At 46.2% G+C, this 72,089-nt stretch overlaps 1 protein-coding gene across 1 annotated transcript; it reads right to left on the bottom strand.

Moving 5' to 3' along the window:
• Window positions 1–25,325: 25,325 nt before the first annotated feature.
• On the bottom strand, window positions 25,326–69,460 carry LOC123354954 (fibroblast growth factor receptor 3-like). The gene is made up of 16 exons (XM_044997370.1): window positions 69,425–69,460; window positions 62,724–62,875; window positions 50,232–50,401; window positions 44,323–44,446; window positions 43,697–43,884; window positions 43,011–43,155; window positions 40,078–40,229; window positions 38,916–39,064; window positions 38,707–38,828; window positions 37,056–37,166; window positions 32,350–32,537; window positions 29,292–29,414; window positions 28,526–28,596; window positions 27,723–27,860; window positions 25,831–25,936; window positions 25,326–25,534 (listed from the first exon to the last, which is right to left on the bottom strand). Exons 3-16 carry the CDS (start codon window positions 50,370–50,372, stop codon window positions 25,433–25,435), a joined length of 1,860 nt encoding a protein of 619 aa, XP_044853305.1. The 5' UTR covers window positions 50,373–50,401; window positions 62,724–62,875; window positions 69,425–69,460; the 3' UTR covers window positions 25,326–25,432.
• Between the last annotated feature and the right edge of the window lie 2,629 nt (window positions 69,461–72,089).

Raw genomic sequence — 72,089 nt, 5'->3', positions numbered from 1 at the left:
AGCAGCATCTCTCCGAGCCTTGGAGAATTCATCCTCTCCCCACTCTACCCCACACCTCCCAGCATGGCACTTGCCACAATGTTTTGTGCTCTCCGTGCTTAGGAATCACACTCTCATTACTTTGACCCTGACTCAGACAGGGCTACAGATGAAAGTGTCCCAGACCTGGAGAGGGACTTCAAATGAACCCCAAAGCTGTCTGAGCTTTCTGAGTTTAACTCCCTATTTCCATCTATTGGTAAAGTGGCTTCTGGGCTTTTTCCAGCCAAGTCCAGAACATTTGGAGATGGGCAGATTTTGGCTTTAGTTTTTTTTTTTTTTCCTTTTTTCATTAGGATGATGCTAAAACTTCTGTAAATGACACAACCAGATAACGAGGAGGTGCTGAGTACAGCGGGTTTAACCAGTTTAGAAGAAAATGGATGAATTTGTTTTCCTTCTTTGAGGAGTTATGATTGTGTGAGATTTCACTTTATGGACCTGAAAGTGTCCTGTAGCCTACCTTGTGGTGTTGGGTTTTCCCTCTTCTTCGAGGCTGCTTGGTCCCATCGTTTGATGTTAGTTTAGTTTGACAGGATGTAGCACAGCAGAGTGAGGGTGGGGACTGGGGGAAGAGGTGGAGCGGTGGAGGGATGAGGCAGAGTGGGGGCGGGGCCTGGGGGAAGAGGCAGAGCGGTGGAGGGATGAGGCAGAGTGAGGGCGGGGCCTGGGGGAAGAGGTGGAGGGATGAGGCAGAGTGAGGGCGGGGCCTGGGGGAAGAGGCGGAGCAGTGGCAGGATGAGGCGGAGTGAGGGCGGGGCCTGGGGAAAGAGGCGGAGCAGTGGAGGGATGAGGTGGAGTGAGGGCGGAGCCTCAGGGGAAGAGGTGGAGCGGTGGCGGATGAGGCAGAGTGGGGGCGGGGCCTGGGGGAAGAGGCAGAGCGGTGACAGGATGAGGCGGAGTGAGGGCGGGGCCTTGGGGAAGAGGCAGAGCGGTGGAGGGATGAGGCAGAGTGGGGGCGGGGCCTGGGGGAAGAGGCAGAGCGGTGGAGGGATGAGGCAGAGTGGGGGCGGGGCCTGGGGGAAGAGGCGGAGCAGTGGCAGGATGAGGCGGAGTGAGGGCGGGGCCTTGGGGAAGAGGTGGAGCAGTGGAGGGATGAGAAAGAGTGAGGGCGGGGCCTGGGGGAAGAGGCGGAGCAGTGGCAGGAAGAGGCGGAGTGAGGGCGGGGCCTGGGGGAAGAGGCAGAGCAGTGGAGGGATGAGATGGAGTGAGGGCGGGGCCTGGGGGAAGAGGCGGAGCGGTGGAGGGATGAGGTGGAGTGAGTGTGGGGCCTGGGGGAAGAGGCAGAGGGGTGGAGGGATGAGGCAGAGTGTGGGCGGGGCCTGTGGGAAGAGGCGGAGCAGTGGCAGGATGAGGCGGAGTGAGGGCGGGGCCTGTGGGAAGAGGCGGAGCAGTGGCAGGATGAGGCAGAGTGTGGGCGGGGCCTGTGGGAAGAGGCGGAGCGGTGGAGGGATGAGGCGGAGTGAGGGCGGAGCCTCAGGGGAAGAGGCGGAGCAGTGGCAGGATGAGGCAGAGTGGGGGCGGGGCCTGGGGGAAGAGGCGGAGCGGTGGAGGGATGAGGCGGAGTGAGGGAGGGGCCTGGGGGAAGAGGCGGAGCCATGGAGGGATGAGGTGGAGTGGGGGCGGGGCCTGGGGGAAGAGGCGGAGCGGTGGAGGGATGAGGCGGAGTGAGTGTGGGGCCTGGGGGAAGAGGCGGAGGGGTGGAGGGATGAGGCAGAGTGTGGGCGGGGCCTGTGGGAAGAGGCGGAGCAGTGGCAGGATGAGGCAGAGTGAGGGCGGGGCCTGGGGGAAGAGGCAGAGCGGTGGAGGGATGAGGCGGAGTGAGTGTGGGGCCTGGGGGAAGAGGTGGAGGGATGAGGCAGAGTGTGGGCGGGGCCTGTGGGAAGAGGCAGAGCGGTGGAGGAATGAGGCGGAGTGAGGGCGGGGCCTGGGGGAAGAGGCGGAGCGGTGGAGGGATGAGGCGGAGTGAGTGTGGGGCCTGGGGGAAGAGGCGGAGCAGTGGAGGGATGAGGCAGAGTGGGGGCGGGGCCTGGGGGAAGAGGCAGAGCGGTGGCGGGATGAGGCAGAGTGAGGGCGGGGCCTGGGGGAAGAGGCAGAGCGGTGGAGGGATGAGGCGGAGTGAGGGCGGGGCCTGGGGAAAGAGGCGGAGCGGTGGAGGGATGAGACGGAGTGAGGGCGGGGCCTGGGGGAAGAGGCGGAGGGGTGGAGGGATGAGGCGGAGTGAGGGCGGAGCCTCAGGGGAAGAGGCGGAGCAGTGGCAGAATGAGGCAGAGTGGGGGCGGGGCCTGGGGGAAGAGGCGGAGAGGTGGAGGGATGAGGCGGAGTGAGGGAGGGGCCTGGGGAAAGAGGCGGAGCGGTGGAGGGATGAGACGGAGTGAGGGCGGGGCCTGGGGGAAGAGGCGGAGGGGTGCAGGGATGAGGCGGAGTGAGGGCGGAGCCTCAGGGGAAGAGGCGGAGCAGTGGCAGGATGAGGCAGAGTGGGGGCGGGGCCTGGGGGAAGAGGCAGAGCAGTGGAGGGATGAGGTGGAGTGAGGGCGGGGCCTGGGGGAAGAGGTGGAGGGATGAGGCAGAGTGAGGGCGGGGCCTGAGGGAAGAGGCAGAGCAGTGGAGGGATGAGGTGGAGTGGGGGCGGGGCCTGGGGGAAGAGGCAGAGCGGTGGAGGGATGAGGCAGAGTGTGGGCGGGGCCTGCGGGAAGAGGTGGAGCGGTGGAGGGATGAGGTGGAGTGAGGGCGGAGCCTCAGGGGAAGAGGCGGAGCAGTGGAGGGATGAGGCAGAGTGTGGGCGGGGCCTGCGGGAAGAGGTGGAGCGGTGGAGGGATGAGGTGGAGTGAGGGCGGAGCCTCAGGGGAAGAGGCGGAGCAGTGGCGGGATGAGGCAGAGTGTGGGCGGGGCCTGCGGGAAGAGGCGGAGCGGTGGAGGGATGAGGCGGAGTGAGGGCGGGGCCTGCGGGAAGAGGCGGAGCAGTGGAGGAATGAGGCGGAGTGAGGGCAGAGCCTCAGCGGAAGAGGCGGAGCGGTGGAGGGATAAGGTGGAGTCAGGGTGGAGCCTCAGGGGAAGAGGCTGCCACATCCCGGGGCAATCCAGGCCAGGCAGATCAGACATGCCAGCTTTTGCGAACTGATCCCAAGAGACACTATTTCTGAGTGAAATTAAGCCTCCTTCAGGAGCTCCTGGTAGAACTCTCAAATGGCAGGTTTTTTTTCCACCTGAGGCACATTCTTAAAATGGGTTTCCAGCCAAACAGGAGAGACGTGACCTACACAAAGGAATGTGCTTCCTCCATGAGGCAGTTCCTGCAGAGCACTTGCAAAGCCAATGAGAAACCTCTTACACAGCAGGGAAACAGAGCTAACAAGGGTGTGTGTGTGGAACTTCAGCTGAGAGAGAGAGGCACAGGGAGGGGCCAACCTTCAAACAAGCAATTTAATCACCTGCTGGGGGGGGAGAGATCCTGACATCTGCGCATTCTAAAAGTGAGGCTTAAATGTTACTTTGCAATCCTGTCAGCTGCCCCAGATGTGGCAGGGCTCCAGCTACCAGGCCCAGGTGGCTGCTCCCCTGCTGTCCTGGGACATGGGAGAGGGGACCCCAGTGCAGCCCCCCCTTGCCCCCTTCCTGGGAAGGGGGAAGAACCCTAAGGAGCAGAGATGAGGCTGGGGGCTGAACTGAGGCAGGTGGGGACTGGTGGGGTGGGGGGGCTGCATTGATGGTGGGTTCTGAGCAGATGGGGTGAGTGCTGGGAGGGTACACTGAGTGTGGTGGAGGGACTGGAGTGATGGGGTGGTGATGATGGCGACTGGGGGATTGAATTGGGGGGTGAATTGAGGGGTTGGGTGGGAACAGAACTGATGGGGGGGTTGGGGCGACAGGATTAATTGCTGGGCAGGAGACATGCACTTGTGGGGCTGAGAGCTCCTGTAGCAGGGACCAAAATCATCTTATCCAGTATGTGAGGGAGTGGGCAACACTAATGCTCACATCGCACACCCTGAGCTCTGATGGTCAGGGGAGGGGAGTTCAAACAAGACTGACCTACAAACTCAGTATAAACTTTTATTAAAATCTCATGATTTCTGGGCCAATCTCATGATTTTTGGAGGTCTGACATGATTTTTGGTCTCCTCAAATTGGCAACACTGCATTGATGGGCAGAGAGAGGTAGCAAATTATGACAGGACACTGTTGCCTGATTTTAGGAGGTTAATATTATGAGTTAGATAATACGGGTTATAGGTTTGCCAATTGATCAGATCAGAGGATAAGAAGTTTCTTGTCCCAGAATCAGGCTAGACAGAGTTTGCGAGGACCCTTGGGATGTATGACAAGGACACTCACACAGAGACAAATGTAGCCTTAAAGACTTTTCCAGAGATCAATGGAATAGTAACCAAACAGCAATCTAGTGGTAAAATGATCAGAGTTACCAAGGCAACAACGTTGGTCTAGAGATATAAGTGATATGATGCACTATCAAGCTTTTGATTAATATACTCACAGTCTTGCATTATAACCAGGGCTACCGACAGAATTGCCGGGCCCCTCAGCAAAGTGGGGGATGGCTTTGGGCCCCCGGAAGGGGTGGGGCTGCAGGGGCTAGCTGGTAGCCTCCCTTTTCCCCCCTCCACCCATCAGCAGCTCTGGGTGCCCCATACAGCTGCTAGCCTGGCCAGCGATTTAAAAGCGTCCAGGAGCCCCGGGCTGCCAGGGGCACCGCTATTGTTCTTTAAAAGCAACAGGGAGCCCCCAGCTGCTGCTACCCTGGCAGCCCTGGGAGCCCCGGGCCCTTTTAAGTCACCCGGGCCCCTGGGCACTTGCCTCCCTTTATCCCGCCCCCAGCAGCCTTGGATATAACCTGGAGGTCAGAGGTCAGAGACCAAGCACCAGCCTCGCCTCTGAGTCCAGGTCCCTCAGCTCTCGAGTGGGAAGGACAGAGCTTAGGAGATGTGAGAGCTGGAGAAGACTGACCAAGATAACTTCAGAGATTTACTGAACTGACTGACTTAAAACTTACAATTCAGAACTAACGGATTAACCAACCAAAGGGCGATAAACAAAGAACTAAGAAGTCTCTTAGGCATGGTGGGACCCCCTTGCCACAGAGCGTGAACACCTGAGCCCTCCTTCTATGTCCAAACTTCATTTCCTCTCCCACAGAAATGCTGGGGTGTCCTCACTCCATAGGCTGCTGTGTCTGTACGTACTGATAACATATACCCACATATTAATGGCATTAGCTCATTCTCTGATTTCTGCCCTACCTGGTCATTTTGGTTCCTCTCCAAGTTGAGGCGAACCTGGTCAGTTGAAAGAGGGTATGCACTGAGGTAGCCCCCCTGACCACCCTGCTTCGACACATTCTTTATCTAGCTCTGTTAAAGTTTGCAACCATATATGGATCTTATGCTTTTACTCATCACCACCTCTCGAGGTGAAAGGCCCTAAACACATGTACACTAACTTTGCCTTAGAACAACATACAGGATGTGGCCTGGAGGTCTCTTGCATTGCAGCCAAAACACTCTAATATACATCTCTAAACATATTATAACCTATTATAATAAAACAAATAGTCAAACCCATAAGAAAAGATATATAGGTAAGTAAGCAGGCTAGCCCTATAGGCTTCAATATCCCCAATCTATCACAACTCTCTACCCCTGGTCTAGGAGATAGGGGAAGGTAGAGAACAGGGAAAGGTCATTGTGCTGGGAATGTCCCCAGCCATCAGAATTTACCAGCCCTGGACCAAAGGATGGAGAGAGGCCGAGCTGGGAAAACGATGCTAGATGAACCCCATCCACCACAGTCTGTTACCCCTGGAGCAGAAAGTGGGGAAAGGTGAGAGGTACCAAACTGTGGTGGGAATGTCTCCATACATCACAGCTTACTGCCCTGGGGCTGTAGGGTGGGGAAAGGCAGAAGCAGCCAATGGTGACAGGGCATGAAACTGCAGGGTAACAACTGTGGTTTATAACCTATTGTTTACATTAGCCTCTGCACTAGATGTCTGGCAAGTAGCTAACATAATACCGATTTAAAAAAAAAGGCCTCAAGGCAATGCTGGCAATTACAGGCTGGTAAGCCTAACATCACAATCAGGCAAACTGGCTGAAACTGTGTGCCTGACAATTGTATTCTTTTCTATAGCTCAGGGGTAGTCAATTATTTTTTATCAAGGTCCAAATATCTTGGTCAAGACGTAGGCAAAGTCCAGTCTCCAGAGAAAATAATAAAATACAGTGCAGTAACAATAATTATAAGTAAATAAGGTTTTGGGGTCCATTTAAAAACATCTGGTAGTCTGGATTTGGCCCGTGGTCCGCCTATTGACTACCCCTGCTATATATGAATATGTTGAGGAATAGTCAATGGCTTTTGTAAAGGGAAATCATGTAGAATTCAATCTAGTAAAATTATTTTAAGATGTCAACAAATATATGGTCAAGGGTGATCCAATAGGTATACCTGGACTTTCAGAAGGTCTTTAACATGGTCGCTCACCAAAAGGTTCTTAAGCAAACTAAGCAGTCCTGGGATAAGAGGGAAGGTCCTCTTCAAGATCAGTATTTAAATACAGTAAACAAAAGGTAGAAATAAGTGGCCAGTTTTCAAATTGGAAAGAGGTAAATAGCGGGGTCCCTCAAGGATCTGTACTGGGACCAGTGCTGTTCAATATATTCATAAATGATGTAGAGAACGAGGTAAACAGTGAGTGGCAAAGTTTGTAGACAATATAAAATACTCAAGATTGTTAAGTCCAAAGCTGACTGAAGAGTGACTGGGCAACAAAATGGCTGATTAAATCGAACCATAGAATTGTAGGACTGGAAGGGACCCTGGGAGATCTTCTAGTCCGGTCCCCTGCACTCATGCAGGACTAATTATTACCCAGACCATTCCTGACAGGTGTTTGCCTAACCTGCTCTTAAAAATCTCCAATGATGGAGATTGCATAACCTCCCTAGGCAATTTATTCCAGTGCTTAGCCACCTTGACAGGAAGTTTTTTCCTAATGTCCAACCTAATCCACCCTTGCCACAATTTAAGCCCATTGCTTCTTGTTCTATTCTCAGAGGTTAGGAGAATAATTTTCCTCCCTCCTTCTTGTAACAACTTTTTATGTACTTTAAAATTGTTATGTCCCCTTCTCAGTCTCCATATTAAACAAACCCAAGTTTTTCAATTTTTCCTCATGGGTCATGTTTTTTAGACCTTTAATCATTTTTGCTGCTCTTCTCTGGAGGACTTTCTCCAATTTGTCTACATCTTTCCTGAAACGTGGCCCCCAGAACTAGACACAATACTCCAGCTGAGGCTAATCAGCGCGAAACAGAGCAGAAGAATTACTTCTCGTGTCTTGCTTACAACACTCCTGGCTAATACAGCCCAGATTGTTTGCTCTTTTTTTTGCCACAGTGTTACACTATTGACTCATATGTAGCTTGTGATAAATGTAATGTTGGTAAGTGTGAAGTAATGCACACTGGGAAAAGTAATTCCAGCCATACATACAAAATGGAGTCTAAATTAGTTGTTATCACTCAAGAAAGATCTTGGAGCCATTGCAGATAGTTCTCCGAAAATAGCCACTCAATGTGCAGCAGCAGTCAAAAAACAAACAAACAGTGTGTTAGGAACCATCAGGAAAGGGGTAAATAATCAGGCACTAAATATCATAATGCCTCTAGATAAATCCATGGTAAGCCCACACCTTGAATACTGCATGCAGGTCTGGTTGTCCCCTCTCAAAAAAGATATATTAGAATTAAAATAAATGTGGAGAGGGCAAAACGATTAGGGGGTATAAACCAGCTTGCATCTGAGGAGAGATTAAATACACTGAGACTGTTCATCTTAGAAAAGAGATGAATCATAGAATCACAGAATATCAGGGTTGGAAGGGACCTCAGGAGGGCATCTAGTCCAACCCCCTGCTCAAATGACCTCAAGGGAATATGACAGAGAATTATAAAATCATGAATGGTGTGGAGAAAGTCAATAAGGAAGTATTATTTACCCCTTCACATAACATAAAACTCTGGATCACCCAATAAAATTAGTAGGCAGAAGGTTTAAAACAAACACAAGGATGTACTTCTTCACCCAATGCACGCTCAACCTGTGGAACTTGGTGCCAGAGGATGTTAAGAAGGCCCAATGTATAAATGGGTTCAAAAAAGTTCATTAATGGCTATTAGCCAAGACAGTCAGGGATGCAAGCCCATGCTGTAGGTGTCCCTAAACTTTGACTGCCAGAAGCTGGGACTGGACAACAGGGGATAGGTGGATCACTCAATAAATTGTCCCATATCCTTCATTCCCCCTGAAGCATCTGGCACCAGCCATTGTCGGAAGACAAGATTCTGGGCTCAGTGGACCAGTGGTCTGACTCAATATGGCCATTCGTATGTTTACAACAGATTCATGAAGGGAATGAACATCTCACTAAAAAACCCCACCTCCATGAGGGACGTAGCTCTCAGCACTGGTGCACTGTCTATACTGGCACTTTACAGCACTGAATCTTGCTGTGCTCGGGGGGGGGGCGGGTTCACACACCTGAGTGAGAGAGTTGCGGCACTGTAAATTGCCAGTGTATTATTTAAGCCCTTAAATATTTAAGATCTGATCCTGCAACTGGATAGGTGTGGGAGGAAGCTTGTGCCCACAAGGAGCCCTGCAGATGTCAATGGGACTCCATATAAACACAAGGGTCTACCCAGGCATTGTAGATCTGATTGCAGATCAAGGCCTTACAATCACTCCCTTGATTTCCATGACAAAATCCCTGACTTTTAAGGTAGTTTGATTTTAAATACATCACTGTATTTTTCCATTCTAAGCTGCATGGTATTTTTTCCATGAACATCTAGATTTTTTCATGTTTTCCTACCTTTCTAGCCTTTTAAACTTTAGTAACTACTTAACTTTTCTAGCCAAGTAAATTCACTTGGAATAGCATGCCATAACTTTTTTAATAACTTCAGTCACATCTGATGTGAAAGAAACCATAGGACAGTGACTAACACCGTTGCTGCAGATCTGGTACAGTACTCAGACAGAAGAGTGACATGCTTAATGAATCAACACACCCCTGGGCTTTTCATTACAAGGTTTATGTCTCTTACCCTGTTTTGCTTTTAAGTTCTAATGCAGCACAAGGTGGTATTGTGACATACTGAAAACCTACAGTTTAATGAAAATAACAAGGAGTCCTTGTGGCACCTTAGAGACTAACAAATGTATTTGGCCAAAAAATGTTAGTCTCTAAGGTGACACAAGAACTCCTCATTGTTTTTGCTGATACAGGAACTCCTCACTTAATGTTGTAGTTATGTTCCTGAAAAATGCGACTATAAGCGAAACAATGTTAAGTGAACCCAAGTTCCCCATAAGAATTAATGTAAATGTGTGTGGGGGGGGAAAGATTCCAGGGACATTTTTTTTCACCAGATAAAAGATTATATACACCTCTACCCCAATAGAACGCGACGCGATATCACACGAATTTGAATGTAACACGGTAAAGCAGCGGGGAGCCCCGGGCTCTTTAAAGCGCCACCTGAGCCCCGCTGCCAGAGCTCCGGCAGTGATTTAAAGGGCCCGGGGCTCCCCACAGCAGCACATATCACACCATTTCCCTCCTCAGGTTGGAGGTCTGGCCAGAGGGCTGACTCTCCACGAGTTTTTCTGTCAGTGCCTACAGGAATTTTTGTGTCAGTAAAAGTCGGCTTATTGCCAGTCCTCTTGCAGAAGCTACCCAAGAATGCTCACTACCCGACCAACTTTTGTAGATAGTTGGGTTACATACACTTTCAAACATTCCTTCTTGCTTCATTTTGGTGAGGGGAGGGGAGAAATCAAGGGAACTTATTTCTGCTGGTGTTAGGTTGACAGCCTGCATCTTGCAGTCATCTCCCAAGAACAGGTGGCAGCACTGAGTCTTCCATAGCTAAGCAATGTAGGTTAACCCTGACCTGAGGGGAGCATCTTGGACAGGCTATTTTACACTTCATGCAACAAACTCAAGTCTTTGCTACACCACAGTAGGTATACAGGGTAGACAAGCCATTGGTGTAAAGCCAACATGAGAAGAGGATCGTGAACCACATCTGTTTTGTCTCAGGCTCTCTGCAATGGCTGCTCACCACTGAGTGCCATTTGTCATCATGCAGCACTGATGTAGCCATGTTGCTCCTAGGTTATAAGAGAGACAAGGTGGGTGAGGTCATATCTTTTATTTTCTGTTGGTGAGAGAGAAACTTTGGAGCTTACACAGAGCTCTTCTTCTGGTCTGAGAAACTAAGGGCTTGTCTACATGGGCACTTTACAGTGCTGCAACTTTCTCGCTCAGGGGGGTGAAAAAACGGTGTAAAGTGCCAGTGTAGACGGTGCACCAGTGCTGGGAGCCATTCCCCTCATGGAGGTGGGTTTTTTAGAGTGCTGGGAGAGCGCTCTGCCGCGACTACACAAGCCATGTTAAAGCGCTGCTGTGGCAGCACTTTAGCCAGGGCTGGCTCCAGGCACCAGCTAAGGAAGCAGGCACTTGGGGAGGCCAATAGAAAGGGGCGGCACCTCGTCCCTGATTGGGGTGGTACGTCTGAGTCTTCGGCGGCGGGTTCCTCGGTCCCACTGCTCCTCTTTGAGCTGCCGCTGAAGGGCTGCCGAAGAGGAAGAGAGGGAGTGAAGGACCCGCCGCCGAATTGCCGCTGAAGACTAAAGTGGACCGATTCAGCTGCTGCCGAAGTGCCGCCAATCAGATTTTTCTTTTTTGTTTTTGGGGGGTTTTTTCACCACTTGGAGCAGCAAAAAAGCTGGAGCTGACCTTGACTTTAATGTTGCCAGTGAAGACGTGCCCTAAGTCAGAGTATCACTGCTAAAGAAAAGATTTGAACAGATTCTTTAGCGTGTACGTAGTTAACACATTTCAAGGGACCATTCCAGGGGAAGTGGCCTGTTTAACACCCCTCCAGTCAGAGGGAGGAGAGGAAAGTGGAGGGAGCAATGGTTGTGATCATGGTTCTTTGTGATATAGACAGCTGCCATCTGGGAGATGGATTCAGAACCCCCTCTCCCATTTCAAACTGCCCACCAGGCAGCCAGCAGATGGTAATAGCTTCTAGTCACTAGTAACCTGGGTAGGATTCAACGTGGGAGCAATCACTTGGGCAAGGACATAGCATGCCAGGGAGCTCATGCCATCTCCATGCTGGCAGCTGTTCAAGGCAAAATTTGAGAGAAACAAGGATGTTGCAGAAATCTGCAAAGATTCAGGAATGGACTTCTAGATGATGGCAGGGATTCTTTTCAATCCTAACATCTAAGGCTAAAGACGTAGCCTAGAATAGCACACGTTAGCACAACGGGTCCTGACAGAAATATCGGAAACGTTTCAGGACACCCAGTTAGAGCCTCAAGGCTAATTACAACCCAAGGCTACACACCCGTCAAGCGTGTATAGTCTTGGTACCCTTTCAGCAAAGGTAGAAACATCTGTAGGTTTGAGCGCTCTTGCTCCAGCTCCGATAAGCAGAGAAAAGGAAGCCCTGACAGTCTTCGTGTTCAGCTGAAGACATTTACTAATTCACTCACCACAGACAGTCTGCTCAGCAAATGACTGGGGTTCAAAGCAAAAAGCTTTGATTGCATGTGACTGCAGCTATGCCTGGGAATACACAGTCCGACTGGACAGGGAGCAGGAATATAACAATGAAGGGTCAATTCTAACCCTGTACCCTTAGTGTCCCCGCTGGCTCCAGCACTGCAACTGTCAGCAGAGGCTTTGTTTACACTACTGCTTGTGTCGGTCGGGGGTGTGAACCCCTCTCCGACCAACATAAGTTTCACTGACAAAAGTGTCGGTGTGGCCAGCTCTACAGTGTCTCCCACTGACACAGCTATTGCCGCTTGCTGGGGGTGGTTTAATGATGGCGGCAGAGCGAGTGCTCTCCCATCAGCATAGAGCGGCTACACAGGAGACTGCTGTAAGGTCTGTAATGTGGACATAGCTGAAGGCACAGGTGTGTAGCTGGCGGGGGAGCAGGGGGACTGGCCGGTCCCCCACTAACCACATTTGCCAAAAGTGGCACCTTAGGCGCCAATTCCCTGGGTGCTCTGGGGCTGGAGCACCCACGGGAAGAATTGGTGGGTGCTGAGCACCCACCGGCAGCCCAGCTTCCCGGTCCCCGCCCAGCTCACCTCCACCTCCTCCCCTGAGCGTGCTGCCACGTTCTGCTTCTCCCCCTGGCTCCCAGCGCTTGCGCTGCGAAACAGCTGATTCGTGGCAAGCCTGGGAGGGATGGGGGAGGAGGGGGAATGCACCATGCTGGGGAAGAGGTGAGGCCAGGGCAGGGATTTGGGGAGGGGTCCAATAGAGGTAGGGAGGGGGCGGAGTCAGGGCAGGTCCTTGACTTGCTCTGGGTCTTCGGTGGCATGTTGGTGGCGGACCCTTCAGAGCCGGCGAAGAGCCGGAGTGAGTGAAGGGCCCACCACTGAAGTGCCACCAAAGACCCAGTAGGGAACCGCCTGGTAAGTACAAGCTCCCTTCCCCCCCCCCATCCAAATCCTGCCCCGGACTGCCCCTCCTCAGAACCCGCAACCCATCAACCCCCCCCGGCTCCTTGTCCCCTAACCACCCCCTCCCGAGACCCCCTAGGACTGCACCCCATACCCAACCCCTCCATTCTCCGTCCCCTGACTGCCCTCCCAGAACCTCCACCCCCTCTAACTGCTCTCTGCCCCTTATCCAACGCCTCCCCCAAGCCCCGGCCCGGCCACCTTACCATGCTGCTCAGGCTAGCGTGTATGGCTGCCGTGCGGCCCGCTGGAGCTCACAGCCCCACCCCCTTACCATGCTGCTCAGGCTAGCGTGTATGGCTGCCGCGCGGCCCGTTGGAGCTCACAGCCCCACCCCCTTACCATGCTGCTCAGGCTAGCGTGTATGGCTGCCGCGCGGCCTGCTGGAGCTCACAGCCCCACCCCCTTACCATGCTGCTCAAAGCAGCAGGGGCTGCAGAGCTGCCCAGGAGCAGTCCAGAGCGCTGGCGCTGGGGAACGGCCCGTTGGGGCTCTGTGAGAGGGGGGAAGGTGGGGGAGCCTCCCCCGCCAGGAGCTCAGGCGGGCCAGATGTGGGCCCCCCCTCTCCCAATTGCCCACCCCTTTAACAACTGGCTCTACAGCGGCCTCTAAATTTAACAACTGGTTTGTGCGAACCGGCTCCAGCTCACCACTCTATACAAGTGCCTCCAAATAATTTTTGATCGGCGTCATTTTCTTCTGGACAAGCTTCTGACACCCCCCCTCCATGCACTTGAGTGTTAAGGTTTCCTTGGCATTTGGAGTGGGGGCTGAAGGAGGGGGACCGATGACTCCTCGGGTTTGTTGCGGGGGGGGGTCAGCCAGAGTTGTAGGAGAGAGATCTTTATTGGGGACGCTGAGGCTGCACAGCTTGTGGGAGGTGCCTGACCCCTGTTTGCATCCCTGATCTCCTGGTGACACAGTGAACTATGTCCTCCAGAAACATGGCCCTCTTTGGCCCAGGTCGGGGGAGATGCCGCTGTCTCAGGTCTGGACTAGAACACTTCAGAAGCGTTCTTCCATTGCAGGATTTGTGTTATAGGTGCAGTCAGAGACCGTAACAAAGATCTGGATCCCCAGTATAGTCACGTGGAAAGAGACTGAGGCTGCAATCTACGTGCACAAGACAGGCCCAGGTTGGGAGGGGAAACAGAGGCACAGAGAGGGGAAGTGACTTGCCCAAGGCCACTTAATGGGTCAGTGGCAGAGCTCAGATCAGGGCCTAGCTCTCCTGATTCCCAGTCCAGTGCCCCATCCACTAGACCCATGCCATCTCCCACATATGTATTGGGTTTGATCCCTTCTTGTTCCACTCATTCAGGTCACCTTTATGGAAGGGGGCCTATACGGTCTGAAAAAACCCTTCTGGTAGTAGGAAGGTAGCTCTTGGAGGCTCTAGCCAAATGAGGGTCCAGTGTGCTAGTAAGAGACAGTCCTCTCTCTCCAAACAGACAGAGGATGGAGTATTATCCCCATTTTACAGACAGGAAACTGAGGCCCACAGAGATTAAGTGACTCATCCAAGGTCCCCCCAGGGAGTTTGCGGCAGAGGCAGGAACTGAACTTACATCTCCCAAGAGTCAGTCTGTTGCCTTATCTAGAAGCCCATCTCCCTAAGCTGTCCCCTAAAGAATGAGAAAGGCCCCAGAGCTCATGTCTGCACCCCACGCTTTCCAAGATGGCAGCTGAGTTTTCTCTAGCAGCAGCAAGATTGGCTGCTTTAAATGCTATATTTACAATACCCTCCGCCCCAGAGATTGTGCCCTGGACCTGTAGCCCCACAAGTACCAACTCCCTTGAGCCAAGGGAACAACTTCATTGGCTGTAAGTGGAACCAGCCACCAGGGGGCATCACACTCCCACAGCCTACCCAATGGTTACACCCATAGATGAGTGAATCTGATTCCCCCCCTTCACTAAAAATACATCCGCGAGCAGCCCCCTCTCCCATGCCAGCACAGAAGATGGCCTGGTCCCCACTGAATCCCTCTCACTTATCATGCAGTCCCCCTGCAGATCTGGGTTGGTGGGGTGCTCCCCACACCCATCCCCACAGGTTCTTTTATGTATGATGTAGGCTCCAGCAATAAAATCCAGACACCTAATCCGAGCTCTCAGGCATCTCTCTTGCCTTTCTGCACTAAGCCTTCAGCCACTTGGAATTGTCACTGCCTCCCTGAATGGGGTTGTAGTTGATATTCTGCGCATGCCACTGGTAATACCTTTGTCTGATCCTTTGAAGACATTTTGCTGCAGTAAATGGAACTTGCGAGGTTTTTTTGAAGTTTTTTTTTTTTGACTGAATGGCGCACTGGAGAGGTGATGGATTGATGGCTCTGGTACCTAGAGTCACCTTTGTTCCTCTAGAACAGGAGAGCAGCAGGGCCACCCAGCCGCCCCCCCCTTAACCCCCCCATGATTCTCCAATGATGGGCTTCTGTAGATAAATCTCTGATAATTTTCATATTACTATACATTGGGCCTCTTCATATAACCCCTTGTAGTGGGTCTGTTTTCATGAAACTTTGTATCAAAGCCTCATATAGAAATCTTGTACTGATGAGCCGCGGCGAACAGCGGAGGCTAACAGAGGGCATTTGCCTGGGATCTGTCCGAGAGAAGGTACGCTAAGTGCTGCATTGGGGGGCTGTGTGGGTGAGTATCTGAGTGTCTGCTGTGGGGATAGTTTGTCAGTTTGACCATGTGCTTGACTGTTTGTTTGAAAATTTGGAGTGCTTTGTTCCAGGTGGGCCTTGAGAGGGCCTGAGTGTTATAAAAAGGCAGTGAGCAGCGAACCAGCTGAGCAGTGAACAGCAGAGGCTAACAAAGGGAGTTTGCCTGGGGAGAGCACACTGAGGCTTTCATCTCGCAGGCTTCGGTGAGTTGCTGCAACAGCTGAGGAAGCTCTTAGAAGGAAGAAATTATGGAAGGTGAGCGTTCAGCTGTTGTGACCTGCACAGGTTGTGCCATGTTTGTCTTTCTTCCACAGGACAGAAGCGACTTTGAGTGCAAACTGGTCTCCATATTGGAAGAGAAGGTTCGAGGTCTGGAGAAACAAGCATCGACCCCGCGTTGCATAAGAGAATGAAGATTTCCTGGACAGACATCAGGATATGCTTCTACGGGCGCAACGCTCTGAAGAATCAGAGCAGCTGCGCAGAGGGGAGAGAGGGACGGTGAAGAAAATTGGCAGCATGTGACCTCCAGAAGAAGAAAGAGGAGATACAGGTGAGCAACCGTTTTCATGTTCTCTCCACAGGTACTAATGCGGAGAGTGGACTAGATGATATATCTCAGGGAAGGGAGAAGGAGGATACTCCACTGATTGGAAGGCACGAGATGCACTGTCCTAGGGATGGGGGTTCCATGACCACCGCTCCCAAGAGAAGGAGGCGGGTGGTGGTGGTCGGGGACTCCCTTCTCAGGGGGACGGAGTCATCTATCTGCTGCCCCAACTGAGAAAACCGAGATGTCTGCTGCTTGCCAGGAGCTAGGATTCACAATGTGATGGAGAGACTGCCAAGATTCATCAAGCCCTTGGATTGCTACCCCTTCCTGCTTCTCCACATGGGCACCAAAGATACCGCCAAGAATGACCTTGAGCGGATCACTGCAGACTACGTGGTGTTCTCGTCCATCCTCCCTGTGGAAGGAAAAGGCCTGGGTAGAGATAGTTGAATTGTGGAAGTCAACGAATGGCTACGCAGGTGGTGTTGGAGAGAAGGCTTTGGATTCTTCGACCACGGGATGGTGTTCCAAGAAGAAGGAGTGCTAGGCAGAGACGGGCTCCACCTAACGAAGAGAGGGAAGAGCATCTTTGCAAGCAGGCTGGCTAACCTAGTGAGGAGGGCTTTCAACTAGGTTCACCAGGTGGGACACCAGGAGGAAGCACGAGCAGGAGTGTGCAAGAGAGGAGGAGTCCTGTCTCAGACTGAGAAAGCGGGACAATCAGCGAGTTATCTTAAGTGCCTATACACAAATGCAAGAAGACTGGGAAACAAGCAGGGAGAACTGGAAGTCCTGGCACAATCAAGGAACTATGATGTGATTGGAATAACAGAGACTTGGTGGGATAACTCACATGGCTGGAGTACTGTCATGGATGGATATAAACTGTTCAGGAAGGACAGGCAGGGCAGAAAAGGTGGGGGAGTGGCATTGTATGTAAGAGAGCAGTATGACTGCTCAGAGCTCCGGTATGAAACTGCAGAAAAACCTAAGAGTCTCTGGATTAAGTTTAGAAGTGTGAGCAACAAGGGTGATGTCGTGGTGGGAGTCTGCTATAGACCACCAGACCAGGGGGATGAGGTGGATGAGGCTTCCTTCCGACAACTAGCAGAAGTTACTGGTTCTCATGGGAGACCTTTAATCACCCTGATATCTGCTTGGAGAGCAATACAGCAGTGCACAGACAATCCAGGAAGTTTTTGGAAAGTGTAGGGGACAATTTCCTGGTGCAAGTGCTAGAGAAACCAACTAGGGGCAGAGCTCTTCTTGACCTGCTGCTCACAAACAGGGAAGAATTAGTAAAGGAAGCAAAAGTGGATGGGAACCTGGGAGGCAGTGACCATGAGATGGTCGAGTTCAGGATCCTGACACAAGGAAGAAAGGAGAGCAGCAGAATACGGACCCTGGACTTCAGAAAAGCAGAATTTGACTCCCTGAGGGAACTGATGGGCAGGATCCCCTGGGAGAATAACATGTGGGGGAAAGGAGTCCAGGAGAGCTGGCTGTATTTTAAAGAATCCTTATTGAGGCTGCAGGAAAAAAAACATCCCGATGTGTAGAAAGAATAGTAAATATGGCAGGCAACCAGCTTGGCTTAACAGTGAAATCCTTGCTGATATTAAATGCAAAAAAGAAGCTTACAAGAAGTGGAAGACTGGACAAATGACCAGGGAGAACTATAAAAATATTGCTCAGGCATGCAGGAGTGAAATCAGGAAGGCCAAATCACACTTGGAGTTGCAGCTAGCAAGAGATGTTAAGAGTAACAAGAAGGGTTTTTTCAGGTATGTTAGCAACAAGAAGAAAGTCAAGGAAAGTGTGGGCCCCTTACTGAATGAGGGAGGCAACCTAGTGACAGAGGATGTGGAAAAAGCTAATGTACTCAATGCTTTTTTTGCCTCTGTCTTCACGAATAAGGTCAGCTCCCAGACTGCTGCACTAGCCAGCAGAGCATGGGGAGGAGGTGACTGGCCCTCTGTGGAGAAAGAAGTGGTTCAGGAGTATTTAGAAAAACTGGACGAGCACAAGTCAATGGGGCCGGATGCACTGCATCCGAGGGTGCTAAAGGAGTTGGCGATGTGATTGCAGAGTCATTGGCCATTATCTTTGAAAACTCATGGCAATTGGGGGAGGTCCCGGATGACTGGAAAAAGGCTAATGTAGTGCCCATCTTTTAAAAAGGGAAGGAAGAGGATCTGGGGAACTACAGGCCAGTCAGCCTCACCTCAGTCCCTGGAAAAATCATGGAGCAGGTCCTCAAGGAGTCAATTGTGAAGCACAGAGAGGAAAGTGATCAGGAACAGTCAGCATGGATTCACCAAGGGCAAGTCATGCCTGACTAACCTAATTGCCTTCTATGAGGAGATAACTGGCTCTGTGGATGAGGGGAAAGCAGTGGATGTGCTATTTCTGGACTTTAGCAAAGCTTTTGATAAGGTCTCCCACAGTATTCTTGCCGACAAGTTAAAATAGTATGGGCTGGATGAATGGACTATAAGGTGGATAGAAAGCTGGCTAGATCGTCAGGCTCAACAGGTAGTGATTAGTGGCTCCATGTCTTGTTGGCAGCCGGTATCAAGTGGAGTGCCCCAAGGGTCAGTCCTGGGGCCGGTTTTCTTCAATATCTTCATTAATGATCTGGAGCAGTGGTCCCCAACCTTTTAGTCTGGCGGGCGCCAGACGAAGGACCATGGAGGTAGCCGAGCATCCGCCGAAATGCCACTGAAGGGGGCTGGACTCGATGACCTTTCAAGGTCCCTTCCAGTTCTAGGAGATTGGTATATCTCCAATTATTACCTTATTATTACCTTGCTTGTCAGCAGCAAGTGGTGTCATCCAGAGCGGCGTCGCCGAAATGCTGCTGAAGTTCGGCGGCATTTCGGTGGATGCTTGACCGCCAGCCAGGACGCAGGCGCATTTAGATGCCCCCGCGGGTGCTGGCGCCCACCGGCACCGGGTTTGGAACCCCTGATCTGGAGGATGGCATGGACTGCACTCTCAGCAAGTTTGCAGATGACACTAAACTGGGAGGAGTGGGAGATACGCTGGAGGGTAGGGATAGGATACAGAGGGACCTAGACAAATTAGAGGATTGGGCCAAAACAAATCTGATGAGGTTCGACAAGGACAAGTGCAGAATCCTGCACTTAGGATGGAAGAATCCCATTCACTGTTACAGACTAGGGACTGAATGGCTAGGAAGCAGTTCTGCAGAAAAGGACCTAGGGGTTACAGTGGACGAGAAGCTGGATATGAGTCAAGAGTGTGCCCTTGTTGCCAAGAAGGCTAATGACATTTTGGGCTGTATAAATAGTGACACTGCCAGCAGATCGAGGGACGTGATTATTCCCCTCTATTCGACATTGGTGAGGCCTCATCTGGAGAACTGTGTTCAGTTTTGGGCCCCACACTACAAGAAGGATGTGGAGAAATTGGAAAGAGTCCAGCCGAGGGCAACAAAATTGATTAGGGGACTGGAGCACATGACTTAAGAGAAGAGGCTGAGGGAACTGGGATTGTTTAGTCTGCAGAAGAGAAGAATGAGGAGGGATTTGATAGCCGCTTTCAACTACCTGAAAGGGGGTTCCAAAGAGGATGGACCTAGACTGTTCTAAGTGGTACCAGATGATAGAACAAGGAGTAATGGTCTCAAGTTGCAGAGGGGGAGGTTTAGGTTGGATATTAGGAAAAACTTTTTCACTAGGAGGGTGGTGAATCACTGGAATGGGTTACCTAGGAAGGTGGTGGAATCTCCTTCCTTAGAGGGTTTTAAGGCTGGCTTGACAAAGCCCTTGCTGGGATGATTTAGTTGGGAATTGGTCCTGCTTTGAGCAGGTGGTTGAACTAGATACCTCCTGAGGTCCCTTCCAACCCTGATATTCTATGAAATCTTTGTATCAAAGCCTCATGTAGAAACTTTACATTGCCCTTGGTATAATGTTACAGCCCCTAAGGATAGAATAAGATAGAAGAAAAATGTCTCTGCTAAGAATAGACTAAGATTTCACTACACCCCTTAATCAATTGCCATGATGAATGAATGAGGTGTGAGTGAGGAAGGTGTGAAAGGCGAGCACCTACAGACAGCTGCAACAGTTGGAGAGGGGATGGAAGCCAGACCCACGGACAATAAAACTTGTCAAGTGGGCTCAGGTACTTGTAAAGCAATATCATTCTTGTGTTTTTATTTTAAGTACAAAATAAATATGTATAACGAATTTAAAAGTATGTAATAAGTAATTTGATATCAGGTGGTGCCTTTTTTTGTGTGTTTGCTCCACCTGATGTTAGAACCTGACTACGCCACTGCGAAGGCACTACTCCCTGTAATCAAAATCTGCCCCCAAAGCATGAAAAATAAGCTACTCTGCTATCCAGTTTGCTTTCAATACATGTCACAGAATGCCAAAAGTGTGTGTTCCCTAAAATGCAAAGGAAAATCTAAAAACCCCAAAATCACATTTCCTTTTACCCCCTTGTATTTGCAGCTAATGTCTGTAACGTTCATCACCACTTCTGGAGAGACTTACAGATGGGATGAACTTGACACCAGAAGAGTACCCAGAAGTCACCTACTACAGGACAGGCCCAACAAAGAAAGTACCAGAGCGCCACTAGCCGTCACCTTCAGCCCCCAACTAAAACCTCTCCAGCACATCATCAAGGATCAACAACCTATCCTGAAGGATGATCCATCACTCTCACAGATCTTGGGAGACAGGCCAGTCCTTACTTACAGACAGCCCCCCAACCTGAAGGAAATACTCACCAGCAACCACACACCACACAACAAAAACACTAACCCAGGAACCAATCCCTGCAACAAAGCCCGTTGCCAACTCTGTCCACATATCTATTCAGGAGATACTATCATAGGACCTAATCACATCAGCCACACTATCAGAGGCTCGTTCACCTGCACATCTACCAATGTGATATATGCCATCATGTGCCAGCAATGCCCCTCTGCCATGTACATTGGCCAAACCGGACAATCTCTACGTAAAAGAATAAATGGACACAAATCAGACGTCAAGAATTATAACATTCAAAAACCAGTCGCGGAACACTTCAATCTCCCTGGTCACTCCATTACAGACCTAAAAGTCGCAATATTACAACAAAAAAACTTCAAAAACAGACTCCAACGAGAGACTGCTGAATTGGAATTAATTTGCAAATTGGACATCATTAAATTAGGTTTGAATAATAACTGGGAGTGGATGGGGCATTACACAAAATAAAACTATTTCCCCATGCTTATCCCTCCCCCCACCCCAGTTCCTTATATCTCCTTGTCAAGTGCTGGGAATGGGCCATTTTCATTACCACTACAAACAGTTCTTTTTCTCTCTTGCTGACAACAGCTCACCTTGACTGATCGCTGTCCTTATAGTGTGTATGGTAACACCCATTGTTTCATGTTCTCTGTGTATATATATATCTTCCTTCTGTATTTTCCACTACATGCGTCTGATGAAGTGAGCTGTAGCCCACAAAAGCTTATGCTACAATAAATTTGTTAGTCTCTAAGGTGCCACAAGTACTCCTGTTCTTTTTGCAGATACAGACTAACACAGCTGCTACTCTGAAAAGTGTCACCTTGTGTTCACTGGCTGCCCCCCCCACCCCCCCACAGCATTTCCATTGACCGGCAAAAGAGCTAAAACTACAGCTGCCTTGTCTCCACAAGGAATGTAACATATGTTAAAATACATCTGTTCCCTAGTGTAGACATAGCCTGTAAATGAAGTTAAATATGGACTGTAGCCCAGTAGGTCTGGCTAGTTGTGCAGCTGAAACCTAGGTCTTCTAGAGCTCTGATATTACAGTTAAAGTCCAGCCCACGCTGCTCATACATAGGCCAGCTGCTTTAAATCTCACCAGGGGCAACTTAATGCAAAAACCTAACCCACACCTCAACACAAAGCAAAACATTGGGCCCGCTCTGGCTCTCAGCCCTTCACTGGCAGCAGGACTGGCTGCAGCAAGGCCCGATCCTGCATGGTACTGAGGCCTTGATCTTTAAAGGCATCCTAACTCCCACTGAAATCAGTGGCAATTAGGCATCTAATACCTTTGAAGACCTAGGTCTGATTTCCCTCACCTCTCACTCAATGGGAGCTGAGGCCACTCGGGACCTTCCATGAATACTTGAGTTTTTTCATGAAACTTAACACTAAATGCACCAACCCTTAAAGCCCACTGCCATTACAATCAATGCAATTTTTGCCTGGGTAAGGAAAACAGGATTGGATCCATGACAACAATGACTCCACTGACCAGACTGCTATTTGTACGCACAGTGAAGTGTATCTTACACCACTATAGCATCACTGACCCAGTGGAGTAAATATTACTTATCTAGGGGAAATCCTGGCCCTACTGAGTAAGGCTTTATCTCCACCGAAAAGATGATCGGCCTTCACACACGCCCTCCCGCATTGTGGATGAAGTTACATTGCTGTAAAGATACCAGTACAAGAAGAGGAATAAACTTCTTAGTAGTATATGGCACCTATATGCCATTACAGCTACATGTAGACTAGGGCTTGTAGTGGAATAACTGATATTGGTAAAAATTGCTCCCCTAACCACAACAGTTATAGCTGCACAAAAACTGGGTGGTGACTAGGCCTATAAAATAAATATCACAATGCTGCACCATACAATGTCTCTTTACCATGACAATCACTAAAGACACGCTCGAAAACAGAGGATTTATTGTTGAACAGGCCCATTAAAACTGGAAAAACAAATTCAACAACGCATTTATTTGTATTTTTGGGTAAAAACGTTTTTTTCATGTTAACAAAAGCAGAATAAGTTTATTTAGTGTTCATTTCACACCTTTGACAGTTGCAGCTGTCAGGAAAGGAAATATAGTATTAAAATAAACTGAATAAAGTTGCTCACCAACAAACAAAATTCACATTATGCAAATCTGTGGATTGTAACATCAACAGTATAAAATGTAACAACATCAGAATTGTAATTTTTTTAAAAAAAGCTTAAAAAGATAACAGTCCAGGCTATAAAACTATACAAGCATTGTATAAGAAATGTTAAAGTCAACAAGTCTACAGATACATCTTGTAAAAACCTCACTACATTATATATTTATAATATCTAATAACATTTGAAATCATGCACAAATTTGTACATTTTTAATGGGAAGCCTAATGCTTTAGGTACTTGGAATGTACAATTAGCAGACATTTGTAAGAAAATACCAAAATTTCTTTTAATTAACCCTCCCCCCCCCACAAATCTATAGAAATCTACTTTCTCAAGAACTTCCACTGACATAACCTCAAACTATAAATTATTACTTTTATGAGAAGAGCCTTGTGGTGCTAAAAAATAATACTAATGTGAGATGCTGTCAGCCTGTTATTTTGAATCACTGATATGTCGTATGTACAGGGGAAAAAATAAACCAAACCACCATGTTATTATGATATTTGCCTCTTTGTGTTAGTAAAAGAGTTAAAATCTTCTCATAAAAATACCTCCCCATGCCTTCTTGGTCCATACTAAAGTTCCCCTCTTTAGTTAGTGTGCTTTTAAACAGTGATTTGTTACAGATGCACATAAATAGCATACAAAGGTAAGTCCAGCAAATTAGGCATTATTGGCATTTTTAGCATGCGTTAGACTTAAAAGTGATATACAATCATTGTACTTCCCCTATAAAGAATGTGGCTCTTCTTGCTATTTTGCCAGTGTGTTATTTCTTAAATCCGACAAGGAAATGATACTGGCAAGGAGAAAAATAAATAAATAATGTGCATCATTCAAAGTCAACATTTAGCTTTGCTGCATACTTGTTTTTAAGATCAACCACAAAGATACCTTCATTCAAAAATAGAAAAATAAACACCCACACCCTCTTAATGCCCAGTGGTTAAACTGATGGAAGAATTCTTGGCCTTAGATTTTCAAATATGTAAAAATCGTCCCTCTGTTATTTGTTTGGATTTAACCACTGATGATGTATTGCAAACTAAACTTACCTTTGCTCACTGCAATCCAGGATAAACTAATTTTTTTAAAAATAAATATATATATTTATAACATTAAATGTAATTTGTTAAAGGAATGTACATCTATACAGTCTCTCAATATTTCCTGTAAACACAAAAAAAAACTTGATTAATCTATTTTTCTCCATATTTAATAAGTTAAAGAACTTAAATGCAGTAAATTTTAAAGTTTACAGTAATGCTATGCTATTTCAACCGATGAACAGATATGTTAATGTCTATAAATAACTTTACAAATATACAAAACCGTGAAGATATTAAAAAACAAAATCTTTCGCCCAGATCAGTATATCCTAGATTGCAATGCTCTTATTTTGAGAGATTTCCCTCTCAGTACTGCTTTACATTGCATTAATATTATACATTCTTTTTTTAGATTAGATAGATAGATATGTACACAATTCTCTGGAATAAACCTTTTTGATGTAAGTTAAAGGCTCTTGCCTACAGGTACCCGTAATTTCTCTCTCCAAGTCACTGCGGATGGATGGAGACAACTTGCTAGCTTGAAAGGGGAGAAGTACTGAAACAGCTGCTTCTCTTGGGCTTTAAAGCAAAAACCGAAAACTCAAATCTCCATCTCAAGAGCATGAGTTTTACATTCTTAGAGCCTGGTCCTGCAGCATCCAGCACACTGGCAAAATACTGCATTCACATGAAGCCCCCCTGAAGACAATAGGGCTCTGGATGGACAGTCTGCTCATGTGCAAGAAGTTGCAAGATCAGAGACTAAGGCCTGGTCTACACTAGGAGAGGGGATTGATCTATGTTACGCAACTTCAGCTACATGAATAATGTACTGAAGTCGACGTACTTAGATCTACTCACTGCAGTGTCTTCACTTCACTGCAGTGAGTCGACTGCTGCCGCTCCCCTGTTGACTCTGCCTGAGCCTCTCATGGTGCTGGAGTACAGGAGTCAATGGGAGAGTGCTTGGGGGCTGATTTATCACGTCTAGACTAGACGTGATAAATCGACCCCCGCTGGATCAATCGCTGCCTGCCGATCCGGTGGGTAGTATAGACATACCATAATTCTGCTTCTGATTTAATTATTTAGCAATTCCCTGGAGACATGTGGTACCTTTACACCCACCACTTTGATGCTTTCCTCTCTATGACCCCCAAAATGAACACATTACAATGACTTTCATGCATTTGCCCTTCCGTTTGGAATGTTCTGACTCTTCTGCATACGCCAGTCACCCGCAGCCCAAGTGCAAGAGAGGGTTATGATCTATTACAGTCAAACCGCTGTTTGCCACCAAACCATTAACACCTTTGAGATTATGACTATGTCAAAAAAAGGGATTTTTGTGGGGGGGGGGGGATTTTTTTTTAATAAGTAGCTGGGTAATGATCAAGCGACTATAAAAAAAAACAACTACAAAAATACAGCTATTTATATCAATATATTAATCCCTGCAGGCAATGTGTCTCTTCAGCTTCACCAAAAAGGTTCATGAACAGATTGCATAAGCAAAGAATTTCTACATTCTTTACACTTCTCCTTCCCAGAAAAATAAAGGGTTTTTTTCCTCTTCTTTATATTGCAGGCACAGAATGGCCTCCCGAAGAGTGGGTAATGTGCGTGTCCTGGCGGGCGGGGGAATACTGCTCAAATGGCACGGAGAGGTCAAGGTACTCCTGCAAGGAGAAAAGTCACATGGTTACATGGTCGGGGGTGAGGGAGAAGAGATAGCTAATGATGCTGCAACACTTTCCAGTTACCACAAGCATTAGGGTTAGATCTGGGGATGCCAGAGCTGGGTTTTGAACACCCCCAAAGCATGAGGGTTTCGGGATCTGGGATTTTGGCTTAGCCAGTTATAAAGATAGGGGCCAGGTCTGAATTCCAAGCCACCTCCAGAGCTCAACTGCAGGGCTCTGGTTCAGGCCCATCTCTGCTAAGGACCGATCTTTAGCCAGAGAGAAACACTTACCTCAGTTGTTGTTACAGTAAGGACCCTATCCAGGTCTTCCACTAGCTGCTTAAAGGTTGGCCGTTCTGATGGGACTACATGCCAGCACTCCTTCATGATCATGTACCTGAGGAGAACAAAGAGCAAGAGGCCTTCCCTGTGATGGGGTGGGGGAGAGAGAAGAGCACGTGTGCAGATCTACATGTCCCAACACAGCCAGGCTTTGGCCCATGCACCTGCTGGGGCATAACCAGCCCCCACTCCTTTGCATTGCTCTGAACAAAGTGAGACATGCAGCTCCCTCTGTGCCTGAACCCACTGCCCAGCCCAGATACAGCCACCAGTCCGTGCATTGGTACAGGGCGTAACATAACCCAGCTGGTATGCCTGCGGCAGAAGTAAAGAAAGGGGATCCCCTAGGTAAACCTCTCCAGCACGGTGCCTTAGGAACCCACAGTGCCGGAGCCCAAGAGGGGCAGGTATGGAAACCGGGTGTGACGAGTGAGGGAAAGCCCAGGCTACAGAGTACTGAGAAAGGCAGCTGGGTCTATCAGGAGTTTTATTACTGTAGCTGTCTATCACACAGTCCTTGGCAATGGCATTGGGCGCATAGGCCTAAGGTTGCCAATGGCTTGGTGCTCTATGTAGCCCCAGCATTCATGGTCTTGGCAGCAGGACCAGAGGCCCCAAAGGGAAATCAAGGCGGAGGAAATTCACACTTTGACTTCTTTGACATGCACGCACACCCCTTTACAATAACGTGGGTGACCTGCAAATCACAAAGCTAGCCATAAATTGTCACATTTGAGTAGGAAGCCATTGGATTATCCAAACAGAAGCCCCTAATGTCCTAGTCGGAAATCTGGTTTGTATGGTAAACAATGCTAACGCCTGGCTCTCGCCCTGTCACTTTGCTAGGAGCAAGAGGACAATCATCAGGCCCTATTGGTCTTGAGTGCCCTCTCCCTTAAGCAGGAACCAATGATGTTTACAGGAGAGGGCGTCCTCCCACAGAGACAAGAGCAAATCCCAATTTCATACAGATTGGTCTGCTTTGAAATCCAACATACAGCAGGGAAAGCTTTGCCTACAGCAGGTTTGTCCACAATGTGGAGTAGGCAAAGCCAACTGGACCAGGGAAGAGTTAAGAGACAACAGCCGGGAACGGCGAGACAACAGGCGTAAAATGGAGTACTGCTAGCACGACACTCACTGAATAGTGATTTGTCCTGCCTCAGCCCCAGCGTACTGACTGGAGTTAGACACAGGCAATTAAATGTTACTTAATTCACATTTGTTTAGGGCGTTACTGAAGTTGAAACAACAAGGAAGGAAACTAAACGTAATGATGCCATTTTCAGAGGCTCAGAACCAGCCTCCTAGCAATGGTCTCAGGGCCAGAGAAAGTGTTTCTTGTCTGCACAGTGACCAACGTGCCGGGAGCGGAGTACTGCTGCAATCAGACAAATACATCAGGCAGGAAATGCTGCATTCTAAGGGTAAGTCACCAGAGTCCATTGGGGGCTCAAAGAAGGACTATCCTCTTCCCCTGCTCCACCCCAACAAATACTACTTGGGGACCTAAGCAATTGCACACTAGGCAAATCCACAGACCTGAGCTGGGCATGGGTTGACATGAATCGACCAAGCATAGCAAGCGTAGCTGCATATTTTGACTGTCAGTGACATAATCAGTCTAAATGAATCAGGCTCGGTAAGTCTATCTGGAGCCAGCCAGACAATCGCACAGCAGGACCAGCTAAACAGTAGTAAGTGGGGGTCAGACAAAGGAATGGGCAGCAATATTTATACACACACACCCTGGAGAAACTGAATTAAGAAGGAAAATAAACTCGTGCGTCAGCCAAGGTTTCTAGAAATGAAGCCATAAAGCTACTCCCTCCCTCACTTACAGGTCATGAGTGCAGTTTGCTGGCTTGTCCAGCCGATTGCCTTCTTTTAAGAATTTGAAGAGTTCCTCGCTTGGAATTCCCGGATATGGAGACCCCCCCAAAGTAAAGATCTCCCATAGCAGCACTCCAAAAGACCAGCTGGGAACCAAAGAAAGATGTTTAAAATTCAATGAGGTTTTTTTAGTTTTTTTGTTTTTTTGCTTTATTTCAGTGCAGCCATGCACAGCTAACACAGTCGTCAATAGCATGACTAATTGCCTAGGCCATTTTCACTAGTTACTTGGAGATCTCTGCTGATCCAACTCAATAGCAAAGAACTCCCAGGAACCACGTCTGAAACTGAAATGAGCATTTAATCAGATAGGTGACAGCCCATTTATTACCCCTGGCTCTTCGTTAGGTCTTCCACCAGCTCCACGGAATGGAACAAATCCAATGAATCCTGCCCAGCTTCACTGAATCACAGGCTAGGAACCACAGGCCACTGTGCAAGCTGATATCAAAGCTTGCTTGTTACAATCCTTATTTCACTGGCCAGACTGGAAGAAACACCCCCTACAAAAATCAGCACACGTCTAATGTTAAATTCCTTGGCACTGCTGCTGTGCTACCTTTTTCAAAATATATTTTGCCTCCTTCATTTTCTTTTTTAAAATAGAGATTGTGTGTCTCTTTCTATCTCTCTAATTTAGGTAAACTGATGTGTCCATTGCTGCATTACCTACGTGCTGAAACTATGATTTTGGATCACTGAAGCTACAGCATGTGAAATTTACAGAAGAGAGAATACAAATAATGCTTACACATCGCTCTGGTGAGTGTAGACCCCATCAAACAATGCTTCTAGAGCCATCCATTTCACAGGCAGCCGACCCTGTAATTAGAAAGACAAAGGGAATGTTCCATCAGCATCTTCACTCAGCCACAAGGGCACTATCTGAATCTTCTATTCTAATCCAGTTTGAAACATTTTCATTAGCAACCACATCTGCTTCCCTGACCACTGTGCAGGCAGTAGTGGCCACATGTAAACAGAATATAACATTTGATCCCCGGTCTTCACTGACGATCTACGTTATAAACACCCTCCCTCTCTTGCATGCTGCATTTCACTGCCAAGACAGGTTTAATGAATCAAGACATTTAAATCTCTGCATGAAAAACAGCATCCATCGTGTACGAACGCAGCTGTGGGGCTGGACCGTTTCAAAACAGAGTGGGACCAACACACACAGGCCTCGCTGGCTTGAAGAGATCATTTCACTCTGTGCAAAATGCTGCTTAGTCTGAACTGTAGGGGGAAATCCACAGAGTGAATTCACCCAATGGCTTCACTGTGAACCCGCTGAAATCAAATGGGGTGTTTTTGTCATTTCAGCAGGACTATCGATGATCTCAACAGGGCTCCTTGTGGGTACAGGGGCCTGCCTGCCTGCTACCAATTGCTGAATCAGGGCCAAATGTTTTTCTCAATGCAGTAATTTGTTTAAAAAGAAGGTGTGGACCAAGGGCATGTGCTGCTGACTCCACCACTGGGACCTCCCATGCACTTGGCAGCTGTGTACTCACACTGGTTGTTTTCTTGTAACAGCTGATGTTGCCAATATCTCTGGCTAGGCCGAAATCGGCTATTTTCATCACATTGTCTTCAGTGACTAACACGTTCCTGGCTGCCAAGTCTCGGTGAATGCACTGTGAAAGGTGAGCATGGAGATAAATATGGGCTTGTTAAACTGCTTATGATTCATGGTTTATGAAGTGCCAATTCATTTACCTGAAAGCCAATAAAGCTGCACCATTTAATTCTTCGCCCTTTAGATCATCGCTGCCACATGCAGTCTCAGACAAACTGTTTCTTAGCAACATCTACCAAACACACACACACACTCGCCTCCAGAGGCAAGACAGCAGTGCTTCTTCCTCTGCTCTCTCAGGATGGGACACTCGGACTGGAGATCGGCTAGATCCCAGGGCTGCACACCAAGCTGCCACCGCCAGGGAGGAGAGTCTGGGCTAATGGTTTACTTACAGGAGAGCAATGGGAATCAAGACACTAGGATTTGATTCCCTGCTCTACGACTGACTCACTGTGTATAAACTAATGTCCCAGTTTCCCCATCTGTAAGATGGGCCTGATTTTCAATTGCTTACGTCAGTATAAATCAGGAGCAACTCCAGTGAAGCAAGTGCGAGACTAGTGTCAGGTCCAATGTTTGCAAAGTGCTTTCGGAGCCCACAGATGGCTCTATGCAAGTGTCAGGTCTTGTTATGAATGAGCCAAATCCTTCGCTGGGCTAACTCCAAGGGAGTCTACGTTCACCTGGTAACTAACCAGAGATACTGCTCTTCTAACAAACGAATGTTTGTCACAGGCTGTGTCTCTGCCTCAGCCTTGATGCTCTGCACTTTCAGCAGTACTGAAAAGGGGCCACAGAGGTTCCTGATTCTATTGTCTGAGATGAGATTCTCTCTCAAAGTGACTTTCAATTTTGCTGTCATGCTGACACCACCAAGATGCAGCGTACAGCGCAGCATGGCTCTAAATCTGACCGTGGCCACCTTTGGCTAGTGGCTGCGATTGACTGAGGGTCGGACATCTGAAAGTCAATTACTTCTGCATTTAGATGTTTCTTGTTGTGTGACATTTGTATTTGCTCACTGAAAACATGCAACTGAGGTCTGCCTTTCATACGGACTCTGCAGTGTCCATGTATTGCCAAACTGTTCACACACTTACTGTTGGATTGCTGATTACAGCAAAGGGGCACCCAGCTAAATCGCTCATAAATGGATGTGATCATACACAAATGGACTTCTAGGTCCCTTAACAATGCTTCTTTGCAAGCAGCAATGCATTTCTTACTGAAAAAAATAATTCCTGTACTTGTAGGCTCTTAAGGGCAGAACCCAGTCATATATTTGCCTACAATGCACTGTGCACACCTATCACATGACACATATGTTTATGTACGTGATAAATAACAACAGACTCCAAAAAAAACAGGAGTACTTGTGGCACCTTAAAGACTAACAAATTTATTTTAGCATGAGCTTTCGTGAGCTGCAGCTCACTTCTTCGGATGCATAGAATGGAACACACAGACAGGAGATATTTATACATACAGAGAACATGAAAAGGTGGAAGTATGCATACCAACAGGCAGAGTCTAATCAATTGAGATGAGCTATCGTCAGCAGGAGGAAAAAAACTTTTTGAAGTGATAATTAAGATGGCCCATAGAAGGTGTGAGGAGAACTTAACATAGGGAAATAGATTCAATTGGTGTAATGACCCAACCATTCCCAGTCTTTGTTTAGGCCACAGTTAATAGTATCTAGTTTGCATATTAATTCAAGTTCAGCAGTTTCTCTTTGGAGTCTGTTTTTGAAGTTTTTTTGTTGCAAAATTGCTTAGTGTTTATGTTGTATGGTGTGCGGTTGCTGGTGAGTATTTGCTTCAGGTTGGGAGGCTGTCTATAAGCGAGGACTGGCCTGTGTCCCAAGATCTGTGAGAGTGAGGGATCATCTTTAAGGATAGGTTGTAAATCTTTGATGATGCGCTGGAGAGGTTTTAGTTGGGGGCTGTAGGTGATGGCTAGTGGTGTTCTGTCATTTTCTTTTTTAGGCCTGTCCTGTAGTAGGTGGCTTCTGGGTACTCTTCTGGCTCTGTCAATCTGTTTTTTCACTTCAGCAGGTGGGTATTGTAGGTTTAAGAATGCTTGATAGAGATCTTGTAGGTGTTTATCTCTGTCTGAGGGATTGGAGCAAATACGGTTGTATCTTAGAGCTTGGCTGTAGACAATGGATCGTGTGGTGTTGCACACCATACAACATACACACTAACCCAGGAACCTATCCTTGCAACAAAGCCCGATGCCAGCTCTGTCCACATATCCATTCAAGTGACACCATCATAGGACCTAATCACATCAGACACGCCATCAGGGGCTCGTACACCTGCACATCTACCAACGTGATATATGCCATCATGTGCCAGCAATGCCCCTCTGCCATGTACATTGGCCAAACCGGACAGTCTCTACGCAAAAGAATAAATGGACACAAATCTGACATCAGGAATCATAACATTCAAAAACCAGTGGGAGAACACTTCAACCTCTCTAACCACTCAGTGACAGACTTGAAGGTGGCAATTTTGCAACAAAAAAACTTCAAAAACAGACTCCAAAGAGAAACTGCTGAACTTGAATTAATATGCAAACTAGATACTATTAACTGTGGCCTAAACAAAGACTGGGAATGGTTGGGTCATTACACCAATTGAATCTATTTCCCTATGTTAAGTTCTCCTCACACCTTCTATGGGCCATCCTAATTATCACTTCAATAGTTTTTTTTCCTCCTGCTGACGATAGCTCATCTCAATTGATTAGACTCTGCCTGTTGGTATGCATACTTCCACCTTTTCATGTTCTCTGTATGTATAAATATCCCCTGTCTGTGTGTTCCATTCTATGCATCCGAAGAAGTGAGCTGCAGCTCACGAAAGCTCATGCTAAAATAAATTTGTTAGTCTTTAAGGTGCCACAAGTACTTCTGTTCTTTTTGCGGATACAGACTAACACAGCTGCTACTCTGAAAACAGACTCCAAGTCACTCAACTCACTTTCTGAGACGCCAAATATTCCATGCCACGGGACACCTGGTAGGCGCACGAGACTAAATCTTTAAATGTTAACTGCTCTTCTGGCAGCTTGCAGGTTTCGAGTGAAAAAATGTAGTGCGGCCGACGATCCCGGAGATATTCCTGCAAGTTCCCTTTCGACGCATATTCTATCAGAACGTAAAGTGGGCCTGCCAACAAAAAACAGTCACAGTCTGGCTGTTACATCATAATTACAAAGCACCTTGCAAAGCAGAGTGAGAGTCACTAGCCTCATTTTACTGAAAGGGAAAGAGGTGGTGAGGTGACATTATGGCGATCAACAGATGGCTCAGGCAGTGGTGCTATAAGGAGGGCTTTGGGATGTATGGCCACTGGGAAGCATTCATTGGCAGAAGACTGTTCTCTTGGGCTGGACTTCACCTAAGTAGGGAGGGAAATAGATTTCTAGGATGGCGGCTGGTGCACAACTGATTAAGAGAGCTTTAAACTAGGAATCTGGGGGAGATGTCCAGGTAATCTCCATGCCAGAATTTAACATTGAGAGGGAAGAAAACAAAGCAAGAAAGGATACAGCCGTGGGTAGGAGAATGGACATAAGGAGGAAGGGTAGTGTAGATACCAGTCTAATAGGTGATACTGGTGGTAGAATGTCTGTGCCTAATCGGGTAAAGAATGTCAGTGAAGCCAAACGGCAAAAAATAAGATGTTTGTACACTCATGCGAGGAGCCTAGGTAAAAAAATGAAGGAACTAGCGCTACTGGTGCAGAAAGTGAAACCGGATATTATAGGGATAACAGAAACAATGTGGAATAGTAGTCATGACTGGAGTACAGGAATTGAAGGGTATGTGCTGTTTAGGAAAGACAGAAATAAAGGCAAAGATGGTGGAGTAGCATTGTATATCAATGATGAGGTTAACTGTAAAGAAATAAGAAGGGATGGAATGGATAAGACAGAGTCTGTCTGGGTAAAAATAACATTGGGGAAGAAAGCTACAAGAGCCTCCCCTGAGATAGTGCTTGGGGTGTGCTACAGACTGCCAGGATCTGATTTGGATATGGATAGAGACCTCTTTAATGTTTTAATGAAGTAAACACTAATGGGAATTGTGTGATCACGGGAGACTTTTACTTCCCAGATATGGACTGGAGGACAAGTGCTAGTTATCATAATAGGGCTCAGATTTTTCTGGATGCAATAGCTGATGGATTCCTTCACTAAGTAGTTGAAGAACCAACAAGAGGGGATGCCATTTTAGAGTTGGTTTTGGTGAGTAGTGAGTACCTCATAGAAGAAATGGTTATAGGGGACAACCTTGGTTCACGTGATCATGAGCTAATTCAGTTCAAACTAGATGGAAGGATAAACAAAAATAGATCTGGGACTAGGGTTTTTTATTTCAAAAGGGCTAACTTTAAAGAATTAAGGAAATTAGTTAGGGAAGTGGATTGGACTGAAGTACTTGTGGATCTAAAGGCAGAGGAGGCCTGGAACTACTTCAAGTCAAAGTTGCAGAAACTATCAGAAGCCTGCATCCCAAGAAAGGGGAAAAAATTCAATGGCAGGAGTTGTAGACCAAGCTGGATGAGCAAGCATCTCAGAGAGGTGATTAAGAAAAACCAGAAAGCCTACAAGGAATGGAAGATGGGAGTGATCAGCAAGGAAAGCTACTTTATTGAGGTCAGAACATGTAGGGATAAAGTGAGAAAGGCCAAAAGCCATGTAGAGTTGGACCTTGCAAAGGGAATTAAAACCAATAGTAAAAGGTTCTATAGCCATCTAAATAAGAAGAAAACAAAGAAAGAAGAAGTGGGACCGCTAAACACTGAGGATGGAGTGGAGGTTAAGGATGATCTAGGCATGGCCCAATATCTAAACAAATACTTTGCCTCAGTCTTTAATGAGGGTAATGAGGAGCTTACGGATAATGGTAGGATGACAAATGGGAATGAGGATATGGAGGCAGATATTATCACATCCGAGGTAGAAGCCAAACTCGAACAGCTTAATGGGACAAAATCGGAGGGCCCAGATAATCTTCATCCAAGAATATTAAAGGAACTGGCACATGAAATTGGAAGCCCATTAGCAAGAATTTTTAATGAATCAGTAAACTCAGGTGTTGTACCGTACGACTGGAGAATTGCTAACAAAGTTCCTATTTTTAAGAAAGGGAAAAAAAGTGATCCGAGTAACTATAGGCCTGTTAATTTGACATCTGTAGTATGCAAGGTCTTGGGGAAAAAAATGAAGGAAAAAGTAGTTAAGGACACTGAGGTAAATGGTAACTGGGACAAAACACAACATGGTTTTACAAAAGGTAGATCGTGCCAAACCAACCTGATCTCCTTCTTGGAGAGGGTAACAGATTTGTTAGACAAAGGAAATACAGTGCATTTAATTTACCTCGATTTCAGTAAGGCATTTGACACGGTTCCACATGGGGAATTATTAGTTAAATTGGAAAAGATGGGGATCAATATGAAAACTGAAAGGTGGATAAGGAACTAGTTAAAGGGGAGACTACAGCGGGTCGTACTGAAAGGTGAACTATCAGGCTGGAGGGAGGTTTCTAGTGGAGTTTCTCAGGGATCGGTTTTGGGACCAACCTTATTTAATCTTTTTATTACTGACCTTGGCACAAAAAGTGGGAGTGTGCTAATAAAGTTTGCGGATGACACAAAGCTGGGAGGTATTGCCAATACAGAGAAGGACCGGCATATCCTACAGGAAGATCTGGATGACCTTGTAAACTGGAGTAAAAGTAATAGGATGAAATTTAATAGTGAAAAGTGAAAGGTCATGCATTTAGAGATTAATCACAAGAATTTTTGTTATAAGCTGGGGACACATCAGTAGGAAGTAACAGGGGAGGAGAAGGACCTCGGAGTATTGGTTGATCACAGGATGACTACGAGCCGTCAATGTGATATGGCTGTTAAAAACGCTAATGCGGTCTTGGGATGCATCAGGTGAGGTATTTCCAGTAAAGATAAGGAGGTGTTAGTACTGTTATATAAGGCACTGGTGAGACCTCATCTGGTCTCCCATGTTTAAGAAGGATGAATTCAAACTGGAACAGGTACAGAGAAGGGCTACTAGGATGATCCGAGGAATGGAAAACCTGTCTTATGAAAGGAGACTCAAAGAGCTTGGCTTGTTTAGCCTAAGCAAAAGAAGGCTGAGGGGAGATATGATTGCTCTTTATAAATATAACAGAGGGATAAATATCAGGGAGGGAGAGGAATTATTTAAGCTTAGTACCAACGTGGACACAAGAACAAATGGATATAAACTGGACACTAGGAAGTTTAGACTTGAAATTAGATGAAGGTTTCTAACCATTAGAGGAGTGAAGTTCTGGAACAGCCTTTCAAGGGGAGTAGTGGAGACAAAAGACATATCTGGCTTCAAGACTAAGCTTGATAAAAGCAGCAAAGAATCCTGTGGCACCTTATAGACTAACCAACGTTTTGCAGCATGAGCTTTCGTGGGTGAGCTTGCATCCGAAGAAGTGGGTATTCACCCACGAAAGCTCATGCTGCAAAACGTCTGTTAGTCTATAAGGTGCCACAGGATTCTTTGCTGCTTTTACAGAACCAGACTAACACGGCTACCCCTCTGAAGCTTGATAAGTTTATGGAGGGGATGATATGATGGGATAGCCTAATTTTGGCAATTAATTGATCTTTGATTATTAGCAGGTAAATAAGCCCAGTGGTCTGGGATGGGATGTTAGATAGGGTGGGATCTGAGTTACTACAGAGAATTCTTTCCTGGGTGCTGGCTGGTGAGTCTTGCCCACGTGCTCAGGGTTTAGCTGATCACCATATTTGGGGTCGGGAACTAATTTTCCTCCAGGGCAGATTGGCAGAGGACCTGGAGGTTTTTTGCCTTCCTCTGCAGCATGGGGCACAGGTCACTTGCTGGAGGATTCTCTGCACCCTGAGGTCTTCAAACCACAATTTGAGGACTTCAATAACTCCACAAAAGTATCTAAGAAGGTTAGATAGGAACAGGACTCAGGTCAGGTTCCCTAGCCAAGCGGCCACTAACAAACATCTCTCTTCAGAACCGACACACAAACATTAACTCAACTGCCTCACTGCCCTGTGGGCGAGCATTATCCTTTCCGTTTGATGGCTGGGAAGGCTTAGACATAGAGGGTATTATGTGAATTGCCTAAACCCACAGAGTTGGGACTCAAAGCCAGCATATTTTGGGCATTCAGGGAGTAAATAATAATAAATGACAGTCAAACCACCAATCTCTCTGCTTCCAGCTCCATTTTTTTCCCAAAAAAGGAGGGCAATAAGGAAAAGCTTTTGAAAAACCAGTATCGATAACAGGTAGAGCCATATATATATTTGCTCCAACATTAAAAGCCACCCAACTTCTCACTGAGCAAAGCAGTTAGTTATGTCCGTGCACACAATTAATCTTGTGGCCAATTCAGATGCATGAAGAAAGGGTGAAATCTTCCTGGCCTCTACACAGCCTGAATAAGAGTCTCCAGGAGCACAATATTACATTACAGGGGGAAACCCCTCTGCTTGCTAGGCCAGAAACCTGCAGTAGAGGTATGGAAAAGCAACTGTGTGCACATAAGGCTGAGCTAGTACGGTGCACCACAGAGCAGAATGGGACTGCTTCCCACTGAAATCATGAAGTACGATGGTAGCATATGGCCTTCTCTGAAACATACCATCCTGCGTGCAGGCGCCTAGGAGGTTAATGATATTTTTGTGGTACCCAATCGTTTTCAACATTTCCATTTCGGACACTAGGTCAGAAAGATCCTCGTCAGTAGCATCATCTGGAGAAGACGGGGGGAAAAAAGAGAAAGAAACTGTTAGGAAGGGAATAGGCCTTTCTTAGAGTCTAGAGAATAAAAGCATAACTAGATTGGATTAGTACTATACAGTATGTTATACACTCAGTGAACAGAGGCTGGCCATCTGGCCATCTGAGCATTTATGAGAGCTGGTCATCCTGCAGGAAATGTTAATCAGGAATTACAGAACTGGAAGGGACCTCGAGAGGTCATCTGGTCCAGTCCCCTGCACTCATGCAGGACTAAGTATTATCTAGACCATCTCTGACAGGTGTTTGTCCAGCCTGCTCTTAAAAATCCCCAATGATGGAGATTCCACCACCCCCCAGGCAATTTATTCCAGTGCTTAACCGCTCTATTTGCTTTTGTCCCAAATCAGGGTGAAAACTTGAAACATCAAAACTTGTTGCCAAACAAAAAGTTCTAAAAAATGTTGACACGGAAATAAAACATTGTGAGTTTTGTTTTGATGTTTAGAAACTGAAAAAAAAATTGGATTGTCAACTTCAGTTTTAGGATTTTTGGGGCTTCACCGCCACTCTACCCCACCTTTTTATATACATACAAACAAACTTTCTCCCATTTTTTCGTACTGGAAAAGAATCAGGGGCAGGTAAAATATGTCTGGAATCGTGGGGTAAAAGCCCCCAGAATAAATTGGAAAACCAATTTTGTTTTTTAGTTTTCAAAATCAAACCAAAACACAAAACAACAAAATGTTTCAGTTTGGCAATGTTGAAATCTTCCCCATCAAAAAAAGTTTAATCAAAATTGACCAATCAGGTTTTGTCAAACCCCACTTTCTCATGGAAAAATTTTTCATTTGGTGTTAGTATTAATACTGTGCAGAACCTCAGCACTTCTTGCTTTGGCTTAGCCATGCCACTCCCCTCCAGGTGTTTTCCACAGCTAGTCAAGTCACTGCAGCTTCAGTGCTTTAGGCAGAGAAAACAGGAGAATCTGGAGGAGCCCAACCAATCTCATTGTTTTGCCTCTTCTTAAACTGTTGAGATGTAATCTCAGGGAGCTTGGCCAGGGTTCAATTTGATAGGAAGATCTACTGAAATGCTTATATGACCCTCATCACCCAAGTAGACAAGCACTTTACAATCCTGAATGGATTTTATACTCAATACCCCCATGAGATAGGGAAGCATTATCCCTATTTTAAAGGCCAGGTGCTCCGACAAAAGGTAAAGAAAGTGACTTGTCAAACATCATAGAAGAAATTTGTGGTTGAGCTAGGAACTGAACCCAGGTATCCTGTAGCTAAGTCCAATGCTGTATTCACTTAGCTACCCTTAAGATAACACTCAGCAGTTCCTGTGACCCACCCTAACAGAAATCTGTGGAAACAAGCATCAGTTATGGAAGCCAAAGGGAGAATTTGGCCTTAGGTTTGCTCTTCTTATGTAGTCATATTTTTTAAATAAAAAATGAACCCCAAACCAAGATAAATGCCAAAGGCAAATGCCTAACAGCCCCAACTCCTGCCATTCCTTCATGGTGCTGTTCTCTGTACCTTTTAACATCTTGACAGCTACAGTGATGGCCTTGTCTGGTTTGTCCTTATCGATCCCAGTCGCTTCTGCCATCACCACTTGACCAAAACAACCTTCACCCAGAGGTTTCCCCAGAGTCAGGCTGAAGTGACAGACACAAACAAATGAATTAATGTGTGACCGGGCTGAGGACTGGAATGAAGACAGAAGAACGACACGTTTAACTGACCGAGATCTCGTTAATTCCCACTTGGGATCAGCAGGCAGCTCGAGCTCTGAGATATCTGCTAGCTTCAGCCCATCGCTGGATGAGAGGTAGGTGAGATTGACCACCATGGTACTGGAATTCATGGAAGGGTTTGACTCCAATGACACCGGCTTCAATAGAGCAAATAAAATGTTATTGCCAACTGCCTCTGTGTCAGATACATGCAGCAGTGCTTGAAAAGGAACCAGCCAAGAAAATCACTTTGAACTAATCTTTGATTATTGAAGACTCACAATCAATTGTAACCTGGAAATTAAAAATATCAGTCTCATATTATGGGAGTGTATTTATCTAGGCATGCAGAGCCAGATCCTCAGCCAGTGTAAACCAGAGCAGCCTCACTGAAGACAGTACTCTATTGATTTACACCAGCGACATCAGTTTAGAGCAGCTAAAGTTCTGGCCTATATGCATGGAGTGTGTTTGCGTCCATGGAGTCAGTCCCAGCTTTCCATTCCTAGTCTTGTAAAAGCCAATAGGTGGTTTACAGCCAGAGAGGCTGAACCAGCAGGGTTTGCAGTCCTTTTTAATTCCTATGCTTACTGCTCTGCAGTGCCAGTCCCTGATGCACAACTGGATGGGATTTTTATTGTACAGAGTGCCATCATTGTCCCTTGCGGAAAGAAGGCCCAATTCTGGACCCACAGAAATCAGTGGAAGTTTTGCGAGTGACTTCAGTGGGAACAGGACCAGGAATACACTTCTTCTCCCACTCCTCCTCTTCATGCTGGCTACGGGCACAGGACTGTAGGCTATTCTCTGGAAGGTCCATTTTCCCTGGGGTGTTGTTACGTGTGGCCAGCAGGGCTGGTTTAAGGGTCTGTTTTACTAGTCCTAGGTAAGCCCAGGGCTCTGTGGAATTGCTGGCCTCTGACAAACAATAATTGCAAACTAAAAAGAGAGTTAACTGCCACACACTACGTTTTCACTGAAAAAATAGATAAATAAGTGAAACAAACTGAGACATGGGGCCTGACCCTCATTCAGGCAAAGGGCCTGCTGATGTTAATGGGATTGTTGCCTGAGTAAAAACATAGGGTCACGTTCCTAACCTAGAAAGGAAATGTAAAGGTAGGTTGGGGCTATAGGGGGGGATAGGAATCTTGTATCTACTTTCTGTTACCTGTACAGTGGGGGTGTTCATGGCGTTTTTGTTGGTCATTTTCACCCTACAGACAATCACGATGACAACCACCAAGAAGAAGAAAACGAAGCCAACCGCACAGCGGAGGATGACAGCAAAAATGGAGCCAGAATCATCCGCCTCCACTACCTCTGTAGAGTAACAAGAGACGGAAGTGAGGAGTGAGGACAGGCGACAGCAGCCAACATATATACATGTGGTGTGAGAAATTCAGGTAGGGCCTGAGCGAAAGCTCACTGTCACCAGTGGGAATCTTCCCATTGACTTCAGTGGGAATTGGATCAGGCCTAGGTTGGACACATCCTTGTCTATGCGTAACCCCGCTGGACTTGACCCAAGAGTCCTCCCAAATCCACTACTCTGAATGCCTACAACAGGTGTTTGGCTTTTGCAAACAATGCAGGATCGGGCCCTTCCTCTATTTCACTCATCAGTTTTGACTCCAATGCTGGCAACAGATGTGCCCCAGACAAGGGATTAACATGGCAACTCAAGCTAAGATTTCAGTTTATCCCACCTGAATCACGCCTGTCTCCAAAGTATGGTGAGGTTAAAAACACGATACTTGGGTGAGGATAAATGGGAAACTTGGCTTAATTATATTATAATTCATAATGTAAATATTTTGTTCGGACAAGTAAAGGAAGGACAGATGATCCCAATAATTTGAGCGAAAATCCCACCCCAGGATTCTAGAAAGTCGGAACTTCCCGTAGGCCCCTTGAACAAGCATGAGTGCAATCATTTTGATGGCTAGAACATAATTAGCATCATGCACTCAGAGCTCAATCCTGCAACCCCCATCAAGCAAAGCGCAAATCAAGAATGATTCCCCACCTGCTCCCTTCAGTCCAGGCACTTCTGAATTTACAAGGGGTCAAGGCAAAACCAAAAACATACTAACAAAAAGAGGATGTCCCATGATTCTTTAATCAGCAGTGGAACTCCTTATAGTGAAATTACTCTGCTTCCTTTCACACAGTCACTTCACTCTGGGCTAAATGCTGAGCTGGGTAAGCTGGGTGCACGTGACTTGAAAGCAGTTGTACAGCTGCACTCGTGGGCACAGTAATGAAGAAAACTCATGGGGGAACACTAATCCTTCGTGGGCAAAGGGGATATGGAACCACTCAAGCTCCATCCCAAAGCCTATTGATTTCAATGAGTCTTTCTACTGACTTTATTGGACTTTGGATCAGGCTCTCAGTGACTATGTCCATGAAGGAACATAGCAATGCGAAAAACGGGGGTTCCACCTATAATCAGGGCATGGCTATTGTCTATACATACACGTACAGACTGTGCAGCAAGCTACATGGCTGTGAGCCAGCTTACCAGATGAGCAGAGAACATTTGCACAGGGCCCAACCCTGGCAGGTGCAGAGCTCTGCTAACCCCCAGTGAAGTCAGAAGCAGTTGAGGGACCTCACAAAGGGCCGGGAGTATAGATGCCATGAAATACCGTTGGGATGGTACTGCTACGTTTGATCACGGCACCAAGGTTCACGGCTCCGAAGTCTCTGATCAAGGCCCTTTCTCCCTTTGCTGAAAGTGGAAGGGTCACTGCAGATGACTACAATCTGCAGCTCCCTAATGGTTGGTGCAGTCTGGACCCCACGTTCCAGTTTGCTATACCTGGGGATTCCTTGCATCTGAGTTCACTATCAAGTTTCACTTTAGCTGGGCTTTTTTTTTAAAAAATGTGTTGCGAGTTCATACATTTTAAAACCAATGCAACAATTTGAGGATACGATCTGGGCAGATTCTTATAATAACGTAAACCTCCGAACTTAAACCAACGGAAATGTTTTTTTAATCAAGGGGATGGCAGAAGCGGAAACAGAATCAGACACCAGCCATTTTAGAGAGAAGAACTGGCAGATCCCACTGGCCTCAAGGCGCGTCTTTGAGGAGACACTCTGACCCCTAACAAAGGCAATTAATATGAAAAAATCCCGTATTCATTTAATGTCAGGGTTTAGAAATGCCAAAGTTTCTGGTTCAGAAAAATGTTCTGGGGCACGTCTGTTTGCAAGGGCTACCAGTGGTGGTGGTAGGGAGGATCAAAATGTGTTTTATACCCAGGGAATTTAAGAGAATATAATGTATCTGCTGCCCATTCAATGGACTATTAACATGAGTATTACATAAAAAGAAAAGGTTGAATTTGGGTCTGCTTCTGCAATTGTTCTTGGGCAGAACCCCCATCAGCTTCAGGGGAAATGCTGCTTGAACCTTTCCCATGCGGTCTTGCCCACACACGAGTTCATCCATTTTAACACAAGGCCAGCTTTCAGGGTTTGGGACAGTGCAGTCTCTCTCTCTTAGCAGCAGTGCAGATCTCTCCATTGCATGTTCTGAACTTGTTCTATGTCAATGTAACTCTTGCACATGAAATGAGTAGAAGATAGGGTCATTTCAGCCTCCATTTTCAGAGCCTACACAGCTCCCATTGCCTTCAGTTGGTGCTCAGAGTATTAGTACTTCTGAAAATCAGCCCAGCAGTGCCTGGGAGCCAGGACTCCTGGATTCTGTACCTCCATCTCTACAAGGGACTCTCACTGTGACCTTCCATTTATAGATGAGCAGGCTGAGAAATTATTTTAAAGTAGAAATAATACTACATGTCTAAATCAAAGGGATCTTGAGCTGTTCAATTCATTATTATCTCTAAAGTGCTTTGTGAGCCTCAGATGACACATGAAGCATGTCCATATTTAACATGCAACTGCAGTTTCGATTAGAGATCTACACGGCAAACTGAAGAGGAGAGTTCTTTCTGCAGAGAAGTCGACTAAAGATCAAAACTCACTGCTCCATGTAATGCAGAGTTTGCAGAACTGTGGCATTTCTAAATTGAACACTGAAACATCATCAAGAGGAAAGAAAGGGCACAGCGCAGAAGGAAATACCTGGTAGAACCGTCAGCCAAGCAGAATGATGTGAAAACCCCATAGAATTCCCAGCGAGACAAATATATTCCCCTGCATCCTCAAAAGTAACATTTCGCAAGTACAGAATTTCTAGCTCCTCAGCCGCTGTGTTAACACCTGACGTCTACAAGGGGGAAACATACACATATATAGAAAGAGGAAAAACAGAGGATAAGCCACATTCCCAGCACGTTTGAGGACACCACACAGATTTACAGGCAAATTTCAAAAGCAGATGAAGATTTTTTTGTTTCTTTGTTCTCAGTGGCCCATCTTCCACATTTATTTATTCATTCCCATATGCAACCTGGCGTAAAAGCAAAAGGTTCCCTTCGCCAGGCTCTTACGCTGTCCCACTAATGAAGCATGCAAGCAACAGCATCAAAAGGAAAAATTGCCCCCACAACAGGACTGACTGTTGGCTAGTAGGGCGAGTGTGGGGGAAAAAAGGGTAAAGTGCTGACCAGATAAACGGTGACTTAATACAGAGAAATATTTACGGAGGGACACATTGGTTTTAATGTCAATTTCAACACCAATACAGCTCTTGATGCTATAATGTAATTCTGGATCACCATTAGAAAGCGTCCTTTAGGGAACATTCCTACATTATCAGGGAGCTAGACTGGCTGACTTGCCTCTCACTTTATAATTAGTCTACCAACCTTTAGCACCGTGACATATGCCCCCTTGGATCCATATTTACTGCCGTTGACTTCCACGTGTTTCAGCCACTGGATGTGAGGCTGGGCATCACTGTACACCTTGCAGTGGAATTCGACATCACTCCCTACCACCACAGTCTGGTTGGCAGGCAGTCCAGCCTGGAGAATAGGCCGGTGGCGGAACCTTTCTGAAGTGAAAATGGGGAACCCGTTTTTAACACCTCTCGCCACTGAACATGCCTGTCTGTGGCTTTCAGCGCCACTACCAATGTCTGCACAGGCGCTTGGGCTAGGGCTCATGAAAGGCGCTGGATGAGCAACCCCTGAGAACACAGCTCTTTGCTTACGCACAGAAAGGGTACACCTGGGGAGCTGCAGCGTAGGCTTCCCAGACACTGCCCCAATCAGCGTGCCTCAGTCCTGAACAGGAAGCATTATGTCCAGGATAGTGCATTCACTCCTTGAACGCTTGCTGAGAAGGAGGACCAGCTGGGTTTGTGGTTATGGACCCGCATCATTCACTTCAGGGGACGGACTATATGATTAAGCCCAAAATCATCATTGCACATAAGCCATCTTGATGACGACTGTGTATCAGAAGTGAAGAGGAAGTAGAGAAATCTTACCTACTACATCTAGCTGGTAAGTGTGCCTAATGCTGCCATATTTGTTCTCTACAATGCACGTGTAGTTCCCTCGGTCTGACGGAACCACGCTCTCCATCACTAGGCTCCACTGCTGATGCCGTAACTAGAGGGAGGAAAAAACAGATCAGCCAACCATAAGACATCACCAGCTAATATTTCATTGGACCATTATAATCAATGAACAAATGGCAAAACACCATGGGCCTCATTCTTGTTTATTCCCAGGCCTCTTCCCCCCATCCCCACTCTGCCAGCGTGCTGGGGCTGCAGCACGTCTGTAAATGTAAGTTATGAGCACTTTAAGGACAATTTACGCTGCCTGCCTGGTGTAAAGTGGTCTTTATGTGAGAATCAAGCCCAATGAATCAACTGTACAGTGGGCTGTATAACAGGCTCTGATCCTGCCGAGGGCTGTAGACGCTCCCATAATATAAATAATGGGCTGTAAGCCCATTGGGACATGGACCATCTTTTTGTTCTACATTTGTACAGCACCTAGCACAATGAGGGCAGGGTCTACAGCAAGAGCTCATAGGAGCTAAGGTAAAACAAATAATTGCTAGCTGCACTTCTATCTTGTGCCTTTCATGTGAGGAACTGAAAGTGCTTCAAAGACATTAAATAAGATAGCATCACATACTCCAGTCAACTGAAGGCCAGAGAAGTTAAATGGACTCCATCAGCTTAAAGAACCACACCTTTGGGTTTGGTTTTTTTTGGCAAATCTTTAACCTACTTGTGTTACCAGTAATACCTATCTGCCGATCACTAGAACTGAAAGAAACCAATGAGAAAAAAAATCTATTTTTTACAGTTTGTTTACTCTGGGTATTAGGCAGCACTTTATGTACAGTCAGCCTCACTAGTTCCTTTATATAGTTATCTGTTTACCTTTCTCAATGGGTATGTCTTCCAGTGGGTAACAGGTGAGAGACAAACATTAAAAACCATAGGAAAATCACGAGTGTAAAGCACAAAACTGTCAGGGTGTCTGACACTGGCTTGAGTATAGTACATGAACACCCTGTCTTTTCTTTAACTGATTGGATTTCAGACCAATGGTGTCCACTTTAAGTGACTTGGCCAAGGTTACAGGGGCCCATCAGTTGCAGGGCTGAAAATGAATGTTTGCGTCCTTGCCTCAAAGTGATTCATGCGCGCATGTGCGCGTGCACACACACACACGTGAGCTCGGTATGCATAATCCCTGTGAGCAGAGTTAGTTAACCTTCCCAAGCCTCTGGACATCAGTTAGAAGCCAACTGCCCCCATACAGCTGTCAACAGTATTTTAACAACGTGTTTTGGAGAGGATTCTTGGTACACAGAATCAACTGTGATGCCAGTTCTGCACACTATAGAAAACCAAGGGCTGATGCAGAAAATGAGTGGTTAATCAATTGTTAGCACTTTTAGCTACAGCAGGTGAATTCAAACGGAGCCACTGTAACCATCTTTCACTAGTGGTTATCTGGATCCCCATGCCTTGTTTTAAAGGGATCAGAGCACAATTAACCTGCCAAAGGCAGCGTTACTGCACTGGACATTGGGTATAAGGGCTATGAAGCAAATATGGCTTGGTTTTAATGGAGGGTGTCACGCTCTTGCCATAAAACTATACTTTCCCCCCACCTTTTGTATCTCGGCATCTGCTCAAGTAACAGTGTTGACTGGCCTGCATTCCTAACCTTGTTTCTAAGTGTTGACAACAAAGCATGTCACTGCATTTAAATGTATACGTAATAGAAAGACAGAAAGGTTTTGACTGAAGAAAGGTTTTGGCTGCTGACGATTATGGGTTCAATTCTGATGCTCTTCCTGGAGATTTCACTGGGCATTCTGTCATGTAATTTACAGATGAAACTGGACCAGATTTGATGCCAGAACTTGGGGTGGGGAGAGGGGTGTCTCGATCTAAACCTGTTACTGATCTGTCTCTATAGTGGCTTATATCATAGCCTTGCATCTTCACACCCGTCTTTATCCTTCTCTCCGAGGCATTTGTAAAGCACCCATCATGGTAGTATCTAGGATCTGAACTCTGGTAAAGCTTGGCTCCAGATATGAAGCATGTGTCATAAACCTAGATCCAAACACTCCAAACATCCAACCACGTGTCTTGCCTATTCTAGATATAAAGTGTCCATCACCTCATTGTATGGGACGTGAGCTCTGGGGAAGTGGGATCTGAATACAGATTCAAACTGTGGGTCAGAGCTCTGTTCCTGTGACACAGAAGGTGTCTGGAAAGGTTTTTTAAAAACAACTAAGGAAAAGTTTTAGTCGAAAGCTGAGTCCAGACCCAAGGGATCACAAGAAGGATGTTTCCCAATTTTGGGCAGTCAGTGTACTTGATAAACCATTAGAAACATGAAGTAACTCCTTGCAGACTTTAATCAAATCAGTGAGACACTGGAAATCCCTCTGGTTTATTTGGTGTTGTCACCAGGGCTGATGAGAGGGTAGGGGGGAAGCCAGTACAAATTACCGGGGCCCGGCAGTCTAGAATGGGACCCTGGCTTCCCCAGCTTCATCGGCTCTGTCATAAACAGTTAGTTAAGGGTTAAGGTTTTTGTCTACCTGTAAAGGGTTAACAAGCAGTACCTGTGGACACCTGACCAGAGGACCAATGAAGGACAAGATTATTTTCAAATCCGTGTGGAGGGAAGTTTTTTCCCTGTTCTTTGTTTTCTTGGAGAGTCTCTCTTGGGTATTAAGAGAGTCCAGACATCTTAATCAAGTCCTCCCAGGTTTCTGCAACAAATTCTTCTATTCAAGCTAGTGAGTATTAGCAAGGAACTAGTATTCTTATACTTTTATTTCTGTATTTGCAATTCTGTGGTTTGCCATAGAATTTCTTTAAGTCTGTACTGTGATTGCTTTTACTGAGAAAGAAAGGAGGGGGAATTCTCTCCAGAGATTGATAAGTTTAGACCCTGTATATTGTTCCAATTTGGTTACAGAGACAGTGACTTTTCTTTTTATTCTTTAATAAATTCTTTTCTATTAAGGACTTGGTTGATCTTTCTTTGGGTGGATTCTCAGGGAAAGAGGAGGGGGAGGTATCCCTCTGTAGTTAAATCCCGGTGTCTCTCCTAGGAAAAGGGAGGGGGGAGGAAGCAGGGGGGAATGGTTTATTTCTCCTGGGTGTAAGAACTCCATGGATTTGGGGCTCTTGGAATCCCCTAGGATTTTGGGGAAGGACTGTGTCTCAATCCACATTTCCTGATTGAGTGGTGGCAGCTTTTACTAGATCTAAACTAGAATTTTAGTTTAGAGGGAAACCAGTGCAGGTCCCCACATTGGAACCCAACAGCTCCAAGTGGGGGTGAGACCTATGACAGGCTCTGTTTAGCCAGTCCACCCTTGCTGGGGGGCCTGACATTTTTTTTTGACTGGGGCCCGAACCCACTCTCGGTGGCCCTGGTTGTCATTCTTGGCTCCTTGAGAGACAAACATTTGCAGACACACTTAGAAACTAAGACCATGTTTTCTAGACTGGTACGCAAGCCGGTGCAATGTTCTGGGGAAGGGATAATCCTCAATCTCTCCCTTCCAGCCCCCCATTCCTTTCTAGGGTCATTTAACACACACAGGCTTACAATATTATAGATTCCAGCAAGGATTCTATAATATTAATTCTCTTTGGGAAATTTAATGTGATAAGTCATATGAATTTCACTCCTCTGCCATTTAAGAATGAACTGTATATAATTTATTTCAGCCACGTTTGGAAGTCTTCTCTTCCCCCATTTTGAGTTTTGATGCACATTAGGTGGAATCTAAATGCCATTTACCAGAGGTAAAAATTAGAGGTTAGGATGGGATATTAAAAAAAAATATCCAAAACTTGCATGTTGCAAGTTCCAGCTTTCTTCTGCTGGCCACGGATTTCCAAAGAGCAAAGTCTAAACTATTCTGAACTCTGGAGAAAAAGAGAAAGAGGAAATGTTAATTTGTGATTCTGGTCTTTGCAGGTTATTCCACTGGGCTTGATCCTCAGCTGGTGTAAACTGTCCAAGCTCCACCAGCTGTTGATCTGGCCATTCACTTTTACCGGGCCTAAATCCTGTTATAGCTCCATCGTACCTGAAGAGTTTAATCTTCAATAAATGATACACTGAACTGATTTATTTTTTACTTTCTTTCTAGCGCAGATCCTCACCTGATAAACTGGCATGTCTCTCTATCTAAGCTCTACGAGGGTAGGGGGCAAGAAAGAGAGAAACAAAGCGATGTTTCTGTATCTAGAGAGAGAGAGAGAGAGAGATCTTCTTCTAGACAGACAGAGGGATTACACTCCTATTGGTTTAACAGGCCCCACACTGCCTCCGATAGCTTTTTAAACATTTACTTATTACTGGAAGGTGCCTCTAGAGAAAATAAAGTGCTATGGTGCAAGAGATGTGACTGTGATGCAGAGGATGAAACGTTTCTATCTGAACTCAAAGGTAGATTCACACCACAGGAAAGTGGGAAGTGGAATTACTTTTACCTTTAGGTTTAATTCTGCGAGCATAATTTAGCACAGCTATCGTCACACATTTTTGTATAAATGCACATGCAAGCCTGAAAGCAGTTTATGATGATCCGCACAGCATGTAATTAGTACAAAATGGTTGTGCTGCACTGGGTGACTTGGAAATGTTATCTATTATCAGGTCAGTTGCAGAGAGGAGTTACCTCCCTGATTCTCCTCTCGCCTTAACTTCTCCAAAGATCTAGAACTGCCTGTGTACCCTCAACCTTGTCAACAAACCACAATGTGCTGATTAGGAAGCTTCAAAGGTTTAAGTGAAACAAACATATTCAGCTCTTCCAGGAGGAGCCTGAGTGAAGGAGGAGGAAACAGTCTGGAAAGAGAGAGATTTTTCTTTCTTGTGACTCTGCTGTGTTTATAACCATCCCACCAACTATTCTGGTCCCCAAAATGGTAAACAGGAAGGCATCTGCATAGTACAAGAGGGGGAAAAATCAAGAGCAACTGATTTTCCTGCTAAGTTACTGCCTTATTTTGATGTACAATTAAAGGTGGCACAGAAATTGTGGTCAGATAAGTCGCCTGGTTAGGCATTCATTTACTGGTTTTCGGTGTCTGTGGGCTCTGTTTGTAGACATCAAAATCACACTGCCAACCAGTCCCTCTTTGGTATTACCCAGGGCAAAGGGGCTTCCAGCATTTCACCACAAGAATGTTACTGAACCGAGTCTCAGAATTTCTGCCAGGCTCGTGTTACATGTCTGAATGATGACAGAGAGAGGTCTGTTTAAGAGCTTAGATCAGATGCTGATCTCTGTTACATGGGTGTAAGTCAGGAGTCACTTCCCTGATTTCAGTGGTATCACTCTGGGTTTACATTTTTGTAACTTGGATAAAAACCTGTCTCTTTGTACCTTGTTGCATCTAGTTATTGCAGCGAGCACAGCAATACACCTGATCTATTTTTTTTAAGGTTACTTTTAAAAGAAACAGGCAACATGAGCAAATGCTCAGAGTTGGCATTCCACCAGAACGGGCAGCAGCTAATTTTAACAGTTATTTGAACAATTAGTATGGTTATCAAAAATACCCCCATTCTGGCACAGTCACTGTGGTTTATGATGATATACACTGATATCCTTCTCTCTCGCTTATGATAAAGTTGCCAGGATTATGGGCAGTACTAAGGGAAATGCAATTTGTACATATCATAGAAAAAACATCCTGAGCAGAAAAATGTCACAAGCCCTAATGGTCATGGAAATATTTACTATGTAAAGCCAGGGATCTCATGCTTGCTTGCCCCTATCAGGATGGCTCAGTGAACGCTGGCTCCGATCGAGCCATCAAGAATAGATCCAGAGATGAATGAACACAGCATAGGCAAGATTAGACCCACAATGGCTTACTTTGATGCCCCCAATTCGATGTTCTCCCTTGAATTCTTTGCCATTTTTCAGCCAGTATATGGATGGGGTGGGGTTGCCTGCTGCAGGGCAACGGAAGCGAACAGTACTTTCTGCCGGCACAGCTAGCAGCTTCATCGCCATCCTTTCTAAATGGGTCCAATAAGGAGCACCTGAGAAGTGAAAGACACAAAACAAATGGGCTTATTTCTGCAGAGCATAACATGGGGTAGAGCAGCTGCTTTCTAAGACCCAGAATAGAAGCTATACATACATGTGGCAAAACACATGTGGGTTTTCTTTTTCATTTAAAAAAATGTGTCCTTTTGTAACACCACACAGCCCGTGTTTTGTAACACCCGGTGCTAAGAGATGAAGCAGTTTACTATAAACCACATTTTAAACAAATAGCTATATATAAACCAGCAAAGAATGATAAATTGAGTTAAATCAGGAGTTTCTCAAGTCAGGGCCAAATCCTGAGTAGTGCTGACTACTTGCTTTACTTCCACTGACTTCAAGGCATTAAAGGTGCTGAGTGTTTGTCAGGAGCTGCTGGTCACCAGGGCCGGCTCTAGGGTTTTTGCCGCCCCAAGCCAAAAAACTTGGCTGTCCCCCACCCCAGCCCTTGGCTCCCCGCCGCACCCCCCTGCTGCCCCAGCCCTGGGCTCCCCACTTCCCTCCCACCCACACACCCCCTTCCTCCTCAGCCCTGGTTTCCCCCACTCTCCACCCACACCCCCTGCCGCCCCAGCCCTGGGCTCCCCCCCTCACACCTCCACCCTCCTTCTGCGCTAGCCCTGGGTCAGTGGTAACTCGCTCCCAGGGCGAGTCATTCAGCAAGAATTTTGGATGTGCACAGAACACAGACAGGACTGGTTCCCATATAGTTACAGAACTGCAGTCAAGTGGCAGAATTTTCATCTTGTGTGACTAGAGGATATCTGGATGCATATTATAAGACTGTCCTACATAAATGAGGAAAAGCTGAGGTGCTTTTATTATTCTTTTGTTCCACTCTTTGTTTCTATGGGGAATTTGCCAATGCAACATCACTGTCTTCCTTTTAAACAAATAAAACTAAAGTCAATGGCTGTTGAAAATAGCAATTCCAGTCCTAATAACCACTGGGAAGCATTTCTTGCTCAATTTTATCCTACTTTTTCTACAGCAAGTTACAGTGGATCAGTATATTTGATTTGGGAGAAATGAAGTAACAGCTGCCCAAACTGAGCTTGAGCACTCCTGAATTTTGTGGAAGGCAGGTGCTAGATTCCCTTTCTGAACATTAGCTAAAGCTGGAAAGGAAAAGTCAATTTCTGCTTCCATGGCTCAGAAGTGGAAATCCTCCTACATGCCTGGTGCTGTATCTAAAGCTGCCCAGGTCCAGAGCCTCCCCTCCCTCACTTTTCATTTTAAATTCTAGTGGGATCCACGTACCTCCCTTGCCAGGCTTCAGATAGAGAGGGGCACTGTCCATATAGTCCCCCCAATTCCTTCTTTGGGGGCTGCAAGGCAAGGTCACACCAGTATCCCTAATCCAGTCTGCTGACGGCTTCTGAAGGGGATATCTGGGCCAAAGCCTACTCCTTGAGCATATGACTAGGGTTATCATACGTCCGTATTTTCACGGACATGTCCGGCTTTGGGGGTTTTAAATAGCGATCAAACTCTCAGAAGGTCCGGGATTTTCCTCCCAATGCAGAGTGCAGCACGGCTGACATGGTGGCTCGGCCGGATTGAGCCGCTCGCATCGGGGTCTGCAGCATCCAGTGCTCCTCCTCTACTCCCCCCGTCCTGAAGCCTCAGCACGCCACGCCAGCAGCGCTCTGGGGAGGGTGGGGCTGTGCGCTCCATGGGGGAGCGCAGCAGCGTGTCTGCGGCAGAGTGTCGGGCTCTGCGCAGAGCCAGACACACTGGTCTGAGCGGCACAGTAAGGGGACCACGGGGTTGGAGAAGGGGTAGGGGGGTCTCGAGGGGCAGTCAAGGGACAGGTAGCTGGGGGGTTGGATGGGTTGGGGGTTCAGGGAGTGCTGTTAGGGGGCATGGGTGTGGAAAGGGGTTGGGAAAGTCAAGGGACAGGGATTGGGGGAGTTGGATGGGTCAGGGATTCTGGGGGGGCTGTCAGGGGTGGGGGTGTGGAGAGGGGTCGGGGCAGTCAGGGGACAGGGAGTGGGGGGGTTGAATGGGGCGGAGGTTCAGGGGGGGCAGCGGGGGGTTAGATGGGTCAGGGGAGAGCAGTCAGGGGACAGGCAGCGGTTGGACTTAGCAGGTTCCAGAAGGGCTGGATTGATTGGTAATGCCAGTCTGGATGAAGAAGAGGGTTGCAGGATGTCCGTTAACTCATGTTGTTGGTCCGGTACTTCCTCTAGATTGATTCTAAGGTCGCTGGCAACTCTTTTAAAGAGATCCTGGAATTTTGAAAAATCCTCTGAGGAAGTTGGGGGGGGGGAAAGTAAAGCTTCTTCAGGCATTACTTCAGTTGGTATTTCAGTTGGTACTGGATCAGGAGCAGGAGTTAATTGATCCTGAGAATGGGAAGTTGCCGCCAAGTGAGTCATATCATCTGGACGTTCGCGTCTCGTCGAATTGGAATAGCGGGTGTGCTGCCGAGGTGTTGGGAATAGAATGTGAAATGCTGAGATTGTTTAGGCTTCTGGGACGAGCCGATAACACTGGGAATTGTGTATAAAGGGCTGACCTTGGGCGCGCTCTCATCGGCCAGCTAACTGTAAATAGGATGATAAGTCAAACAGGTGTGTAGGATGTTAATTAGGATGGGGTTACAGCTGCGGCTGTGTATATTTTGTTAACCAATTAGCAACTGTCTGATTGCTTGCCATAATGGGATATAAGAGTATGCTGGAAATGAATAAAGAACTCTCTGCTTATGATCACATGGGTTGTCAGACTCTGTCCCTGCTCCTCTGCGATGCAACAAATGGTGACCCCGACGTGATTCGTATCGAATGAGGATAGTGTTGGTGGCCTGAACTGAAAAGAAGAAAAGGAGGCGCACCTGAGCTCAGTGTCGAGCGGCTAGGAGCCGCAGGGCGTCCGAAAAGAGGGACGCACCTGAGCTCAGTGTCGAGCGGCGGCCGCAGGGCGTCCGAAGAGAAGGGCGCACCTGAGTTCAGTGTCGAGCGGCTAGGAGCCGCAGGGCGTCCGAAAAGAGGGGCGCACCTGAGCTCAGTGTCGAGTGGCAAGCCGCAGGGCGTCTGAAAAGGGAGGCACACCCCAGCCCAGAGGTGAGCAGCTAACATGGGAACCGCTGCATCAGCGGAAGAAAGGACGGTGCATGAATATTTGATGCGCATCGCGGAGCGGCAGGGAGAGAAGCTCCCCTCTGATAAGTTATCCCGTCTGCTGCGGTGGGGACGGAGAAGGGGACTTTCTGTTCAACCAAGTACAATTTTTGATAAAACTGTTTGGGAGCGGCTAGGCTCCGAGCTTTGGAAGTCGGTGGCTCGGGGCGATAAGGAGGCCTTCTCCCTGAGTCCAGTATGGAATAAGGCGAAGGAGATAGTAGAAACTCTCGCGGCCGAGGCAGGAGTGCAGGCGGCGGGCAACAGACAACAAGCTTGGAATACTGGTTGATAACCTTGAGGGTGTAGTTGATAGAAAAGGTAATTAACTACTAGCGAGTAATGTTAGGCAGAGTACAAAGTTAACTCTGTGGTTGCTGGAGGGAATAGCAGTTGAATTTAGAAGTAAGTTAGGATGCAATTGTATTACTGTAAATGATTTAATTGATGATGTAATTTTTTTTTTTGCCTGATGGTACTAAGGGTATTTGTATATTGTATGTAATTATTGATTGCCCAGTAGGGGTAAATTTGTTTTTTGTTTTTTAGATAATTGAGGAATATGGATGTTAGCTGCTTAGTATTTGATATACCATGCATTTATTTACAGAGTTAAATTTATGTTATGTGTCTTATGTTTTGTTTTGTGGTGTTTGTTTGTTTTTCTGGCCAGAATTGTCTTTTGTGTTTTATGTGGTTTATGTTGTGTTTTTTCTAGGACCCCCCCTCCCTCGGTGTCAGTTTGATCGCCTGACATCTGAGGGATGATTTGGTAATAGAAGTTTGCCACAAGTTGGTGTGCTATTGAGTAGGGGGGAATCCTGTAGAATTTACACCATTTATTTGTTGTGCTTTGTTTTTGTTTGGTGTTGTTGGGGTTATGTTAAGAATTGCATGGTTATATAGGTTGGCTTTATAAAGTTTTAATTTTGGTTTGTGATAGACTGTGGTGTTATGTTGTTATAAGTTGGAAATGTTTTGCTAATGTTTTTATCCCTTTTTTTTCCCCCTCCTTTTTGATTTTGGGTGGAGGGGGGAAGTGTTGGGAATAGAATGTGAAATGCTGAGATTGTTTAGTCTTCTGGGACGAGCCGATAACACTGGGAATTGTGTATAAAGGGCTGACCTTGGGCGCGCTCTCATCGGCCAGCTAACTGTAAATAGGATGATAAGTCAAACAGGTGTGTAGGATGTTAATTAGGATGGGGTTACAGCTGCGGCTGTGTATATTTTGTTAACCAATTAGCAACTGTCTGATTGCTTGCCATAATGGGATATAAGAGTATGCTGGAAATGAATAAAGAACTCTCTGCTTATGATCACATGGGTTGTCAGACTCTGTCCCTGCTCCTCTGCGATGCAACACCGAGGGAAAGATGCCCATGGGGCCCAATACTGCCATGGTGGTGGGAAAGGCATAGGTAGAGCCATCCAGGGGTTAACGGACCAGGAGGCAGGGTCACGAGGATAGTGTGAGACAATTTTCCTGTGCCCGCGGTTGACAGGAATCCGAGGATGGAATTCTGAATGCATTGAAACATCACCCTGTTGTCATCAGACTCCTCTTCTGACTGTTCGGGTCCTGAATCATTGGTAAGGGAGAAGCAATCTTTAAGGAAGGGTGATTGCATCGTAGGTGACACTAAGAGGTCACTTGGCTGGGTAAACGGCAGCACTGAGGCAGCTGAAGGTGAAGGCTGATAGAATTGCTGTGAGGGAACTCGGGCTTGCACCGGAGTTCCAAGTCTTGGTGCCGGTGCCAATGCCGCGCTATTAATAGCAGGCTGCGGTGCCTCAGGGGGGTCCTGGAATGTCGGCACCGTGACGAACGCGGTGCCGATAGGTGCCATAATCGAGGCAGGCAACTGAAAGCCTGTCGCCTCGGCACCGGAGCTTTGCGCTGCCGCCGAAAGCACAGGTGGGTTTAACGCGATGCCTGAGGAGCCCGGCTCGTCGAAAGTGCTCAGGCGGGGGAGCACCGGTAAGGAGAGTGAGGATCTGACCGGAGAAGGTTTGTGTCTAAGGGCTTCTTTTGTACTTGACAGAAGGTGCCCTCGTTTTGCTGCTTTCTTCTGCTTTTTAGCAGCGGGAGAGCTGTGTCGGTGAGCGGAGGCAGAGTCCGCGCCAGGGTCTGAGGCGGACCCTAAGGATTTTTGAAGCAAAATAAGTTTAAGTTTTAGCTCCCTGTCCTTTCTCGCTCTGGAGCTTAGTTTAGTGCAGTGAGCACATTTTTGGGGAATATGGGTCTCCCCCAAGCATTTTATGCACTGTGAATGTCCATCGGAGAGAGGGATTGCGTCCTTACAGGAGGAGCAGCGCTTAAAGCCTGTGGAGCCAGGCATGTCTGAAGCGTCTGAGAGAAATTTTTTTTAAACAGTAGAAAAAAGGGTAAGTAATACTAACTAACAACTAACTAACAAGAAACTGACTAACTACAAGTTATTTTAGGATGAGGAAAGAAATTGTTTAAGGAGTCTGCTGAGCTCCGTCTCAAGCCGGGGACGTTAGAGAAGGAACTGAGGGAACCGGCCGCGCATGGTCAGGTATACTCAGAGTGGGGGGGCAAGCTCTGAGCATGCGTGGCTGGTACAAGTACTGCTGCAGAAATCTCCGATCAAAGGCGCAGGGATGCACCGACACCTAAAGTGGAGCACCCACAGGGACATCTCTCGAAGAAGAAGTTGCACCTAACCCCACCCTCCATAATTACATTTCTGGGCACAAGTGAGAGGATTTTCACATTTGTTGAACAGAGGATCTGTCACTTCTCAAGAATGGAGATTGATGGACAAATGCCACAGGTGTGTGCATGCCAAAATGAAGGGGGGCTGCAGCCCTACTGAAAACTAGGCCCTATGTGTCTCAGAAACTCTTAACTGCTGAGCCTTTCCGTGATTTTTTTTTGTTGTTTTCTGCAGAATCTAAGATTTCATCCAAGAGAACAATAAAGGAAGCTCTCCTCTTTTCCACTGCTGTCAACATTCCCATGCAGAAGCGCTAATCAAATAGGAGAAGCAGCAGAAGTGTGAATTGTTTCCCTCAATCTTGTGTTAAAGGTGCTCAGCAAAAAAACCAACAAAATAACCAACAAACAACCTCCTACCCCCAAGACTTGTGGTTGTTTTGCTTCTTTATGCTGGCTAAAGATTGCCGGCAAGTATTTTTCCCAAGAAGGATCCTGCCTGGTTATTTCAAATCTTAGATATTCAGGTCTGGATGCTCAAAAGTATTTTAGGGCCTAACACATGGGCGCTGGGTGCCTAAATATTTTTGAGGCCCTGGACCTCAGCTCCTGTCTAAGCTGAAACACTCTGAAGCCCTGATCTTGTAAAGACTTACCAGCGTGCATAACGTTACACACTGAGTAGTCCCATTGACACCACATTGCTATAGGATCATGAATGGTGCATTAGGGTACGTCTACACTACAGGATTATTCCGAATTTACATAAACCAGTTTAGTAAAACAGATTGTATAAAATTGAGTGCACGCGGCCACACTAAGCACATTAATTCGGTGGTGTGTGTCCACGGTCCGAGGCTAGCGTCGATTTCTGGAGCGTTGCACTGTGGGTAGCTATTCCATAGCTATCCCATAGTTCCCGCAGTCTCCCCCGCCCCTTGTAATTCTGGGTTGAGATCCCAGTGCCTGATGGGGCAAAAAACATTGTCACGGGTGGTTCTGGGTAAATGTTGTCAGTCCCTCCTTCCTCTGGGAAAGCAACGGCAGACAATCATTTCGTGCCCTTTTTCCCTGGATTGCCCTGGCAGACGCCATAGCGTGGCAACCATGGAGCCTGTTTTGCCTTTTGTCACTGTCACCGTATGTGTACTAGATGCCGCAGACAGAGGCGATTCAGCAGCGCTACACAGCAGCATTCATTTGCTTTTGCATGATAGCAGAGATGGTTATCAGCCGTTCTGTACCATCTACCATGCCATTGTAAATTGGCAATGAGATGATGGTTACTGTCATGAATAGTTAGTAAAGGGTTAAAGCATAGTACCTGGTGGGCATCTGACCTGAGGACCAATCAGGGAAGAGAATTTGAAACTCCTAGGAGGGAACTTTTCCCTCTGTTTGGGGGGGGTCTTAGTCTTTGGCCGTTTGGAGTTCAAGAGACCAGACGAGTTAATTAAGTCCCTACAAGTTCCACCTTTCTGAACTAATTTTTTCTAGTCAAGATAGTGAGTATTAGAAAGATACTTTGTGTCCTTATCTAATAATCCTATGTTTGCAATTCTGTGTGTTTGTTATTGATTATTCTTAATTTTGCTTGTACTGGTTGTACTGAGAAAGAGAGAGGATTCTCTCCAGAACTTAGCAAGGTTATACCCTATGAGTGCCCAGCTTGGATTCATAGAGATTCTATATTTTCTTTTGTTTTCTTAATAAATTTTTTTTTTCTTTGGACTTGGTTAATTCCTTCCCTTGGGGAAATTCAGGGGAAGGGGAGGGGGAAGTGGGCTGCTTCCCTGTGTGTGTGAGATTCAAGGCGTTTGAATCCAGGCACCTCTGTCTCCAGAGCAGGCTGGAGAGAGGGAGGAGGGGGGAGGTTCCTCCTCTGTGAATTGATCTGTGTTCCCAAGGGGGGAAACAGGGGTGTCCCGGCCCACGGAATTGACCGGGTGGTGGCAGCCGAAGGGGAGACCTACCCTAGGATTTTGGGGTGGGGGGAAGACATGCGGGTCCTCACTTTGAAACCGCCCAGTTTCAAGTGAGGGTAGACTCCTGACATGGTGGGAGCGGTGGGATCATGTCAGGAGTCTACCCTCACTTGAAACTGGGCGGTTTCAAAGTGAGGACCCGCATGTCTTCCCCCCACCCCAAAATCCTAGGGTAGGTCTCCCCTTCGGCTGCCACCACCCGGTCAATTCCGTGGGCCGGAACACCCCTGTTTCCCCCCTTGGGAACACAGATCAATTCACAGAGGAGGAACCTCCCCCCTCCTCCCTCTCTCCAGCCTGCTCTGGAGACAGAGGTGCCTGGATTCAAACGCCTTGAATCTCACACACACAGGGAAGCAGCCCACTTCCCCCTCCCCTTCCCCTGAATTTCCCCAAGGGAAGGAATTAACCAAGTCCAAAGAAAAGAAAAGAATTTATTAAGAGAACAAAAGAAAATATAGAATCTCTATGAATCCAAGCTGGGCACTCATAGGGTATAACCTTGCTAAGTTCTGGAGAGAATCCTCTCTCTTTCTCAGTACAACCAGTACAAGCAGAATTAAGAATAATCAATAACAAACACACAGAATTGCAAACATAGGATTATTAGATAAGGACACAAAGTATCTTTCTAATACTCACTATCTTGACTAGAAGAAATTAGTTCAGAAAGGTGGAACTTGTAGGGACTTGATTAACTCGTCTGGTCTCTTGAACTCCAAACGGCCAAAGACTAAGACCCCCCCCAAACAGAGGGAAAAGTTCCCTCCTAGGAGTTTCAAATTCTCTTCCCTGATTGGTCCTCAGGTCAGATGCCCACCAGGTACTATGCTTTAACCCTTTACTAACTATTCATGACAGCTACACATCAGCATTCATTTGCTTTTGCATGATAGCAGAGATGGTTATCAGCCGTTCTGTACCATCTACCATGCCATTGTAAATTGGCAATGAGATGATGGTTACCAGTCCTTCTGTGCTATACCTTCTGCTGCTGTCATAGGTGCCCCTGGCTGAGATCGGCTGGGGGCGCAAAATACAAAAAAGGGAATGACTCTCCGAGTCAATCCCTCCTTTATGATATCTAAAAATAGAATCAGTCCTGCCTAGAATATGGGGTAAGTGTACTAGAGATCCAGTGTATCAGAGAACTAGAAAGCACAGCTGCTGTGTCAGATCCCGCAGGAATGATGAGCTGCATGCCATTCACAGGGGGTGCCCCTGCAACAACCCCACCTGTTGATTCCCTCCTCCCCCAGCCTTCCTGGGCTACCATTGCAGTGTCCCCCCATTTGTGTGATGAAGTAATAAAGAACGCAGGAATAAGAAACAGTGACTTGTTATTGAGATAAAATGAGGGGAAGGCAGCCTCCAGCTGCTATGATAGTCCAGACAGGACATTAAGCAGTGTGGGGGACAGGAGCCCAGCATCCTGCTGCTATGATAGTCCAGGCAGTACAGAATCTTTTCTTTACACATGAAGGGCGGGGGCTGATGGAGCTCAGCCCCCTGTTGCTATGATGAAGACGGTTACCACCCGTTCTGTACCGTCTACTGGGAATGACCGGGAGGCCAGTCAGGAGCACTCATGGGCTGATGATGAGGATGGATACCAGTCCTTCTGTACTGTACCATCTGCCACAAGGCTGATGATGACAATGGATATCAGTCATATTGTACCATCAGCCACCAAGGAGGGAGGGCAAGGATGCTACAGTTCAGTGCCGCAGCATCGCGTCTACCAGCAGCATTCAGTAGACATAGGGTGACATTTAAAAGAGTCAAGAGATGATTTTTTTCCCTTTTACTTCTGGGGGTGGGGGTAAATTGACGAGCTATGCCCTGAAACACCGCGGACAATGTGTTTGACCCTACAGGTATTGGGAGCTCAGCCAAGAATGCAAATGCTTTTCGGAGACTGCAGGAACTGTGGGATAGCTTGAGTCCTCAGTCCCCCCTCCCTCCCTCCCTCCATGAGCATCCATTTGATTCTTTGGCTTTCCGTTATGCTTGTCACGCAGCAGTGTGCTGAGTCCCTGCTATGGCGTCTGTCTGGAGATTTTTTAAAAAATGCTTTGGAATTTCGTCTTCTGTAACGGAGCTCTGATAGAACAGATTTGCCTGCCCATACAGCGATCACATCCGTACGGTCCATGCTGGAGCTCTTTTTGGATTTTGATTTCGGACTGCATCGCCACCCGTGCTGATCGGAGCTCCATGCAGGGCAAACAGGAAATGATATTCAAAAGTTTGTGGGGCTTTTCCTGTCTACCTGGCCAGTGCATCCGAGTTCAGATTGCTGTCCAGAGCGGTCAGTGGTGCACTGTGGGATACCGCCCGGAGGCCAATACCGTCGATTTGCGGCCACACTAAACCTAATCCGATATGGTAATACCGATATTAGCGCTACTCCTCTCGTTAGGGAGGAGTACAGAAACCAGTTTAAAGAGCCCTTTATATCAATATAAAGGGCCTCTTAGTGTGGACAGGTGTGGCGTTAAATCGGTTTAACGCTCCTAAAACCGGTTTAAACGCGTAGTGTAGACCAGGCCTTACATTAAGCATGTGTGTTAAGTCTTTGAAGGCCTACGAAGACTATGAAGGAGTGTAATGGTGAAATCACAAGAGCGATTTAATTAGAATTTTATTTCCTTTTCATTTTGTCCTCCTCACTCTTATTTTTCTGGCACAGAATCTTCTCACCTGTTCTCCAGAGCAGGTCTTTCCAGTAACACTCTTGGGAACTGAGTAATACAAAGGGGAAGATCCTTGAGATAGGAGGACAGGGAAACCCCCATTTGTCACTCTGTCACAAGTGCAGCATGGAGCTTTCATTACAATCACAAGACATGGGGAAAGTCTACATTACAAATCTGCAGCTCTGCCGCTGTAGCACATTTGGTGAAGGTGCTTTAAGTTGACGGGAGCTCTCCTGTCGGCTTAATAAATCCACCTCTGTGAGTGTTGGCAGGAGAAACTCTCCTGCTGACAAAGCACTGTGGGAAGCGCACAGAGGGTAGAGGATGCTGAATGCTCCAAGATCAGACCCAGGAGGTGAAGCTGTGTGAGCTTCTTGCCCTGCAGACAGTCTGCTCCAAGGGAGAGGAGGCTCCCCAAAGTCCTGACTGGCTTTGTGGGGAGCAGTTTCAGAGCATAGTCCAGGGACTCCATGACAGTTTAGTAACCCTTATTTTGGCATGCATGATTATAAGGATATTGATATGCTTTAAAATATACCAGTCTTAACTGGAGGGGGGGGAGGAGCACATTCTTCATTAAATACTATACTTTGACAAGAAATCAAACAGATTTAGTGGACGGTGTTTTCCTTTCCTATCAGGGTAAGTGTTATTACTGACAGAAAGAAAAGGTCTGTCTCATTTTACTCACAATGCTGAGTCTGTTCAGAAAGACTAGAATCAATGTTTTAAAATGGGTGTTTAGAGTTAGGAAACTAAATTCATGTTCAAGTGCCTAAAGAAGTGGACTGACTTCAGAAGTGCTGAGAGTTCCAGACTGGAACTGAATTCAGTGGGAGCTGCTGGGCACATGCTGAAAGCCCCTTGCACCAAAACCGAAGCAAAATAAAAAGAACATGGAACCATGGTTTGTCGTGTAGTAGTTTTCACTAGCTACAATGCCACCGGTATAGTAGTTACTGAGATAAGAATGGATTCAGACCTTACCATAAAGATTTGCCCTCAAGAACATAGAAAGAATAAAATGAATTTATAGTTCATGTTCTGAATACTGCTACCACCCGTTAATTGAAACATTTGCACCTATTGGTAAAATTAAGCAATTCCATTTAGTTTACCCCCATCATCGTGGTAATATAATAATGTTGGGTCTCAGCTCTACTACTGATGCTACTACGTGTGATCTTCATTAGGCCACGGTACTCTTTCAATATGCTGCAATACTCAAAGGAACATGTACTACGGTAACATGGCACTTCTGTCTGCTCCTGAGATTCTTTACCATTGGAAACCATGGAATAAGTGCTTTCCTGATTTAAATACTAACTAAAAGTCTGCCAACAGCAATACCCCACCCACAAGAGAGTACCACACAGACGGGAAGGGGCAGGTGGAGCAAGGTGCGCTAACCATTTCTGCCCCTTGTAATTAGCTTTATGCTTGCTCCATACGAGTGTATGAGCTGTGAGAGGTGTCACTGTTATTCTGACCAGCTCAGCTGAGGATAAAGAAATAAAACCAGACTCCCTCAGGAAAGTGTTTTGGGTTTTATAACATTTCTTCCCTCTGCCCTCAACTCTGCCATTGTATTTAACTCCTTACCAGCACTTAAGGCTCGTGTATCATCTCACACACTACTGTGGGCCTTTTCAGTACTACGACTGGCAGACAGCATGCATGATGGAACAATGATATTAGCCCCTAGAAACAGTAGCAGTACTAGTAGGGTAATGGTTTATTTCCATTTGTCCTTCCCAGATTTATATTATCTTTAATCAAAGACTGAGTTTTAGGTATAAGTGAAGGGAGAAACAACAACTCACCTAAAATGTAGATTGTCTGGTGATCACTTCTTTGTCCAAGGGAATTGGTCACCTTACAGACATAAGTCCCAGCATAATTGTAAGTCAACGGACTGTTGAAATGCAGAGTATTATTTGAAGATATTAAACCTTCAGGCCATTGCCCATCCAACCTGAATTAGACAATATTTGGAAGTTTAAGCATTCTCAGAATTTACACAATAAAATTTAAATGCAAAATGAATTATCTGACCTGGCTGGTGGCTCCTATCCTGAACTGGGCTCAGCTGCTAGTCCCGGCTGGGCTATGGAGGACGGGACTTCGTTTTCCCCTGCATGGCATCTGAGGTCATATTAGACCCATCCTCAGATTTCTCCCCCAGCTGTCGGAAGCTCTGCCAACTCCCTCCTCTCCCTTCCCCTATCACCCCCCATACTTCCTATATCCATCGCTCCTCAGCTGCAGAGGAACAAATCGCTGTACAGGGAGCTGCTCCCCGTGCATCCAGACCCCCTTATACCCAGAATCCGCCCGACTAGCCCCACTCCCCCTGCACGTGGACTATCCCAACAACCCACACTACCAAGCCCCAACCAGCTGCACCTGGATCCTGATCCCACTGGAGCCTCACACTGAGCCCCAACCATCTTCACCTGGACCCTCATGCAGAGTTCCATTAACACTGCACCCAGAACCATCCAACAAGTCCCTGTGAATCCAGACCTTCCCCCCCACCCCTGCACCCAGATCCCCCACTAAGCCTCCTGCACCCAGATTGCCCCACACAGAACCCTTCCAACTCACACCTGGATTCCCCCACACTAAGCCCCTCCACTCTTGGATCCTGCCTGCCCTATTGCATATGGCACATAGGGTAGGGCCACGGGGTGTTTCTGGGGCACACTATGTCACAGTTGAGTACAGCCTCACTGCTCTGTCTTTGTCCCAGGGGGGCGGGGAGGGGGCACGTTGGAGCTGCACAGTGATCTTCCGTCTCTGTGCAGCCAGTGTCCTGAGCTCCCCACGCCATGCTGGAGCCTCCACATTTATCTGACAATTATTTAAAATATTGTGTGCAGAATTTTTTGGTGCAGAATGCTCTCACGAGTAGTCTTTTGTGCTCTTCTGCAGGTTTGTAGGCTGTAAATAAGTCATCTTCCATCTTTTGAAGTAAGGCTTGAAGGACACATTTTCCAAAGTCATTTACAAGAAGGAGCAATCTTAAAACAGACCAACTTTATCACCAGTTTGGCTCCAAATCATGTCAATGGAATTAAGTTAAGAGCCTGTGTGGGGATGGTGTCACTACTACAGCGTGAGTCCCCATCGAAGAAGAGGATGGAGAGTAAGCAAGCTCAGAGAAATGAGTTGGTACCAGTGCGGAGTGCTTCTCAGTACCTTTCAATAATGGTGATTCGGGCTCTTTGACGATTCGGAGGTCTTTGTGAGATAGCAGTCTGGACAGTACCAGGGCATGTGGATGTGTTTTCTCAGGAGTAAGCATATGGGGTGGTGCCGGATGCAGCACCAGAATAGGTATGGTACACTTTTCACTTCTGGCTATGGAAGACTGTACAAATAAGGACTTTGCCTCCAAATCTCAAAATGAATGCTGAGTCGGATGCCAGTGTTGGAAGCTCTCTAGATGACTTCTAGGTATGCAGTCATGCCTGACTAATCTAATTGCCTTCTATGATGAGATAACCGGCTCTGTGGATGAGGGGAAAGCAGTGGATGTGCTATTTCTGGACTTTAGCAAAGCTTTTGATACAGTCTCCCACAGTATTCTTGCCAGCAAGTTAAAGAAGTATGGGCTGGATGAATGGACGGTAAGGTGGATAGAAAACTGGCTAGATGGTCGGGCTCAACGGGTAGTGATCAATGGTTCCATGTCTAGTTGGCAGCCGGTATCAAGTGGAGTGCCCCAAGGGTCAGTGCTGGGGCCGGTTTTATTCAATATCTTCATTAATGATCTGGAGGATGGTGTGGACTGCACCCTTAGCAAGTTTGCAGATGACACTAAACTGGGAGGAGTGGTTGATACACTGGAGGGTAGGGATAGGATACAGAGGGACCTAGACAAATTAGAGGATTGGGCCAAAAGAAATATGATGAGGTTCAACAAGGACAAGTGCAGAGTCCTGCACTTAGGACGGAAGAATCCCATGCACTGCTACAGACTAGGGACCGAATGGCTGGGTAGCAGTTCTGCAGAAAAGGACCTAGGGGTTATGGTGGACGAAAAGCTGAATATGAGTCAACAGTGTGCCCTTGTTGCCAAGAAGGCTAATGGCATTTTGGGTTGTATAAGTAGGGGCATTTCCAGCAGATCGAGGGATGTGATCATTCCCCTCTACTCAGCACTGGTGAGGCCTCATTTGGAGTACTGTGTCCAGTTTTGGGCCCCACACTACAAGAAGGATGTGGATAAATTGGAGGGAGTCCAGCGGAGGGCAACAAAAATGATTAGGGGGCCTGGACCACATGACTTATGAGGAGAGGCTGAGGGAACTGGGATTGTTTAGTCTGCGGAAGAGAAGAATGAGGGGGGATTTGATAGCTGCTTTCAACTACCTGAAAGGGGGTTCCAAAGAGGATGGATCTAGACTGTTCTCAGTGGTAGAAGATGACAGAACAAGGAGTAATGGTCTCAAGTTGCAGAGGGGGAGGTTTAGGTTGGATATTAGGAAAAACTTTTTCACTAGTAGGGTGGTGAAGAACTGGAATGGGTTACCTAGGGAGGTGGTGGAATCTCCTTCCTTAGAGGTTTTTAAGGTCAGGCTTGACAAAGCCCTGGCTGGGATGATTTAGTTGGGTTTGGTCCTGCTTTGAGCAGGGGGTTGGACTAGATGACCTCCTGAGGTCCCTTCCAACCCTGAGATTCTATGATTCTATGCTCCTGTGGTCACAGTACTGCAGGAAAGGGAGCCTCAGCAATATCTGTGTTTGGACATGAGGTCTCTTGAGACCCAGATCAAGGAAGTTATTTTCCCTTTTTCGTCTGATTCTGGAGAATGGGGTCTTTCCTTGGGAAATCCAGCGTCTTTGTTTACTGCTGAAGGAGAGCTGGTCAATGGAACCAATATATTTGGGGATAACTCACCACCTGGGTCTCAAAAAGCACTACAGAAATAGGAATATATGGTTTCCTACCTCAGTTTTTTAGATCTGTTTTTAAATCTAAGTAGACTTTACATTTAGAGGGAATGTGGATTTCTCCCAAGCAGCAGAGAGGCAGGTTGAATCTCCATCACTCCAAGGGAAGGACTTGTGGCACATATGGAAAGATATGAAGTCCAGGGTCTTCAGCATAACCCACACGTGGGGCTGCGGATGAGGGCCGGGAGTTGAGGGTGGGGGTGAAGGAGAGAACAGGGTCCCAGAGGAAAGAAGGGATGAACCCTCTCAAAGCATGAACTTGTGCTAAGAGAAAAAAAAAACTAATAAGAAACTAAAATGAGAAAGGCATAAGAAAGCAAAGGGTAGCCAGCTGCATAGTTCAACTACTGGGCATGGACTGCTCTGTTGCAAGACACTGGCAGTTTATTGGTGAAGAGGGCATAGGTGCGGACACCACTGACAAACATCGCTGATCAAGAGTGCATGAGCAGGCAGCGTATACTGACGTAGAGCACCCACAGGGACATTACTCAAAGAAAAGAGAGAGAGAGAGTGTGTGTGTATTTCCATGAGTGAAGTGTCAACACAGTCTGCCATGCAACACCACATGCTACAGCTACTTTTCATGAACAGTACCCTAAAAATTCAACATGTACAGTGAACGAACATCCTCAGACTTTCTCCCACGTGAGATCTTGCTGACTATAGGCCAGTGACTGGTAGACAACTATAGAAATGTTTTATTTCTGCAGCTTAATAGCTATCCTGCTTGCCAATCTCAAAGTCTTCCCAGCATAGGAGTCAAATGGCTTAAACAAGTACAGATTTGTGCATGTTCAGTTATTTTTCATTGTACATGCATGGACTTTTATTGTCATTTCATTGCGTGAACACAACACACTGTCACAATACACACTCGTTTGTCATCTCCTAAGCCAAACAAGGATTCCTTAAACTCTGTGATAGACCCAGGCCCAGCCAGTTGAGAAGAGCAGAGTAGTAGAAGGGAGATATACTGGCCACTGGGTAAGCAGTTTCCTGTTCCCTGAGTGACCAGAGCAGGGGCTGCTCCAGGCTAATGAGAACACCTGACTCCAATTAACCTGCTAAGAGTCAGGTGAGGCTGTTAAGCACCTGATTTTAATTAAGGCCCCTCTGATGCTATAAAAGCGCTCACTCCAGTCAGGCCAGAGGAGAGGAAGTGTGTGTGGAACTGGGAGCAAGAGGTGTGCAAGAAGCAGAGAGTGAGTAGGCACACTGCTGGAGGACTGAGAAGTACAAGTGTTATCAGACATCAGGAGGAAGGTCCACTGGTGAGGACAAAGAAGGTATTGGGAAGGTGTTTGTCACACCTTGTTGTGTACAGATTTGTCCATCTACTTCCAAGTTATTAAGCTCGCTCAGCATGTGTTATTACTATTACTGAAAATATACTGAAAATATAACCTAGCCCCTTTACCTTAAAATTCAGTGGACAAAAGGCAAAAATACAGCTATTCTGCACCAGTTCAATTCTGTATTTCTTCAAAAGCATTATTCAGAATTTAAAACAGATCTGAAAGCAACTTCAACTGAAATTTTTTCTGGGACAAAGAGGTACAGATTAGATTCTTCCTTTGTCTTCCCCAAATGCCACTACTTTGTTCATTTTTCAGAAAAAAGTACAAGTAAATACCCCACACGTGACCCAGCTCTCCAGCCTTGCATAACAGTGGTCTGACCCTCTGCACTGTAGCTCAGTATCCTGTCAATAAATTGCAACCTCAACTTTTTAAAGTCGGCATTTTTATCACGATTAAGTTTCTGCCAAAGGGTTTATTACAAGAAATTTGTATACAAGTTCATCTCCAATTTCTTGAAATTAAAGTTCTCTGCTCTTACAAACCATGTTAGACTTGTCTATACCACATGAGGAATGAAACTAAATCTGGGAATGTGTTTAAGTGTTATGAAAGCCCCTTTAGTGAGAAGGTTAACATATCTTGTAAAACCAGATTAGTTATTTGTCCTTATTACTTTTAACCTGCACCATAACATGTTGGAGAGGATAGGAGGGGATTTTTTTTTTAATCCAACTGGTTCAAATGTGATCCAATTGAGACTACTTTATTTGTTTCTTAATTTTTAATGTAATACTTGGATAGCATATTTTGTTTTGCATTTAGGAGGTTCCATTCAAGAAACTTTGGTTATATATGTTTATTATTATTAACCCCGCATTTCAAATACAATTTTAAAAAGCTTTGTTTACACCACACAGCTTTTAGTGACATTCCTCTGCCGCTACTGCCATGCTGCTAAAAGTCGTGCAATGAGCGACTCCTGCCGACAAAGCACTGCTCACACTGGCGCTTTTCATCGGTAAAACTTCTGCTGTTTGGAGTGTGTGTGTGTGTGTGTGTGTGTGTGTGTGTGTGTGTGTGTGTTTGTTTTTAACACTGCTAAATGACAAAAGTTTTGCCAACGAAGTTCCAGTGTAGACAAAGACAAAGCTAAAACTATTAGTCTTTTTTCTTCTAACTGATCCAGGAAGCAACTTGAGGCTACAAGGTGGTACCACAGCTGATCTTTAATGCTTCTTATAGCACTATTATTGTCAGTGATTCTCATAGCACTATTACTGTGCACTACATACACTTCAACACTCACACAAGTTATTTTCTTGGTTTCAGACAGATGGACCAAGTGAAGTTGAAGTAAAAGGGAAGTTACCTTTTGGGGCCATATATTTGCTCTGGAGGTGGCTCCCTCCAGGGGAACGTACTTAACATGCAAGACTACAGAGGGCAGGCAGCAGGACTCTCAGTAAAGGCATCCAATTCATATTGGAGTCATGAAATACTGCTTTTATCACACAACAGGAAGCCATACAGAGATACCAGACCTCAGCACGGGTTGACTTAAGTTTTGAGTCATGAGGGGAGCCATCTCATGCAGCTTATTTGGAAGTAGATACAATGCCTTACTCTTCACTAGAGCATGGTAAACTTGATGATTGAAATGATACTTCAAGTGTTTTCCATTCCAATTTTCAATGTAATATCAATGTTATATAATTTTATTCAAATAATATCCCAGGTTTTTTGCGTCTTTGCTTTATGCACATCCTCAACTCACACGGAGGAGGAAGGCTGGACAACAGGTGCTTATAATGTCTTACACTAAGCCCAAGAAACTCAATATCACAATCACCTGTCAAAGAAGTTATTCCATTTATAAAAATAAGTGGATTTATCCTAAAGCATTGGTAACTGCTCAGACTTCAGAGTAACAATCATTCTTCACTTGTGCTTTCCCACCCCAATTGCTACTGCTCCTCAGGAGCCATCAATTACATAAGGCCAATATTTTCCTTTACAACATCCACATGTCTCAATCCATACATCTGATGCATCAGTATGGGACATATTTCAATAGCAGTCATACCTAATACACAGAATGTGCATTAGTCATGTACTGAAAGCAGACAAGCTAGTAGCAGTCAAAGGGCCTTGTTTCCACTATGTCGTAAGCCAGTAACACCCTTCAAAACTCTCCTTTATTAAAATATTGATTATGTATTTAAATGGAAAATTCATCTTTTGTTTTCATGAACACTCACCTGGTCCATGTAAATTCCGTGGGCGGTGGATTTGCGTCAGCATTACACTGGAGCTGAACACGCTCTCTTCCAATGAGCCAGTTTCCATCATACCCAGTTACCAAAACTTCAGGGGCATCTATAAAATATGAGTCATTTCACATTCCAATATTCAAAGTACATTACTTAAAAGGAGACGCATTGCTTAGAATGATATGTCTACATGTTGTATTTAACAAACAGTATGGCAGTGCTTAATCTCCAACGAGCAATGGTAGTCCTACCTGGAAAGCTTAGTAAATTACATGTATACATGGGTAGTTGGCATCGGAGGCTTAACATAAAGCAAATCAGTGGGCCCCATAAGTTTTTAGTTTGTTAACTGAAACAAGCAGAGATAATTATATAGTCTATGTCAACAATGTCAATTTTTAGCATGATGCAGTGCTAACTTCAATAGTTCAAATATACCAAATTCTGTGAATTCAAAAAAATTCATATTACACGGTGGTAAATGATGAATTGCAGATATGACATGAGTAACTTCTGGCTAATGATTTATACTGTAGTAGGTACCTGCACTGTGCCTATGTTAATACTACTAGTTAAACCAACAAGTGACTTTAGCGTATTCTGTGTTTAATTTTTTTTCCCCCAAAGGACTCAAAAAGCAATGAATAGTCATAATGGCTCCAATCTGAATCCCATCTTCCCAACTTCTTTCCACCCCTCAGTACAGCAGCCTCGCCCACAGAATCTCACACTAACCCAGCTCTAGAAAATGTCTGACAGTTTTAAATACACACTTATTGGAAGGCTTCGACTGGGATGCTTGGGGCAAATTCACAGTATTCTACAACACAATGTAAACATGCAGATATAATTGACACACCAGTTGAAAGGGTCTGCTACAGTAAAAAGTAAAGGTAGAGCACACTTAAGTAATATGAGGTCGGAATTCAAAGTAGGATAGTTGCGCTCAGTCCAGGACAGCAGGCTCAACTACTTCCTCCAAATGCAGGTGGCACAAAGGGTGAAAAGGAGAGCAGGACTTGAAATCTTTCTCTCTCTCTTCTCACTGAAGCCACAGCTTTCCAACTCTTATATAGTTTAGTGTTATTAATTTATGTTTGAGGCATGTTATGGGTATTGGTTGTCGCTACTGGGCTAGGCCAGAAAGGTTACGTTATAGAGACTGGCAATTTCCTATTAGGCCGGTCTCTCTTCAGCTATTGTCATCAATAATGTAAGGACGAAGCTTTTTTCTCTCCAGACTGTGCACTAATGCAAACGACATGTAGGGAGTAGCAGTTTAAAAACTGGAAGTCTTCCTCAACAGGACTGCCTTAATATTCAGTTAATCTGCATTTTATATTTACACATAAAAAAACCACCTTATGATAACGTCCTTCCTTGTTCGCGTATCAGGACACAGGGCCTGGATGGAGTATTAACAGTTCTCACAACTTGCTTCTTATTCTTATACTTATTTATGACCACTCCGGTACAATACTCTACTCGGTTCAAGTGCAAAGATTCAGAATTCAGTTGAAGACTGTTAGTATACGTTGAAACAAAGCACCAAGCAGAACTGCTTCTCTATTCATGCTCAACACAATTTTAAAAAACAGTAGGCAAGTTCTCATGAGTATGAAGCCCCGTATCTTTTTATAATTTGTTTTGGAAGGTGTTAACGTTTCTTCATTTCTAATACTGAGGAAAAGATGCATAACATAATCTAAAGTTCTTTCCAAATTCAATCACAGACATTAAAACCAGCCAATCCTCCAATACAGACTGTTCTAAAATTCAGAGGGGTAGCCATGTTAGTCTATAAGGTGCCACAGCACTCTTTGCTGCTTTTACAGATCCAGACTAACAGATGTTCTGGAGAAGGAGCTTTCGTGGGTGAATACCCACTTTGTCAAAAGTGGGTATTAGCTCATGCTCCAATACATCTGTTTGTCTATAAGGTGCCACAGAACTCTTTGCTGCTTGTTCTAAAAATGTTCTATTCAATCAATGAACTTTTAACAAACTTGTCTTTCAAAAATGTTCTTTACAATTCTTACAAGTTGTTAACAGTGGGTTTACTTGATAGGATACTGTAAGGCTATGTTAAAGGAGGTTGTGTATTACTTGGAATAGGTCATAATTTTAGTCTTTTAATACCATTTCAAATGTTTCCTGATTCCATGTTAACAATTTTACTATCAATGGCACTCTCAGACCGTACGTGTATTTATTATGGTATTTCCCCAAGATGACTGAAGGCAAAAAATCAATAATTATACTAGAGTCTCAACATCATTCCCATCCCGAATGCACCAAATCGATTGCCAGTGGTAACCATAAAAAGAAGCGGTTGTTTAAATGTACTGAACATTCTCTTTTGGTCGTGTGTTTATGCCACCAACTAGTAACTGGTGGTATTTAATGTTTTGATAGAGCAGATTACAGCAAGGGGCCTGATGTTCAGTAAGCAGAGAAAGTATCTTTAAAATATTTTTACCACTCAGCTGCTTTTCTGTAGTAGTAATTACTACTTCAAATTTTGTGTTTGAAAATGGATGACTAAAGCTCACATTTTGAATCCTTAGGAACCCCAATATGTTCTGGACTTTTGAAAATTCTGGTCATATATTTGAAAGCCCAACTTTAGGCATCCATTTTGGGTTACCTGGAC

The sequence above is a fragment of the Mauremys mutica genome, chromosome 22 (assembly GCF_020497125.1).
Source record: "Mauremys mutica isolate MM-2020 ecotype Southern chromosome 22, ASM2049712v1, whole genome shotgun sequence".
In the NCBI taxonomy this organism is placed as follows: domain Eukaryota; kingdom Metazoa; phylum Chordata; order Testudines; family Geoemydidae; genus Mauremys; species Mauremys mutica.
This window is presented reverse-complemented; position numbering and strand designations above follow the sequence as displayed.

Bases quoted from the DNA above. Each gene is read 5' to 3' on its own strand.
- LOC123354954 (XM_044997370.1), bottom strand. From the start codon at position 50,372: ATGGCGATGAAGCTGCTAGCTGTGCCGGCAGAAAGTACTGTTCGCTTC. The intron at 40,230-43,010 runs GTATTTCCTTCT...GTTACTCTACAG, and splicing joins TTGGCTGACGGTTCTACCAG to AGGTAGTGGAGGCGGATGAT. The intron at 37,167-38,706 runs GTACAGAGAACA...CGTCTTCTCCAG, and splicing joins AGCTGTCAAGATGTTAAAAG to ATGATGCTACTGACGAGGAT.